The sequence below is a fragment of the Nicotiana tomentosiformis genome, chromosome 5 (assembly GCF_000390325.3).
Source record: "Nicotiana tomentosiformis chromosome 5, ASM39032v3, whole genome shotgun sequence".
In the NCBI taxonomy this organism is placed as follows: domain Eukaryota; kingdom Viridiplantae; phylum Streptophyta; class Magnoliopsida; order Solanales; family Solanaceae; genus Nicotiana; species Nicotiana tomentosiformis.
Genome location: NC_090816.1, coordinates 132,765,695 through 132,837,783, shown reverse-complemented (window position 1 = coordinate 132,837,783; position 72,089 = coordinate 132,765,695). Strand labels below are relative to the sequence as shown.

Sequence of the window (72,089 nt, the reverse complement as noted above, 5' to 3'; positions counted from 1 at the left end):
GTGGACACATTGTCTTGCTAGGTGATAGCCCTATTAGCTGGAAATCTAAGAAGCAGGAAAAAATCTCCATCTCCTTTGCAGAGGCAGAGTATAGATCTGTCAGAAAGGTGGTTGGAGAACTAGTCTGTCTTAAAAGATTGCTGGAAGAACTGACAGTTCATTTCTCACATCCTATCTCAGTTTTTTGTGATAGCCAAGCTGCAGTACATATGGCAAGAAACCCAATGTTTCATGAACGTACCAAGTATATAGAAGTGGATTGTCATTTTGTACGAGACAAATTGCATGATGGTCTTATCACCCTGCATCACATCCTAATGAGTGTTGATTTTACCATTTATTTTATTCTCTTTTATTTAGTTTTTGCATCCGTTAATTAAAATATGAGGTTAAGTATTGTGTATTGCTAGATTTTCAGGTAAATAAAGTCTTGAAGAGAATTGAAATCAAATGAAGTGGAATTAAGCAAAAAAGAGTTGAAATAGTGCAAAATCCTTAAGTGATTTCGCATGTGCGAAACACTGTTCGCTTCTGCGAGCTCACATCTGCGAGAAGAGGGACACTTCTTCTTCTTCTTCTTCTTCTTCTTCTTCTTCTTCTTCTTCTTTTTTGAGTTTGCATGGCCGTATCCCCTAATTCCCCGTTTCCTTATGATTAGTGTTATTATTAGTGGTGAGAAAATTGGTTGAGTTTAGTGTGTTTGCTTGGTGCTGTTGAAACGAAATTGGGGAAATCTGAATTACCCAAATTGTTTTAAGAAAAGTCAATACACTTTATGCTTATCATGTGTTCGGTGAATTGTCCAAGTGAAATAATATTGCCATTGGCCCTGAAATCATATGTAACTGAGTCTCCTAATCATTTAGTGCACCAATTTAGAAGTCTTGAGTATAAATTGTGTGGCAAAATCATGTGTGAAATTGAAAAGAGATGATAGTTCAGGGCTTTTGAACCCTCTGATGAACACCACATAAGCGGAAAAAGGGTCGCAGATGCGGTCTCGCACATACGATGCCTAATCCGAAGGTGAGATTTTTAGTCAGCAGTGACATTGCGTAGAAGAGACATAATTTCCACAGAAGCGGAATCGCACCTGCGAGAAGTTTTCCGCAGGTGCGATGACTAGCAGAATTGTGCAATTCCGGTAGCTTTGCAACTGGAGCTTTCGGAGCCCGTTTGACTTAGTTCTTTGCCCTAGTTTATGTCCTTTAAATTGTTTAACATATCTCTAATGCCCGACTAACTTTATTTTGACTTTTTAGGTACTTTGAGCTTAAAATAGACCTAAACATAAACGAAAATGCGGCGCTTAATCATGAAATTGAGAATGAGACTATGGAGGAACAATTCGACACTGATCGATTCATGTATGCTGATTGTCATCGCCGATATTATGACAACCTTTATACAAAGAAGGTCGTACTTGAAAAGGGAATCTCCGAGGATAAATTGTTCGAGCTACTTCCCGATTTTTATGGCCATCTATAGACCACCGACTAGTCTTGTTTCATGCCTACTCCATGTGAGGACAATGAGGAGTGGGTTCGTGAATTTTACGCAAACCTTAAGCATACAAACTTCGACGACCCACAACTCACCATAAGAGGCAAAATAGTAAGGTTTGGAACTGAACAAATCAATGATATTTTAGGGCTTCCCGGCCATCCACTTGAGCCGGTACGAGAAAAAGATCATTTCTCAAATGGAGATTGGCTAGTTTCTAAACTTTATCCCCCGGCCAAAAGAGCAAAGTAGGCCAACAAGAGAAAGGGTTTGAAGTCCATCGACTTCATAACTAAGGCCAAGATATGGCTTTACATCATATGAAACAGAGTCTGACCTTGTGGCAATGTTTCATATGGCAGGACTGTGAAGTAACCTACAGGCTTGCACTACCACCTAGTTTATCAGTAGTTCATCCGGTATTTCATATATCCATGCTCCGAAAATACCATGGTGATCCGCCCCATGTATTAGATTTCGGCTTAGTTCAATTGGACAAAGATTTGACTTATGAAGAGGAGCCGATAGCTATTCTAGCCTGGCAGGTCCGACAGTTGAGGTCTAAAAGTTATCCTTTAGTTCGGGTGCAATGGAGAGGTCAGTCGATTGAGACAGCTACCTAGGAGTCCGTGTCGTACATGCATAGTAGATATCCACACACCAGCTCAGGTATTTTTCTAATTCCGTTCGAGTACGAACGTTTGTTTTAGAGGTGGAGAATGTGATGATCCAATATGTCATCTCTAATTTTAAACATTCATTTCTGTATTCTGAGACCTCAAGTAGAATCTTTCATCATTTCTCGACTTGCGTGCGTAGTCTGTAAATTTTTTTGGAAAGTTTTTATGTGAAAAATTGATTAAAATGTGAAATAGTGCTTTAAAACTCACTTAAGTTAACTTCAATTAATATTTTGAGCAAACGGACCTGGATCAATATTTTGATAGTTCCGATAGATCTGTATCATAATTTGGGACTTGGGCGTATGCCTGAAATTTAATTTGGAGGTCCCTAGCTTGAGATATCGCCATTTATTGAAAATTAGAAGTTTGAAAGCTTAAAGATTCTAAAGTTTGACCGTCAATTTGACTTTATCGATATCGGATTCAGATTGAGATTTTGAGAGTTGGAATAGCTCCGTTATATCATTTATGACTTAAGCGCCAAATCTGAAATCATTCCGGATTCATGTAATACGTTTCGGCACAGGTTTTGTAAAGTGAAAAGTTTGAAACTCGTAAGTCTGAATCGAGTTGTGATTTGTAGTTTCAATGTTGTTTGACATGATTTTTGACCCCGAGTAAGTCTGTAATATGTTATGAGACTTGATGGAATATTCGAACGAGGTCTCGAGAGGCTCGGGTGAGTTTCGGACGAGTTTTAGACCATTTTGTTCAAGAACACAGGTCTGGTTCTAGTGTGTCGCACCTGCGCAATTTTGGCCGCAGGTGCGTAATCGCTTCTGCGAAGGCAGTGTCGCTTCTGTGACTTTGAGCCAGGGGAGAAGCTTCGTTTCTACGAAGCTTGGGGCGCAGGTGCGATGCCCGCTTCTGCTGTGCCATGATCGCAGATGCAATCTTTTGCGCTTCTGCAGTTCCCTTCACGCATCTGCGTAGTCTCTTATGCGACGTGAAGGTCCGCAGATGCGGTCCTCTGCTTGGCTGCCCTGTTCCACAAATGCGAGATTTTTCTCGTAAATGCGACCTCGTAGATGCGGATATTTAGTCCGCAGATACGAAAATGCTGGACAGAATACATAAAATCGGGTGTTAGCCATTTTTACTCATTTTTGAGTTTTGAGTCTCGGATTTGGGCGATTCCAAAGGGAGTTTTTCACGAATTCGACTTGGGTAAGTGTTCTATATCTGAAAGTGATTATATTTCATAAATCCATGTTTATATTCTTCGTTTATTTCGAATTTAGATGGAAGAAATCAGTAATTTTTTAAAACTTTCCAAAAACAAAAAATATAGGATTTGAAAGACAATTCGATGTCGGAATTCGATAATTTTAGTATGGTTGAACTAGTATCAGAACGGGTGTCCAGATTCAGTGATTTTTCGTTGGGTTCCGAAAAGTGGGCCCCACTTTGACCTTTGGTTGACATTTCCAAAAATGACTTAAATTAATTATCTTTCAAATTATGAATAATTTCTAAAGATCCCATTGAATTGTTGGCCAATAATTTGATAGGTTTGGAGACTAACTCGAAAGGAAAAGTTGTGGTTGAGTGATCACTTGAAATTGCGAAATGCGGTAAGTGTCGTGGTTAACCTTGACTTGAGGGAATAGAACCCTTGATTATGTGGGTATGAATCCCCGAATTTGGTATGGTATAAATTATTTGGAGGTGACGCACACGATAGGTGACGAGCATGTGGACGTGCACCATATAAATTGTGTCTTGAATAAATCTTATGCAGTTGTAAGATTAATGAATCATGTTATTATCTGAACATTTTCCACGTGTTAGAGAAATTGAGCTGAGTTTCCTATTAAAGATCATGTTCAGGCTACGTGCCAATATTTTGGGATCCATGGGGTCGTATTGCTGTTGAATTAATTGTTCAAAAATATACATTTCACACTCAATAATATTTGTCCATTGTGAGGATATTTATGGGATTGAGTTGCGCGACGCAGCAGGCCATAATGGCTTTATACGTTATTATTATATGGATCGGGGTTGTCCGCCTGCAGCAGGCCTTATAGGCTTTACTATTTCATGGATCGGGGCTGCCCGCCTACAGTAGGCCTTATAGGCTTTGTTACTATACGGATCGGGACTGCTCACATGCAGTATGCCATATTGGCTTTGTATTACGTTTGGGCTGAAGGAGCCCCTCCGGAGTCTGTACACTCCCCCAGTGAGCGTAGATGATCATATATATTCGGGATGGACTTCCCAAGGCATGGAGTTGCCTTACTTACTGCTTTTATATATATATATATATATATGGGATGGATTTTTCTAGGGCATGGACTTGCCTTACTTATTTGTATTGTAACGAGTTTATCTGGACATGGATCACAATCTTTCATCCGCAGACCGACGGGCAGTCAGAGTGGATAATTCAGATTTTGGAGGATATGCTCAGGGCATGTGTGATTGACGTTGGAGGTCAGTGGGATCGTTTCTTGCCTTTTGCCGAGTTCGCTTATAATAACAGTTACCAATCCAATATCGAGATGGCTTTATATGGTCGGCGATACCATTCGCCCATCGGATGGTTTGAGCCTGGTGATGCTAAATTATATGGTACTGATTTGGTGAAAGATGCCTTGGAAAAGGTAAAGTTGATTCACGAGTGACTTCGTACAGTCCAGACAGAAGAGTTACACAGATCAGAAAGCGCAAGATTTATCATTTATGATGGGTGAAAAAGTTCTCTTGAAGGTTTCTTCGATGAAGGGAATCATGAGATTCGCGAAGAAGGGCAAGTTGAGCCCGAGGTTTATAGGCCCATTTGAGGTGTTGTTGCTTATGAGCTTGCATTGCCTCCCAGCCTATCGGGAGTTCATCCAGTTTTCCGTGTATCTATGCTCCGGAAGTATCATGCCGACCTATCATATGTGTTAGACTTCAGCACAGTTCAGCTAGATAATAGCTTGGGTTATGAAGAGAAGCCAGTTGCCATTGTTGATAAACAGGTTCGCCAGTTAAGGTCCAAGAGGATTTCTGTAGTAAAAGTCCAGTAGAGGGGCCAACTAGTCGAGGAAGTGACTTGGGAGGCCGAGGAAAACATGTGGAGCAGATATCCACACTTATTCAGCACTTCAGGTATAATTCTAAACCCTTTCGCGGACGAACGTTTGTTTTAGAGGTGGTGAATGCGATAACCCAAAAATATCATCTTTAAATTTAATAATTAATTTTATGTTCTAAAACCTCAAAAAGCACTATTTATCATTCCTCAATTTGCGTGCACAGTCCGTAAAATTTTTCAGAAAGTTTTTATGTGAAAAATAGATTAAAATGTGAATTATAGCTTTAGAACTCAACTGAGTTGACTTTGAACAATATTTTGAGCAAATGAACTCGGATCAGTATTTTGATAGTTCCAGTAGGTCCGTAACGTGATTTGGGACTTGGGCGTATGCCCGGAATCAAATTTCGAGGTCCCTAGCCCGAGATATGAAATTTTGATGAAAAATTAAAAGTTTAAGTTCAAATAGTGGACGGATTTTGAATTATGTGCAAACGACCCCGGAATAGAATTTTGATGATTCCAACAGCTCCGTATGGTGATTTTGGACTTAGGAGCGTGATCAAAATTTTATTTGGAAGTCCGTAGTGAAATTAAGCTTGAAATGGCTAAAACAAGAATTTAAGTTTGCAAGTTTGACCGGAGTCGGAATACAGTTCCGAAAATTTTTGTAGCTCTGTTATGTCATTTATGACTTGTGTGTGCAAAATTTGAGGTCAATCGGACTTGATTTGATAGGTTTCGACATCGAATGTAGAAGTTGGAAATTTTAAGTTTCATTAAGCTTGAATTGGAGCACAATTCGTGGTTTTAGCGTCGTTTTATGTGATTTGAGGTTTCAAATAAGTTCGTATGATGTTTTAGGACTTGTTGGTATATTTGGTTGAGGTCCCGGGGGCCTCGGGTGAGTTTCGGATGGTTAACGGATCAAAAGTTGGAGTTAAAAACATCTGCTACAAATTTTCTCTTCTGTTGGAAATTCTGGGCTGTGATCGAGCCCAAGATCGAGGTCCATGATCGGACTCCATGATCGAGGTCCAAGATCGAGGTCAACCTCGATAGATATGTAAGTTATAAAAACAGGGGCATTCGTCTCATTTGTCATTTTGACGAACTTGAGCTTGAGGAGAGGCGACTTTTGACAGATTTTCAAGGAAAGACATTGGGATAAGTGATTCCAACTCGGATTTGGTCTATATACACAAATATATCATTGTTTTCACCATTTAATTAGTGTTTTGAGATTGAAATTTGGAAAAATTTTGAAATCTCATAGAAACGCATTTTCGAGATTTCGGTATCGATTCGGAGTAGGATTTGAGTAAAATTGGTATGGTTGGACTCGTAATTGAATGGGTTATTTGATTTCGTAACTTTCGCCGGATTCCGAGACATGGCCCCCACTGACGAATTTTTAATTAATTTCGGGATTTTTATTGAAAATGTAGTATTTTCTTATATAATTGATTCCTATAAATTTTATTGATTGTATCGAATTATTTTTGGTTAGATTCGAGCCAATCAAAGTTGGATAATCGAGGAAAGGGCCTTCTAGTGGATTAAATTGGAGCAAATTGAGTTAAATCTCTTGTCTAATCTTATGAGGGGGAAATTACCTCATAGGTGATTAAATTAAATAATTGTTGCTAATTATGGGGGGCTACATACGCACGAGGTGACGAGAGTCCATGCGTAGATACTATTAATGCTAAAGTCCGGGTAGTTTAGGACTCAAAGCATGAATTACTTGTGTAAATTATATTCTTTGTTTAATTAATATTATATATATATATATATATATATATATATATATATATATATATATATATATATATATATATATATATATATATATATATATATATATATGTGTGTTGTTAGATAAAAATATTAAAGGATGAAAATCTCATATACTTAATTTTCTGTTTAAATTAATTAATTGTTAAGAGAAATTATTCTTCCTCCCGAATTTATCTTATAATAAATATACTCTCCTTCCGGAGGTACATAAGAAAATATCCTCCTTTCTTGTGGAGCGGGCCGAACACCTCGGCAGGATAGATGCATCTATGGATCGTGCCGCACGTCCCTCGGCAGTGTACACGATACTTTGGATCGGGTCGTACGACCTCAGCAGAAACCGTGCTTAATAATAATAATAATTACACGATACTTGGACAGTTTATTGCAGCTTGTAAAGCTATTTGATAAATTGAAAATTTATTGAAATTGAATTGCAGCTTGTAAAGCTATTTGATAAATTGAAAATTTTATTGAAATTGAAGGATTTAATTAAAAGATTGGAAATTGTTACATTTGAAGGATTTTTATTATTTCTGCTAATTGAATAAAATTATTGGTAACTTTGTGAATCATGCTCACACCGTGCAACCGAACTATCTCCTGAATATAAATTTGGGCCAACCTCTCTGAAGTATACGTAGTCACAACCGGAATGAAATGTACCGACTTGGTCAACCTGTCAACAATGACCCAAACTGCATCAAACTCCCGCAAGGTCCGCGGCAACCCAACTACAAAGTCCATAGTGATGCGTTCCCATTTTCACTCTGGTATAGTCATCTGCTGAAGAAGGCCACCTCGCCTCTGGTGCTCATATTTAACTTGCTGACAATTTAGACACCTAGCTATATGCTCACCAATGTCCTTTTTCATTCGTCGCCACCAATAATGCTGCCTCAGGTCACGATACATCTTCGTAGCACCTGGATGAATAGAATACCGAGAACGGTGTGCCTCTTCTAGGATATATTTCCTCAGTCCATCCACATTAGGGACACATAGACGATCCTGGAGTCGCAGAACGCCATCCGCTCCAATAGTAACTTCCTTGGCACCACCCCGTAGTACCGTTTCTCGAAGAACCATTAAGTGTGGATCATCATACTGGCGAGCCTTGATCTATTCAAATAGTGAAGACTGAGCTACAATACATGCAAGAACTCGGCTGGGCTCTGAAATATCCAGCCGCACAAGCCTGTTGGCCAAGGGCTAAATATCTGAAGCCAATGGCCTCTCCTCTGCTGAAATGAAAGCCAAACTACCCATACTCTCCGCCTTTCTACTCAAGGCGTCTGCAACCACATTTGCTTTGCCCGGATGATACAGGATAGTAATATCATAATCTTTTAGTAACTCAAGCCATCTGCGTTGTCCCAGATTTAGGTCCCTTTGCTTGAACAAATGTTGCAAACTGCGATGATCAGTGTAAACTTCACAAGACACCCCATAAAGATAATGCCTCCAAATCATGTACTGGATAATTCTTCTCGTGGGGCTTCAGTTAACGTGAAGCATATGCAATAACTCGCCCTTCCTGCATCAATACACAACCCAAACCAACGCGTGAAGCGTCGCAATACACTGTATACATCCCCGAACCAGAAGGCAACACTAACACTAGTGTTGTAGTCAATGTTGTCTTGAGCTTCTAAAATCTCACCTCACAATCATTGGACCATCAGAACGGAGCACCCTTCTGGGTTTATTTGGTCAAAGGTGCTGTAATAGATGAAAAATCTATAGACGCTGTCGGAGCGTTACTTAAACCGAAGGACATCACCAGAAACTCATAATGACCATATCTAGTCCGGAAAGCAGTCTTCGGAACATCCGAATCCCGAATCTTCAACTGATGGTACCCCGACCTCAAGTCGATCTTAGAGAACACCTTAGCACCCATGCAACCGGTCAAATAGATTATCAATACGCGACAACGAGTACTTGTTCTTAATAGTGACTTTGTTCAATTGGCGATAATCAATACATATCCGCATTGTTCCATCCTTCTTCTTCACAAATAATACCGGTGCACCCCAAGGCGATACACTCGATCTGACAAACCCTTTGGCTAGTAACTCCTCAAGTTGTTCTTTCAATTCTTTCAATTCTTTAGAGGCCATACGATACGGTGGGATAGATATAGGCTGAGTATCTGGAGCCAAGTCAATACAGAAATCAATATCACGATCAGGTGGCTTACCTGGAAAATCTGAAGGAAATACATCGGAGAACTCCCTAACTACAGGCACTGATTCAATAGCCGGAGTTTTTCCAGTAGTATCCCGAACATACGCCAGATAAGCCAAGCAACCTTTCTCAACCATATGTTGAGCCTTTATAAAAGAAATAACTCGATTAAATGAACTAACAAATGAACCATTCCACTTCAGCTTAGGTAATGCTGGAATAGCCAAGGTAACAGTCTTGGCATGACAATCTAGAATAGCATGATATGGAGATAACTAGTTCATGCCCAGAATAATTTCAAAATCGGTCATATCAAGTAATAAGAGATCTGCTCTAGTTTCATAACCACAAAATGTAATAATACAGGACCGATAGATCCGGTTCACAATAACATAATCGCCTACAAGAGTGGACACATACACATGAGTACTCAAGGACTCACGAGAAATACCCAGGAATAGAGCAAATAGAGATGACACATATGAATACGTAGATCCTGGATCAAATAATACTAAGGCATCTTTGCCGCAAACAGAAATAATACATGTAATCACGGCATCTGAGGCCTCTGCATCTGGTCTGGTCGGAAAAGCATAGAACCGATCTGGAGCACCAACTAGCTGGCCTCCGCCTGGCTGACCTCCACCTCTAGGACGGCCCCTACCCACCTGTCCTCCACCTCTTGGTGGTCGGATAACTGGTGGGGCAACTGGTTCAGTAATCATAGGCTGCTGACCCTTTTGCACTAGCTTACCCCAAAGCCTAGGCAAAATCTCCGTATGTGACTGGGATCCCCGCACTCATAACAACTCTTCGGTGCGATGGGCTGCTGACTAAGAGTCTGGCCTTGGGGAACTGAATACCCACTGGGAGGACCCTGAATAGCTGGTGGGAGATAAGAACTCTCTGGTATAGCACTGAAATAAGGTCCCACTGGAGCACTCCGAGGATGCGGTGGTGCTGGATATGGGGGTCTGCTAGACTGCCCTCTCACGAACTGACCTCTGCCCCCAGACGGAGCACCTCTGAACTCTGCAAAATACCTAAACTGCTTATCTCTCATAACCTGCTCTCGGCTCCGCTGACGTACACCCTCAATCCTGCGGGCTATCTCCATGACTAGCTCATAAGAAGTACCCATCTCAACTTCTCGAGCCATAGTGGCCTGAATGCCAGTATGTAAGCCCGCAACAAACCTCCGCACTCTCTCCTCCTCAGTTGGGAGTATCATAAGTACATGGCGAGATAACTCAGAAAACCTCACCTCATAATCGGTCACTGACATCTGACCCTGCTGGAGCTGCTCAAACTGAAACCTCAACCCTTCCCTCTGGGAGGGTGGAATATACCTGTCCAGGAAGATACGGGTGAACCTGTCCCAAGTCATGGGAGGAGAATTTGCTCGTCTGCCAAGAACATAAAACTGCCACCATCTACGGGCTCTGCCCTCTAGCTGAAAAGTAGCAAAGTCTACCCCATGAGACTCCAATATCCTCATGTTGTACAGTCTATCCTTGCACCGATCAATGAAGTCCTGGGGATCCTTATGTCGCTCACCCCCAAAGACAGAAGGATGTAGTTCATCTGTCCAATAGTTTCTGCGGATCAGCGGCTGCAGCTGGCCTGGGCTCAGGTGTAGCTGCTGCCACTGGCTGGGCTCTACCCACAGGTAGTGCACCCTGCGTCTGATATACAACAGCTGCCTGTCCATGAACCTGCGCGGTAGGGGTCTATGCTCCCCCGTCCGCCTGAGATGTGGATGGGTCTGCCGAAAATAAACCGGCCTGAGTCATATTGTCCATGAACCGCACCATACAACATATGACATCCTGGAATCTTGGTGCAGATTTGAAATCCACCGGAGCTGGCTCTGCCACATACATCTCACCCTGTTCCTCAACAATAGGGTTCTCTGTTGGACCCACTAGCGGCATAACTAGAATAGTCTTGGGACGTCCTCGCCCCCTACCACGGGCTGGAGCCCTCCCTCGGCCTCTGCCTCGGCCTCTAGCAACTAGGGGGAGTAGCTCTTCCCTGGTCTGAAACCTCACTAGAGCGCGTTCTCACCATCTGTGAGACAATAAGAGAAAGATAATTAGTAATACCTCAATTGCACGATAGAATATGAAGAAAGGTAGTTTCCTAACACCCTATAGCCACTCGAAGATAAGTACAGACGTCTCTGTACCGATCCGCAAGACTCTATTAGGTCTGCTCATAACTTGTGAGACCTACGTGAACCTAGTGCTCTGTTACCATGTTGTCACGACCCAATTTCACCTATAGGTCGTGATGGCGCCCAACACTATAGCTAGGCAAGCCAACTAATAAATTAAACATATATCGATAAAATTTAAATCCAAGAAAAATAATAAGGCACCAAATTCTACCAATGTGTGTGCCAAGACCTAGTGTCACAACTGTATGAGCATCTAGTAGATTATACAAAACTCCAAATACTGTCTAAAATAAAAATAGACAGAATTAAAAAAAATACAAGAAAAGGCACTGGTAGCTGCAGGACGGCTCAAAAGGCAGCTCATCACTATTCCCCCGGATAACGAGGATGTGCGATGATAGGTCCTCCACTAGTATCTGTCTCAGATCCTGCACAAAAAGTGCAGCAAGTGTAGTATGAGTACGTAAACAACGTGTACCCAGTAAGTATCAAGCCTAATCTCGAAGTGGTAGAGACGAGATGGCCGACTTTGACACTCACTAAGGGTCAACAATAATAAATGGAATAAATTATAATTATTCAAATCAGCATGATTCAGAGAGTTAACAATAATTTTATTCAATTAGCAGAAATAATAAAAATCCTTCAAATGTAACAATTTCCAATCTATTAATTAAATCCTTCAATTTCAATAAAATTTCCAATTTATCAAATAGTTTTACAAGCTGCAACTCAATTTTAATAAATTTCCAATTTATCAAATAGCTTTACAAGCTACAATAAACTGTCCAAGTATCGTGTAATTATTATTATTATTAAGCACGATTTATGCCGAGGTCGTACGGCCCGATCCAGAGTATCGTGTACACTGCCGAGGGACGTGCGGCACGATCCATAGATGCATCTATCCTGCCGAGGCGTTCGGCCCGCTCCACAAGAAAGGAGGATATTTTCTTATGTACCTCCGGAAGGAGAGTATATTTGTTATAAGATAAATTCGAGAGGAAGAATAATTTCTCTTAACAATTAATTAATTTAAACAGAAAATCAAGTATATGAGATTTTCATCCTTTAATATTTTTATCTAACAGTTCACAATATATATATATATATATATATATATATATATATATATATATATATATATATATATATATATATATATATATATATATATATATATTTATATCAAGTAATATTAATTAAACAAAGAATATAATTTACACAAGTAATTCATGTTTTGAGTCCTAAACTACTCGGACTTTAGCATTTATAGTAGCTACGCATGGACTCTCGTCACTCCGTGCATACGTAACCCCCTACAATTAGCAACATTCGTCCATGGGACCCACGTCTCGAAATCTAGTAAAAATTACGAAATCAGATAACCCATTCAATTATGAGTCCAACCATACCAATTTCACTCAAATTCAACTCTGAATCGTTACCGAAATCTCGAAAATTCGTTTTTATGAGATTTCAAAAAATTTCCAAATTTCAATCTCAAAACACTAATTAAATGGTGAAAATAATGATATATTTGTGTATATAGACCAAATCCGAGTTGGAATCACTTACCCCAATATCTTTCCTTGAAAATCTGTCAAAAGTCGCCTCTACTCAAGCTCAAGTTCGTCAAAAATGGCAAATGGGACGAATGCCCCTGTTTTTATAACTTACATATCGGTCGAGGCTGACCTCGATCAAGGAGTCCGATCATGGAGTTAGATCATGGAGTTCGATCACGGAGTCCGATCATGGAGTCTAATCATAGGCCTCGATCTTGGGCTCGATCACAGCCCAGAATTTCCAGCAGAAGAGAAAAATTGCAGCAGCTATTTTTAAGTCCAACTTTTAATCCGTTAACCATCCAAAACTCACCCAAGGCCCTCGGGATCCTCAACCAAATATACCAACAAGTTATAAAATATCATATGAACTTATTTGAAACCTCAAATCACATAAAACGACGCTAAAATCACGAATTATGCTCCAATTCAAGCTTAATGAAACTTAAAATTTCCAACTTCTACATTCGATGTCGAAACCTATCAAATCAAGTCTGATTGACCTCAAATTTTGCACACACAAGTCATAAATGACATAACGGATCTATAAAAATTTTCGAAACCGTATTCCGACTCCGGTATCAGAAAGTCAACTCCCTGGTCAAACTTCCAAACTTAAATTCTTGTTTAAGCCATTTCAAGCCTAATTTCACTACGGACTTCCAAATAAAATTACGATCACGCTCCTAAGTCTAAAATCATCATACGGAGCTGTTGGAATTATCAGAATTCTATTCCGGGGTCGTTTGCACATAATTCGACATTCGGTCACTATATGAACTTAAACTTTTAATTTTTCATCAAAATTTTATATCTCGGGTTAGGGACCTCAGAATTTGATTCCGGGAATACACCCAAGTCCCAAATCACGATACGGACCTATCGAAACTATCAAAATACTAATCCGAGTCCGTTTGCTCAAAATGTTGATCAAAGTCAACTCAGTTGAGTTTTAAAGCTCTAATTCACATTTTAATCCATTTTTCACATAAAAACTTTCCGGACAATTTTACGGACTGCGCACGCAAGTCGAGAAATGATAAATAGTAATTTTCGAGGTCTTAGAATACAGAATTAATTATTAAATTTAAAAATAATATTTTGGGTCATCGCACCTATAACCTACGTTTCGTCTCTTTTTTCCTTCTGAAACATATTTTTTCCTATTCTTTGTTTGTAGATTTGGAGTAATGACAACCTGTTAGAGATGATATATTATGAAACATGATAGCTAGGTTGTATACAATATAAAGTCCTACCAGTTTGTCATAACTTGTACATGGCACAATTCATTGATTTTGGTTGCTCTTGTCGCCACTTTTATCGCTCAACTCTAAGGGTATTTTTATTCTGATTAAAGGTGCGTCTGTATATATGGGGGATATTTCTATAATATTATTAATTCGGGGGACAAAGATTAACACAAACAGCCGCTCATCTAATCACTTAAATTAAAAATAGCCGGTAGACGTATAATATATACATAATTTATGTATATATGTGTATAATATATGTATGTGATAAGAAAAAATAAATAATGAATATGACCGACTATTAGTGTAAATATCCCAAGTTTTAAGACTTACTTCAAAAAGTCCCCTTTTGTGTCAAATCTCACTGTGCACTAGGCTTCGACGGGCAGTGGCAGACGCACGTGGTGGCAAGCGGGTTCAACTGAACCCGCTTTATCAAAAAATAATACTGTGTATATGTATAAATTAGGATTAAAGCTGCGTAAATTTTGTATAAATATTTTATTTGAACCCACTTGACAACTACTATTTTACGACTAAAGTTATGTACTTCTAAGATTGAACTCGCTTGCACAAAATCCTGGGTCCGCCACTGTCGACGGGTGGGAAGGAATCACCTAGTTTTGTCGTTCCAACTTCACTAGTCCACCCACATGAGTGATTTATTTGTTGTGTGAAGCTAAGTTGAATCAAATAATTGACATAGATAATCACAGCTTAGCTTTATCTCAAGGAGAAAAAAAGACAATCACTGCTTAATTTACTCTGAAGGGAAAGGCGATCATAGCATATATAGCTTACACTGTGTGTGTGCACGAGCGCATGTCCTAGAGAAGTAGCATTACTGAGTTATAAAGAATGGCATTTAAGTCGCTGCATGTATAATTTTAAAATCATTTTCTGCGCTCTACAATGCAATTCTGGTAACATTAACACCTAAATTTTGGAAACATTCTGAAAACGTGGAGTTCTAAGTTATGTGTGTCAGCTCAGGTGAAAGTTAAAAAGCAATGGAACTTTGACATAATCACCTCTAAGCTTTTGGTATATCTTCCAAAATTTTAAAAAACATTACAGTAGAACTGTTTTTTTCCTATTTTTGGCAATGGTTAATATGATTCCAATAATATTATTGCTATTGGCGGATGAATATGTTCTTTTCCCTTTACCTTTCTTGCACTGACCCCCCTCTCTATATATATATATTTAAAACTTATGCCTATAAAAAGAAATCATTTGTGTGATATATCTCATTAATTAATAAAATGTAGATCATTAGGTTTTTAATAATCCAGAGGCATGGCTATTGAACTTTACTTGTTTCTATTATTCAATTTTCTTTTCTTTATGTTCTAGTAATCTTCTATTTCGGTCGCCCTTCAGGGTTGCCCAGTTGGTTTGGAGAGCGGTTATCCATATGGATGACCTGGGATCGATTCCCCCTTCAATGCTTTCTGGGTTGAGCCTGTCGCATAGGGCTTGCCTAGTGCGGTTTACCTCCCTTGTGTGGTTTGCAGGCTATTACACATGGGAGGTTTACCCAGTGCGCACAAAGTGCTCACCCGAAGGGCAGAGGTTATAGCGGCTGCGGGTTTCCGCTCTTACAAACAAAAAAAAAATCTTCTATTTCGGTTTATTTTATTCGTAGTTAATATTTTTATGGTAGTGCTTCATAAACAAAGAATTGTGCATCTGGCTTCGATGTATGCAGCATGACTAATGATTCATTTACATACATGTTCATTTATTTGTTCTAACATCATCCACTAATTTACGCAGACGACAATATGAATTATGTAGGAGATCAACGCGACAATAGCTTAGGCTTGTCATTTCAAGTAGCTTCAGCAATTACTTTCATAACCATTGATGTTCTATTTCCTATTGTTTCCAAAAGCATTGGTGCTCTATTTCCTCGACGAAAAAGAAATCGTGCTCCGCCTATCTGTTCATGTGATGAATGGAAAGCCCTGCACAATGCTTCTGCAAATCCTGCTGCTCCTGCCAGAAAAGTTGATAATATTGTTTCACGTGAAGAAATGACAGACTTATACAATGCTGTAAGTATATCAATTATTTGTCTTCATTTTCTTGTTAATTAGTTATACGATGATATGCTAATTATTTGGTTAAATGTTCCTTTTATAAATTGCATAATATTCTCAGATGTTAATATGATTCAATAAATCATCATTAGCCTATATTTTTCTTTATCCACATTTTCGTGTTTGGAAGTCCGTTTATCCCTTAGAGAGAGAAGGTGCAAAGATTATTCCTTGTCCTCAGTTTGATAAGGATTTTAGCAGTCATTTGTTTGTACAGGGACTTCAGATTCTTTCTGTCCTTTGACTAAGTATTAAATAATTGTAGTACTTACTAATAAAACATAATCACTAGATCAATGCTGAAACTCTACTTTGGTAATTGATCCACTAGTTTTCTTACGTTGGAACATCAGTTAGTATTGGCACTTGAAAACCTGTTCTGTTTTGTATTTGTTATAGCTTTCTTCTTTGATATTTGTTCCTGGTTATCATACACACATACACACACACACACACATATATATATACTAAAGCACTTGTCTTGTCCGATCTAGGCTGTGGAAATCCACCTTCAGAGGAAATAATTATGGACGTTCTCAGCATGTTACCAGTGCAGTCTCTTCTTCGGTTCAGTTGTGCTTCAAAATATTGGAAGACGTTAATCTCTGGACCGTACTTTGCGACGAAGCATTTCAATCGTGCCAAGGATAACCAAAATTCTAAAAAAATTCTTATTAGCCGAATTTGCACTCAGGATGGTACGACTTCGTTCTATTCTTCTTTTTTATCATTGGTTCAATCGAGTGAAGATGTACAAAAGCTTGATTGCCCTTCACATAATAAACGGATGTACGTAATATTATGTTGTTGCGATGGTTTGTTTCTGCTTTGGACTCATAGTGAACTTTTGCTGTGGAACCCATCCACAGGGCAATCAATAGTACTCCCTAATCCTGAATTTCGAACGACTTCTTGCACTTATGGAATGGGATATGAGCTAGTGATGACTATAAGATTCTTAAGATTGAGAAGTCGGGTCGCATTCGCAAAACACCTTATGAAATTCTTGAACTGAAGAGTGGTTTGTGGAGAAAAATTAATCAACGTCCTCGTTGCCTTCGAGATAGGTTTTCTGGTAAGGACTCTTTGGCATTTTTTCATGGAGCGTTTCATTGGATTGGTGGCGATAAATCATTTAATTATTCTATGGTTACATTTAGTATATCAAATGAAGTGTAGGGAGAGATACCGTTGCCAGATAATTGTATTGGTGGTATTCCCAATATGCATTACGCAACATGTGGCGTTTCAGTATTGGGAGGACTGCTTTGTACTTATTGTACTGAACGGAATACGAAGGTGGGAACTTTTAAGTCATGGGTAGCCAAAGACTATGGTATCAAGGAATCTTGGACTGCATTGTTTACTATAACAGAGCCTTATCTTTATTTAATCATACCAAGATATAGGTTTGGGGATGATGAACTGCTACTCTATTTCAAAAAGGTTAAAATAATAGTTTTAGGACATCCAAGGGACCATTCGGAGCGTGGCCTCATCTCATGTTGTGCAACAAGTATTCGCTTTTATGGAAAGTATTATAAAATATAACTCAAAGTAACAATATGAAACAAGAAAAAACAAACTAATGATATTTGGAGAAAGAGAGAAAAGATTCTTATTTCTTCTTCAATTGTGTGTATTTTCCTATCTATTACAAGGCCTTTATATAGGTATGAAAAGTGAAGAAAATATGTCATTGAATATGTCATTAAACATTTGAGATGAAGATCATGGAGGAAGAGTAGACATCCACCATAATTTGATATTTCTTATAATACTCCCTCTTGGATGTCCATAGATAATGTGTCTCGTTAAAACCTTATTAGGAAAAAAAATCCCAGTGAAGGAAAAAGAGTACACATGTTTAGGAATACGCTTTTTGGTTGCCTCATTAAAAACCTTGCAAGGAAAAATCAGTGGGACAAACCCTTGTAAGAGAAAAAGAGTACACCGCGTATTAACTCCCCCTGATGAGAGCATCAATTCACATCCTTGAGCCTTCGCATCCCAATCTTGTACACTAGTTTCTTGAAGGTTGACGTCGGTAGAGATTTGGTGAATAAATCAGTCATATTATCACTTGAACGGATCTGTTGCACACTGATATCACCATTCTTTTGAAGATCATGTGTGCAAAATAACTTTGGTGATATGTGTTTTGTTCTATCTCCTTTTATGAATCCTCCCTTCAATTGAGTTATGCATGTTGCATTGTCTTCATACAAAATTGTGGGTAGTTTGTCACACTTCAAACCACATTTATCTCGAATTAGGTGTATTACAGATCTCAACCATACACATTTTCGACTTGCTTCATGAAAAGCAATTATCTCAGCATGATTAGATGAAGTAGCCACAATTGATTGCTTAGTCGATCGCCGAGATATTGCAGTGCCTCCATATGTAAACACATAGCCAGTTTGAGATCGAGCCTTGTGTGGGTTAGATAAATACCCAGCATCGGCATAACCCACAAGATCGGGACTGCAATCATTGCCATAAAATAAGCCCATATCGGTAGTCCCTTTTAGATACCGCAATATGTGTTTGATTCCATTCCAATGTCTCCTTGTAGGAGTAGAGTTATATCTTGCTAAGACATTAACTGAAAAAGTTATGTCAGGCCTTGTAGTATTAGAAAGATACATTAGTGCACCAATTGCACTTTGATATGGTATTTCAGGATCAAGAAGCTTTTCATTCTTTTCTTGAGGTCGGAACGAGTCCTTATTCACATCAAGTGATCGAACAACCATCGGAGTACTTAATAAATGTGCTCCATCTATGTAAAACTGTTTCAATACCTTTTCTATGTAGGCAGATTGATGAACAAAAATCTCGTTTGCCAAATGTTCAATTTGCAAACCGAGACATAATTTTGTCTTTCCGAGATCTTTTATCTCGAATTCCATCTTTAAATAATCAATTGCCTTTTGGAGTTCTGTAGGAGTTCCAATAAAGTTTATGTCATCAACATATACGGCAAGTACAACAAACTCTAGTGTTATTTTCTTTATAAAAACACATGGACAAATGGAATAATTTATATAACCTTCCTTTAATAAATATTCACTAAGGCGGTTATACCACATTCTTCCTGATTGCTTTAGACCATACAAAGATCTTTGCAATTTGATTGAAAATATTTCCTTGAACTTTGAATTATATACGTCAGGCATTTTAAATCCCTCAGGAATTTTCATGTATATCTAATTATCAAGTGAGTCGTACAGGTAGGCTGTAACCACACCCATTAAATGCATGTCAAACTTTTCATGGACAACAAAACTAATGAGATAACAGAACGTTATAGCATCCATAACAGGAGAATACGTCTCTTCATAATCGACACCAGGCCTGTGTGAAAATCCTTGTGCAACAAGGCATGCCTTATATCCTTGTACCTCATTTTTCTCACTTCTTTTACGTACAAAGACTCATTATAGCCAACAGTTTTAACACCATTAGGTGTTTGGACTATGGACCCAAAAACTTCACGTTTTGCAAGTGAATCCAACTCAGATTGGATTGCTTCTTGCCATTTTGGCCAATCACGTCTTTGTCGACATTCTCCAACAGATTGAGGTTCAAGATCCTCATTATCTTGCATAATGCTAGATGCAACATTGTATGCAAAGACATAATCTACCACTATATTCAATCAATTCAAATTTGTCTCAATATCGATTGGATTTATTGATAGTTCCTTATTTTCTTGAGTCTCAGGCTCATCGATATCCTCATGAATTTTAGGATTGGTTAAATCATGGGTTTCTTTATGAGACTCTTTCGTAGTGTCATCTTGATCATTTATTTTCCTTTTTCTAGGATTTCGATCCTTAGAACCCAATGGCCTGCCACGCTTTAGGCGTGCTTTTGACTCATTAGCTATGACATTAGAAGATTTTTCAACATGGATATCAATACGGATTGGAACATTCTCTGTAAGGATATGTGATTTCGTTATCCTTTTCAAATCCGTAAATGCATATGACATTTGATTTGCTATTTTCTGCAAATGGATAATCCTTTGCTCCTCCTTTTCATAAATAGAGGCACGTGGATCAAGATGAGACAATGATGGATTTTTTCACGAAATTTTCCGTTTGATTTCACCAATTTCTCCCCCTTATTTTGGGAAAAATACCTCATCGAATCGACAATTTACAAATTGAGCAGTGAACAAATCTCCCGTTAATGTTTCGAGGTAGCGAATAATGGAGGGCAATTCAAACCCAACATATATTCCTAACCTTCTTTGGGGACCCATCTTGGTGCAATATGACGGTGCTACAAGCACATATACAGCGCATCCAAAAATTCTTAAAGGGGATATATTAGGTTCATGACCCAAAACTAATTGCAACGGGGAATATTTACAATAATTTATCGGTTTGAGATGAATTAGCATTGCTGCATGCAAAATGGCATGACCCCAAACAGAGGAGGGTAATTTTGTTTTCATGAGTAACGGTCTTGCTATCATTTGCAGACGTTTAATCAAAGACTCTGCAAGGCCATTTTGAGTGTGAACATGAGCTAGAGGATGTTTCACTTTTATCCCAATTGATAAGCAATAATCATTAAATATTTGGGATGAAAACTCAGCAGCATTATCAAGTTGAATAGACTTAATTGGATTATCGGGAAACTGTGCCCGTAATCGAATTATTTGTGCCATTAATTTTGCAAATGTCAGGTTGCGAGATGACAATAGGCACATATCAGACCATCTAGAGGATACGTCTATTAAGACCATAAAATACCTAAATGACCCATTAGGTGGGTGAATAGGTCTATAAATATCACCTTGTATACGTTTCAAAAATGCAGTGGACTCAATCCCAACTTTTGTTGGTGATGGTCTAATAATTAACTTACCTTGATAACAAGAAGTGCAAGAAAAATCATTATTTAAAAGAATCTTTAAATTCTTTAATGGATGCTTATTTGAGTTTTCTATAATTCGTCTCATCATAATTGATCCAGGATGTCCCAATCGATCATGCCAAAGTACAAAAGTATTGGAATCAGTAACCTTTTGATTTACGATAGAATGTGCCTCAATTGCACTAATTCTTGTCCAATACAGGCCAAAAGATAAAGATGGGAACTTCTCAATAACCCTTTTCTGGCCAGAGACATTCTTGGTAACAATGAGATATTCGATATTATTCTCATCTATTGTCTTAATATGAAATCCATTTCGACGGATATCTTTAAAACTCAACAAGTTCCTCTTGGACTTGGAGGAGAATATTGTATTCTCTATGATAAGTATTGTTCCATTAGGCAGAGTTATAGTAGCTCTTCCAGAGCCTTCAATTAATTTTGTACTACCATATATTCATCAACATCTATATGGTGAATATCTCTTTTAAAGAGAAAGTTATACCATTATGGTCATGGTCAAAATTAGATGCAAGATCTGTTTCTTGCATTATTGTTGTCCTTTAATAATCACATTGTCAAAATATTTTGGCATACAATAGGTATGTGACCAATGACCATTCATGCCATAATAATGACATTATTTTCTTATTTCATCTCAAACCCCCTTCTCGAGGTGAGTGTGGTATATTTACTACCACTAGCACGTTCATATTCTTGCAAGAATGAATATGTATTCATAATGATTATCACATTATTTTTACATTCACTTCAGGAATGGAACATAATAATCCATGCGTGCTTTATAAAATCTCATGACATATCAATGGCAAACATCACTTTTACAAAGTGAAGGAGTATTTTGAGAGCCATTATTGTTTTCATTACCATAATGATGAGGATAATAATTTCGTCTATTATCACGTCCACATTCATTCATACCTCCACGGTAATATCATGCCTTATTTTAGACTTATGGGACGGGTTTTTACTATTGGTGGCAATTGAATTTAATTTGCATAAGCGAACTTTCATTAACTGAACTCAATCAAATAAAAAGTATCAAGCGAATATAGAAAAACACATAATCAATTAAAATCTACGTGTCCTTTGTGATAATTATCCCACTTTATAATAGAAGAGATATGTGATAAAATAGAAAGAAAAAATATGTGCTCTCTCAAAAGTCTTCACTTCGTGTTTCTTAATATTAACACATAGTAACATAATACTTGTTATAGGAAAAATATTTATCGTTCTTTACACCAAAAATCCATACATAATTTGATAAACTTTCAAGAAAAACTTTTCCGTAAAGCAAGTTTGTTCATGTATGGAAACATAAATAGCAAAGTGTAAAGAAACTTGAAAACTAATTAGAAAAGGCTAACCGTGATGGCCGAATATATGCTGGCGTTGTCTACCTTATACCGTCATCGTTCTTACCATATTATTAACATTAAATGACGCTATTGGCACTGGCCGCATCATAACAACCCAATTGGCTAGAACTTCGTGCTGATAACGTGTTATAAAATATAACTCAAAGTAACAATATGGAACAAGAAAAAACAAGCTAAGAGATATATGGAGAAAGAGAGAAGAGATTCTTATTTCTTCTTCAATTATATGTATTTTCCTATCTATTACAAAGCATTTATACAGACATGAAAAGTGAAGAAAATATGTCATTGAATATGTCATTAAGCATTTGAGATAAAGATCATGAAGGAAGAGTAGACATCCACCATAATTTGATATTTCTTATAACTTTAATCTAACCTAGATTACTTATTTAGTGTTTGCTTATGTTTGATGGGGACTTACTTATTTAGTATTTGCTTATTCTTGTAAAGTTTATTGGCGTGTAATTATTGGTTTGAAAATGTAAAATGTTGTAGGGCTGGTTTAACCCTCCCCTCTCTTCCTTCTATATTCTTATGTGCACAATTTCTTACCAGTAGTGTTAGTATTATTCTTACAGTTTCGTGTTTCTAAATCTTTGTTATTTCATGTCTTGTCATTCTTATCAGTATTGCTAGTAGTATTCTTGTACGTCTTTTTTTAGATCTTTATTATTACGCATAGTGTCTTTGTTTTTTTCTCTTGTTATTGTTATTATTGATTGCTCCATATTTAGCGTTTCTTAAAACGAGGGTCTATCGGAAACAACCTCTCTAACTTCACAGGGTAGAGGTAAAGTTTGTGTCCACACTATCCTCCCCAGACGTCACGTGTAAAATTACACTGCATTTTTTTTTTTTTGTTGTTGTATTTTTATGTGCACTGTACTATCTTTGCCTGTTTTCATTGCTTCACCCAATTTCCTGTAAGAAGTTTCTTATTTCTTGAGCTATCAGGTATGTTTCTTTTATGATGGAAACTAAAAAAAATTCTGTTTAATTTGCTTCTTCTAGTTCTTTATAATGTTATTTAATTTGTGTTTCATCTTTTTGGATGGATTGGATATTATTTTTGTAAGACCAAAATAATAAAGATTTTCTTTTTTGCCATATTCTTCTTGTTTGTTGTTTTTTTCGAGTTCTTTGCCTTTTGCACTTCCAACTTGTGTTACCCACTATGTGGCATTACACTAGTTAAGAATTAACTCAAATAGTCGTTCACTCGACCCCTTAAACTAAAAAAACCGAGTGGAGGTATAATATATATGAATAATTTATGTATTTATATATATAATTACGTATAATCAATGTATAAACTATGTATATGACTAGAAAAAATAAATAAAAAATATGTCTGACTATTTGTGTAAAGATCCCACCAGTATTGGGAGGACTGCTTTGTGCTTATTGTACTGATTCCGATACGAAGGTGGGCACTTTTAAGTTATGGTTAATGAAAGATTATGGTGTCAAGAAATCTTGAACTGCATTGTTTATTATACAACATCCCAATCTTTATTTAGCCGTATCTAAATATAGGTTTGCGGATGGTGAAGTAGTACACTACTTCGAAGAGCATGGAAATTGTTGTTTTAGGATATCCAGGAGACTATTCGGAGTGCGGCCTCGATCTTATACCGTGTAAAATAGACTCGTTTTTACAGAAAGTTTGATCTCTCCAAAATTATTGAGGAGTATTTAGTATTTGCTATGTTTGAGCTGGACTTCTTTTCTTTCAAAGCATGTGACAACTCTTACTACGAAAAAATTGGTTTGAGCACTAAATTAATCGCTCATTTGATTTAATTGAAGTTCAACTTTGTAAGATGAATAACACATGAACAAAGAGCTGAACAAACAATAGTTCATGAATTAAAATCGCTAACTTTTTATTCGTAAGAGAAAAAAAAATGTTATATTGGTTAAGTGTCCATTGGTAGAGGATTTTCGAAACTTGCATGCAATATATGTATTTTTTGATAATGAACGATGATAATTAACAACTCAGGATTATGATAGCATGGATAAAATTCTACGTCCTTGATAAGGTGTTTCGGATTCGAGCACTGGAATAAAAAATATTTTAATAGGAGGTACTTCTTCTTTAATGGGTTTTATATGATGCGAAATCGTATTAGTTGCGCCAGTTAGCAGTGACGGAAGCAGAATTTTACCAAGATTTAAAAAATGAAAAAAGTAACGCACAAAGAAGCTAAGGGGTCAACATCCAATATATATATATATATATATATATATATATATATATATATATATATATATATATATATATAATATATAAATTGATTTTATATACACGGTGTAATTTTCGGTGAATGAGGTTTGGCTGAACCCCCTTCCATCTAGCTCCGCCCTTGCAGTAGTTTCGGATACCAAATGATTATACCCAATAAAACATAGTGCCAAATAAAAAAAAAATAGGAATTTCAATGCGTATACAAAAATAACATGTTAAAGTCAAGGGGTTGTGCCATATTGTGTTATCTTTGATACGTTGTAATTAGTCCATCCCTTCGTTTTCTCAAATTTTGCCTTTATAATCTTTTCTCAACCGAAAAAAAAAAAATAACTTAAATTTTTTTTCTCCTTTATTAAAGTCTTTTAGTAAGAAAAAGTGAACGTTCAGTAACTAATTAATTGAGCTACTAAGATTCCCCATGGATAGCACTAAATTTTGCTAATGCAATGAAAATTTTAAATCAGCTTAAATGATCGACAAGTTTCTATATACAGTTTCAAAAACTTTACGAAAAATAAAAATGATCCAGAGAATTAGAGAACTAAAAAAGCATCTAATAGAGGCGGTAAAATGCTACAATAAAAGCAAGGTTATAATTGAAAACAAAAAAATTATTTAAAGTCAAGAATCTATTTTAGTTTATGCACAGTGTATCTCATTTTTAATAAAATAAATCAAACTCACACACAATAATTATTAATTTTTATATTGTTAAATATTATGTTATAATTGTTGTATAACTCGTATATAAGCAAAACGATCACTTATTGGTTATCAAAAACGTAAATAAGCTTAGAAAATTATATATAGACTCGTTACAAATACCCTCGTGGATAAATTAGGGAAAATGGCATTGTATAGCCGCCCTTCACTTTTATATATTTCTTGAGTCGAAGGTCTTTCGGAAACAATTTCTCTACTCACTTTGGATAGGGGTAAGATCTACACTCTCCATACATAATACCCTCCTCAGACCCCATTAGTGAGATTTATTGATCGTTGTTATTGTTATTGTTATTTTGTATATATAATATATATTATGTATGTTATATAAAAAAATTATAAAAATTTTATATATTTATTTGGCTATCGAATATAAATACTTTCTGGCACGAACTAAAAAAAACTGATAAATTATGCTTCGTAAATGAAGATTGTGGGGCCCCCTCCCCCTTTTTTTTCTTTCCAAAAGCGAAGAATAATTGAATGATTGATGGATAGTAAAGGCGTGTCAGTATATTTGTCGATGACAGAGCAATAATTCTTTTCTCCCACTTGCCTTTAGATAAGTATTACTATAATATTTATTACTTCCGCCATTCAGTTTACTTATCAACTATGAATTTTGTATTCCCTTTAAAAATAATAAATAAATTACATAATTTATCATGATATTCATATTAACTGATGTATATTTTTAATAAATTTTAAAAAATAATTTAAAATAATTAATACTGTGGGTATAAAAGAAAATAAAATTATCTTCTCTTGATATGCTAAAAGTGACAAGTAAAAGTTAAAATTAATTTTTATAATATTAGAAAAATAAAAGTGAACATAGAGAATAGTTTTTATTTGGTATACGATATCCGTATTAAAGCCTGATTAAATCTAAATTCGGGTCAGAATATTTTATATTTGGGATAAAACACTGATACGGAAAGCTTGAACCCAAGCCTGTATTCAGATACTGACAGATCTTGCAATATAAAAACTTTTGGGATTTATATTGTTTTATTATTATTTTTTTTGGAGTGAAGTGGCTTTTCCAAATTAGAAATCTTAATTTCCATTTTGGAACGTGCATTTTTCAGCCTTACTGTGAAGAAGGATAAAGTTATTTACGAACCTTATCTTTAATTTTGCTTCTGTATAAGTCGTTTTATATTCACTCTCCTTTCCTTTTTCAGAAAGTTAGAGAATTTGAATAAATACCCTGATATTTACCGTAATAGCTGTTCAACTGGATGTATAATATACATATAATTTATGACGACAATATTTTTTTGCGATAACATAACTTTTGGCCGGGGGCAAAGCCATCTTTTGTTAAAATTAGGGAAAATCATTGTATGTATATAAGTAAATAATTAAATTTTAAATGTACATAATATATATTGAACACTTTTTATCGGATTTTTTTTTTACTTCTTTCAAATCTGAATACACTTGAAAAAATTTCTGGATTCGCCTCTGCTTTTGGCTACCATTTCATTTTATTTTTTATTTTATTGGTTTTTGATAATGGAACCGGACTAATTAGAAAAGTATATAAAATATAGAATTGAAACCTCTTAAATCAACGTGTTTAATCTAAGAGAGGCCACTAATATAAGTTTATTTCGGCTGTCAACAATACACATTAATTGGTGGTGCACAACAAGACAAGTCATAAAGGGAACAAAATGGCTAAAATCTAAAAGAACTTAATGACATAAAAGACTTAGGTACATTGTGATCGTGCTACTTTACCACCCAAAAAATTTTATTATATATTTCAATTTTCGGATTGTATTATCTAGTGTTAACTTGTATTTTCGTTTTGATTTTTCGATTGATTTGTTTGTTATTGTCCTTTCCTTTATTTTTTCTGAGCCGAGAGACTATCGAAAACAGTCTTTCTGTCTTCTTAAATGTAGGGGTAAAATATGCGTATACAATACCCTCCTTTAGACCCACTTTGTGGGACCACACTGAGTATATTGTTATTATTGTAATCAAAATCAAATAGAAAAATTAATCTGAATAATCGCTCACTCAGTCATTTAAATTAAAAATAGTCAGTAATGTTATAAAATAAAGACTATAAAAGAAATAAACAGAAGACAAGTATAGAGAGAGATTGATATTTTATTCAACTTTCAAACTGATATATATAATGAACTGAAAACTCCTCTATTTATAGAAGAAAAAAAACAGCTGCGAGGCTTTTCTTCAACTGCTTGTAAACTGTCTGCATGAGCTGCTCGCAACCTGCCTGTATAATAAGAAGCTGCTGCAATCATTTCATTGAGTTGCTTGCAATCTGCCTACATCAGCTGCTTGTAGATAAACTTCAATAGAGTACTAAATGGATAATCTTCTTCAGAAAAATTATCTATAGCGGAGTAATAAATGGACATCCACAAATAATAGTTTCATAACACTCCCCCTTGAATGTTCATTAAAGATAATATGCCTCGTTAAAACCTTACTAGAAAAAATCCAGTGGAAAAAAATCTAGTGAAGTAAAAAGAGTACATATATTTAGTAATACGCATTTCTAGCTGCCTCGTTAAAAACCTTACAAGAAAAACCCCCATGTGAAAAAACCTTAGTAAGGAATAAAAGAGTACAACGCGTATTTCGCTCCTCCTGATGAAAACTTTGTTTCAAATATTTGAGTCTCTGCATTCCAATCTTGTATACCATCTTCTCAAAAGTTGAAGTTGGTAAAGACTTAGTGAACAAATCTGCCGGATTGTCACTTGAACGGATTTGTTGCACATCAATGTCACCATTTTTCTGAAGATCATGTGTGTAGAATAATTTTAGTAAAATGTATTTCGTTCTATCTCCTTTTATAAATCCTCCCTTTCATTGGGCTATGCATGCAGCATTGTCTTTGTATAAAATTATGGATCTTTTATCACATTCTAAACCATATTTTTCTCGAATGAAATGAATCACTGATCCCATCCATACGCATTCCCTACTTGCTTCATGAATAGCTATTATCTCAGCATGATTTGAAGAAGCAGCAATAATAGATTGCTTTGTGAAGCGCCATGATATGATATTACCTCCACATGTAAACACGTACCCGGTTTTGAGATCGAACTTTATGGGGATCAGACAAATAACCCGCATCTGCATAACCAACAAGATTTATACTACCTTTGTTAACATATAACAAACTCATATCAAGAGTTCCCTTTAAATATCGCAATATATGCTTAATCTCATTCCAATGTCTCCGTATAGGAGAATAGCTATATCTTGCTAGTAAATTAACAGAAAATGCTATGTCAGGCGTTGTAGCATTAGCAAGATACATAAGTGCACCGATTGTACTGAGATAGGGTGTTTCAGGACCAAGGAGTTTCTCATCCTCTTCTGGAGGTTGGAACGGGTCCTTATTCACTTCAAGTGATCGAACAATCATTGGTGTACTCAATGGGTGCGCTTTATCCATGTAAAAGCATTTTAAGACCCTTTATGTATAGGCAGATTGATGGATAAAGATCCCGTCTGCTAAATGTTGAATTTGCAGACCAAGTCAAAGTTTTGTCTTTCCAAGATCTTTCATCTCAAATTCTTTCTTAAGATATTCAATTGCCTTTTGGAGCTCTTCTGGAGTTCCAACAAGATTTATTTCATCAACATAAACAAGTATAACAAATTTTGATGTCATTTTCTTTATAAAAATATATGGACAAATAACATCATTTATGTAACCTTCTTTCAACAAATATTCACTAAGGCGATTATACCACATGCGCCCAGATTGCTTTAAACCGGGCAAAGATCTTTGTAATCTGATTGAATACATTTCCCAAGATTATGAATTTGCTTCAGGCATTTTAAACCCTTTAGGGATCTTCATATAGAATTAATCAAATGAGTCATATAGGTTATGACTTACATTTAAATGGCATGACATCTTCAGGTGTCGGGACTACAGGTCTGATCCTCACAATCTTTTACAATATTGTGCACTATATTGTATCAAATATATCGTCGACGATCATTTCGTATCAGTTCGCAAGTGACATAACTTGTTGAGATTTCATCACTTTCTTTATTTTCAGGTACCTGAACTTCTTCTGGAGTTTCATGAAATGTTATGTCGTGGGCTATTCCAGAGCTTATTTCCTCCTTATTATGATCATTTTGATCATTTGCTCCTATTCTTTTCAAGGTTTATTACCTTTGGAACCGATTGGTCTACCACGCTTCATGCGTACAGTAAACTCTATCCTTCAGGGACTTTAATTTTAATAAGAGTATTTACAACTGAAATATGATATTTAATTTTGGATCACCAAATGCTTCTGGCATTTGACTTGAATTATTTTCTAAGCGAGGATCATATTAATGATAATTCGATTCATATAACATATTTTTGAGCTGTTTTATTCCATCCCTCAAATGTTAGAAAAAATAACTCATATCCCCAATCTTCTTTGGGAAACATATCTTTGTGCATTGTGATAGAGAAATTAATCATATACAACACATCAAAAGTTATTAGATAGTAAAAATATTTGATTTCTGATTCTAAACCAATTATGAGGGGAGGACTTATCATATTTTGTTGGTTTGATGCATACAAGTGCTGTTGTATGCAATTTAGAAAATCTTAGACCAACACATGAGGCTTTGTTCTCATAAGCAATAGTTTAGCCATTAATAGGAGGTAATTAATGCTAAATTAGCTTGGATATAAACCAGCATCATCAAGATGAATTATCTTGATTTCATAATCTAAAAATTATGCTCTTAATTGAGAAAGATAATTTCAAATGCCAAACTGCAGGTTGACAATAAGCATACATGTAACCATCTTATATATACATCTATAAGTGGTTCACATGATAGGTGAATGGGCCCATATTCACCTTTTATATATTCCAGAATTTGGGGATTTTAGTCCCAACTTTAGCTGGTATAATCAAGTTATTATAAGAACAAGCAACACAAGAGAATTCTTGAAGAATCTTCTAGTTCTTCAGTATATGCTTATCTGAATTCTCAAATAGCTCATTTAAAAATGACAAATGAAAATTTCAAGTTTATCATGGCATGTGCTATCTCTAAATAAACTTCTAGTTTACTATGGCATAAACTTTTGCATGAATAAACTTTAGATTTACTGTGGCTACTTTTGTATCAGTAAATTTCTGATTTACTGTGACTGCTTTTTCATTAGTAAACTTCTAGTATACTGTGATACATGATGTAGTAAAAATTTAAAGAATAAGGCGGGTAACTTCTCACATACACATTTACCCATATGATTGTGGAAACATGAAGATTTTCAATCTTTCAATCATTTGTAGTCTCAGTATGATAGTCATATGTATTAGTAAACTTCGGTTTATCATAACATATGTTTTGACCACAATAATGATAAATAAGCTCTTCGGGAGTCTTCCATTTATCGTCCACAATCAAATATTATTCAGACACTACTTGTGTCATGTATCTTCTAGACAAACAGTTAGCTCTTCAGGAGCTTTTGTTGTACTGCCAAATATTGCTCAGACACTTATGTTGTCATGAGAGAAAATCATAATCAAATGAACAATATAAAGCTAATTCTAAATTTATAAATGACGAAAATTAAGAATATTAATATTTCTACCACTAACTTTGTGACAAATATCTCCTTTAAGGAGAAATATCATTAACATCTGAATATTTTGTATCAATACGGCAACCACATAGTTATTGCATCTCTTAAGGAAAGATACACGAGTTGTTATTTCCTTCGGAGAACTCAATAAGTAACCATAATATATTAATGTGGTTGTAGTAGAAAGCATTCTATAAGAATGCTTTTGCCTTAGAATGATACTTAATAAAATTATCCAAGATGTTTTACGTACAACAGGTACGTGCGGCAATGATCTTTATGCCACAATAATAATATTTATATCCTCTGTTATTCTAGCTCTTCCGGAGGTGAGTTGTGGTATTTCTTCATTCACTCTAGGGAATGAAAATGTGCTTCAAAAATAACTTTGAATAGCTCATTATTTTATTTACGCACAGAAAGACATAGTTTCATAATACTTTCCTGCTTTGGGAGAAAATTTCAATTGTGTTACTTCTTCAGGAGCAAATTAAAATATGAAAAATTGAGTATATATTCTCTCAATCATATTACCTCTTCTGGAGGTGAATCGTAATATATTTACATCAATAGCGTGCTCATATTTACGGTTTTATTAATATTGTCACATTAACTTCAGGGAATGGATTAATATTTATAAAAATTCTCATCCTTCAGGAAATCGAACATAATTATCTGAACACGCATTAATCACATCAAATTGTGATGCTTCAACCTCTTTTAAAATATTTACTACTTAGGAGCAAATTGAGGCGTGCATGTAATATAGAGAATATTTCTCTAGCTTATCTTCATTGTAACTATAGCAAGCCTAAATTATCACTTCTGGTGGTCATATGCATATACCACTTCTGGTGGTTAACAAAATTTAGTTACAATGAGATATACAAAACACAATCACTTCTGGTGATTGTATTTTTTTTTTTTTTGCAGACTCTACCGGAGTTTAAGTGGACCTTTTATTTATCCACATGACAATTCAAATACACTTCATTAGACAAGTAATGATATAATATTAAAGCACATGGCTGCCAAAGAGTAAATGGAACCTGAAAAATTAATTAGAGAAGTAAATATTGATGGCTATATATATATATATATATATATGTGTGTGTGTGTGTGTGTGTGTTGGTGCTATAGTCCTTGTACGGGTACCATCCTTCTTAATCATTAGCCATATGTATTGATTGCAGCTCTATCTCAAGATGCAATATTGCTCACATGGATAAAACAAAATTGTTAGAGCATCATAACATTTGTAGTTAATAATAGTTGTCCATACATAAAATACTTAACATGCGAAAGTAAGATTAGAAACGAACCTTGTTCAAAGTTATGAGATTTCTAGGTACATCTACCTAAGGCAGCTTTGGCTTCCATCGTCTTTTGCTCCAAATTATCTCAAGTTAGAGATAACTATACATTCAAACATAGAGACTCGTGCTGATAACGTATTATAAAATAAAGATTATAAAAGAAATAAACTGAAGACAAGTATAGAGGGAGATTGATATTTTATTCAACTTTCAAACTGATATATATAATGAACTGAAAACTCCTCTATTTATAAAAGAAAGAAAGCAGCTGCGAGGCTTTTCAGGAAGCAGCTGCGAGGCTTTTCTTCAACTGCTTGTAAACTATCTGCATGAGCTGCTCGCAACCTGCCTGCTTAATAAGAAGTTGCTGCAATCATTTCATTGAGTTGCTTGCAACCTGCCTGCATCAGCTGCTTGTAGATAAACTTCAACAGAGTATTAAATGGATAATCTTCTTCAGGAAAATTATCTATAGCGGAGTAATAAATGGACATCCACAAATAATAGTTTCATAACAAGTAATAGCATAATATATGTTAAGTGATATATAAAATATGTGCATAACTGTATATATTTAATATATAATTATTTATATCGATTAAAAAAATAAACAGTAAATTCAATCGGCAATAAGCGTAAAAATCCCTTTTAAAAGACCACTCCGGTGAGTATCTTTGTGAACTTTTGTTACCAAAATCTCAAAAAGAAAGGATCAATGTCACGACCAAATTTCACCTATAGGTCGTGATGGCACCCAACACTACAGCTAGGTAAGCCAACTGATAAATCAAACGTACATTGATTAAACTTTTAATCCAAGAAAATAATAAAATACCAAATTCTACCAATGTGTGTGCCAAGACACGGTGTTACAAGTGCATGAGCATCTAATAGATTATACAAAACTCTGAATACTGTCTGAAATAAAATAGACAGAATATAAATATAAGAAGAAATACCGGTAGCTGCAGAACGGCTCAGAAAGGCAGCTCACCACTATGCCTCGGGATGATGTGTATATGTGATGATAGGCCCTCCACTAGTACCTGTCTCAGATCCTGCACAAAAAGTGCAGCAAGTGTAGTATGAGTACGTAAACAACGTATACCCAGTAAGTATCAAGCCTAATCTCGAAGTGGTAGAGACGAGATGGCCAACTTTGACACTCACTATGGGTCAATAATAATAATTGAAATAAGACTAGAATATTTAAATCAGCATGATTCACAGAATATAACAATAATTTATTTAACCAGCAGAAATAATTAAATTCCTTCAAAATGCAACAATTCTCTGTGTATATATATATATATATATATAAATCCTTCAATTTTAATAAAATTCCAATATATTAAATAGCTTTACAAGGTGTAATTCAATTTCAATGAATTTTTAATTTATCAAATAGCTTTACAAGCTACAATAAACCGTCAAAGTATCGTGTAATTATTATTATTATTAAGCACAATTTCTGCCGAGGTCGTTCGGCCCGATCCAGAATATTGTGTACACTACCGAGGGACGTGCGTCACGATCCATAGATCATCTATCCTGCCGAGGCGTTCGGCCCGCTCCACAAGAAAGGAGGACATTTTCTTATGTACCTCCGGAATGAGAGTATATTTGTTATAAGATAAATTCAGGAGGAAGAACAATTTCTCTTAACAATTAAATAAATTTAAACAGAACAAAAAAAAATCAATTATATGAGATTTCCATCCTATAATATTTTTATCTAACAATTCACAATTAATATGTATATATATCAAATAATATTAATTAAATAAAGAATATAATTTACACAAGTAATTCATGCTTTGAGTCCTAAACTACCCGGACTTTAGCATTTAATAGTAACTACGCACGGACTCTCGTCACCTCGTGCGTACGTAGTCCCCACAATTAGCAACAATTATTTAATTTTAATCACCTATGAGGTAATTTCCCCTCACAAGATTAGACAAGAGACTTATCTCGTCTTGCTCCAATTTAATCCACTAGAAGGCCTTTTCCACGATTATCCAACTCTGTCTGGCTCGAATCTAGCCAAAATAATTCGATACAATCACTAAAAATTATAGGAATCAATTCTATAAGAAAATACTACATTTTTAATTTAAAAAATCCCGAAATTAATTAAAAAAAATTCGTCTGTGGGGCCCACGTCTCGAAATCCGGCGAAAGTTATGAAATCCGATAACCCATTAAATTATGAGTCCAACCATACCAGATTCACTCAAATCCGACTCCGAATCGATACCGAAATCTCAAAAATTCGTTTCTATAAGATTTCTAAAAATTTCCCAAATTTCAATCTCAAAACACTAATTAAATGATGAGAACAATGATATATTTATGTTTATAGACGAAATCCAAGTTAGAATCACTTACCCCCAATGCCTTTTCTTTGAAAATCTATCAAAAATCGCCTCTGCTCAAGCTCCAATTTGTTGAAAATGGTGAATGGGACGAATGCCCTCTTTTATAATTCTACCCACGCAGCCCTCGATCCATGGCCTCGATTTTGAGCCAGAATTTCCAACATAAAGGAAAAATTGCGCTAGCTGTTTTAAGTCCAACTTTTGATCCGTTAACCATCCGAAACTCACCCGAGGCCCTCGGGACCTCAACCAAATATACCAACAAGTCCTAAAATATCATACGAACTTATTTGAAAAACTCGAATCACATAAAACGACGCTAAAACCATGAATTATGCTCCCATTCAAGCTTCATGAAACTTAAAATTTCTAACTTCTACACTTGATGTAGTAACCTATCAAATCAACTCCGATTGACCTCAAATTTTATACACAAGTCATAAATGATATAACGGAGCTATGAAAATTTTCAGAACTGGATTCCGATCCCAATATCAAAAAGTCAACTCCCCAGTCAAACTTTCAAACTTTAAATTCCTATTTTAGCCATTTCAAGCCTAATTTTACTACGGACTTCCAAATAAAATTCCAATCACACTCCTAAGTCCAAAATCAACATACGGAGCTGTTGGAATCATCAAAATTCTATTCCAGGGTCGTTTGTACATAATTAGATATCCGGTCACTATTTGAACTTAAACTTTTAATTTTTTATCAAAATTCCATATCTCGAGCTAGGGACCTCGGAATTTGATTCCGGGCATACGCTCGAGTCCCAAATCACGATACGGACCTACCGGAACTGTCAAAATACTGATCCGATTCTGTTTGCTAAAAATGTTGACCAAAATCAACTCAATTGAGTTTTAAATCTCTAATTCACATTTTAATCCATTTTTCACATAAAAACTTTCCAGAATTTTTTTACGGATTGCGCATGCAAGTCGAGGAAAGCTAAATAGTACTTTTGAGGTCTTAGAACACATAATTAATTATTAAATTTAAAGATGACATTTTAGGTCATCACATTCTCCACCTCTTAAACAAACGTTCGTCCTCGAACGGGTTTAGAATTATACCTGAAGTGCTGAATAAGTGTGGATATATGTTCCGCATGTTTTCCTCGGCCTCCCAAGTCACTTCCTTGACTGGTTGGCCCCTCCACTGGACTTTTACTGCAGAAATCCTCTTGGACCTCAACTGGCGAACCTGTTTATCAACAGTGGCAATTGGCTCCTCTTCATAACCCAAGCTATTATCTAGCTGAACTGTGCTGAAGTCTAACACATGTGATAGGACGACATGATACTTCCGGAGCATAGATACGTGAAAAACCGGATGAACTCCCGATAGGCTGGGAGGCAATGCAAGCTCATAAGCAACCTCCCAAACTCGTTTCAACACCTCAAATGGGCCTATAAACCTTGGGCTCAACTTACCCTTCTTCCTGAATCTCATAATTCCCTTCATCAGCGAAACCTTTAAGAGAACTTTTTCACCTACCATAAATGATATATCATGCGCTTTCTGATCCGCGTAACTCTTTTGTCTAGACTGTGCTGTACGAAGTTGCTCCTGAATCAATTTTACCTTTTCCAAGGCATCCCTTACCAAATCAGTACCATATAACTTAGCCTCACGTGGCTCAAACTATCTGATAGGTGAACGACATCGCCGACCATATAAAGCCTCAAATGGAGCCATCTCGATGCTGGATTGGTAACTGTTATTATAAGCAAACTCGGCCAAAGGCAGGAAACGATCCCACTGACCTCCAAAGTCGATCACACATGCCCTGAGCATATACTCCAAAATTTGAATTGTCCTCTCTGACTGCCCGTCGGTCTGCGGATGAAAGGCTATGCTGAGCTCTACACGGGTCCCCAACTCACTCTGTACTGCTCTCCAGAAATGTGAAGTAAACTGAGGGCCTCTATCTGATATGATAGAAATTGGCACACCGTGCAACCGAACTATCTCCTGAATATAAATCTGGGCTAACCTCTCTGAAGTATACGTAGTCACAACAAGAATAAAATGTGCCGACTTGGTCAACCTGTCAACAATCACCCAAACTGCATCAAACTTCCTCAAGGTCCGCGGCAACCCAACTACAAAGTCCATAGTAATTCGTTCCCATTTCCACTCTGGTATAGTCATCTGCTGAAGTAGGCCACCTGGGCTCTGGTGCTCATATTTAACTTGCTGGCAATTTAGACACCTAGATACATACTCAACTATGTCCTTTTTCATTCGTCGCCACCAATAATGCTGCCTCAAGTCACGATACATCTTAGTAGCACCTGAATGAATAGAATACCGAGAACTGTGTGCCTCCTCCAGGATCTTTTTCCTCAGTCCATCCATATTAGGAATACATAGACGATCCTGGAGTCGCAGAACACCATCCGCTCCAATAGTAACTTCCTTGGCACCACCTCGTAGTACCGTTTCATGAAGAACCATCAAGTGTGGGTCATCATATTGGCGAGCCTTGATCTACTCAAATAGTGAAGATTGGGCCACAACACATGCAAGAACTCAACTGGGCTCTGAAATATCCAGCCTTACAAGTTTGTTAGCCAAGGACTGAATATCCGAGGCTAATGGCCTTTCCTCGGCTGAAATGAAAGCCAAACTACTCATACTCTCCGCCTTCCTGCTCAAGGCATCTACAACCACATTTGCTTTGCCCAGATGATAAGAGATAGTAATATCATAATCTTTTAGTAACTCCAGCCATCTGCACTGCCTCAAATTTAGATCCCTCTGCTTGAACAAATGCTGCAAACTGCGATGATCAGTGTAAACTTCACAAGACACCCCATAAAGATAATGCCTCCAAATCTTTAGAGCGTGAACAATCGCAGCTAACTCCAAATCATGTACTGGATAATTCTTCTCGTGGGGCTTCAGCTGACGTGAAGCATATGCAATAACTCGCCTTTCCTGCATCAATACACAACCCAAGCCAACGCGTGACGCGTCGCAATACACTGTATATATTCCCGAACCAGATGGTAACACTAACACGGGTGCTGTAGTTATTGCTTTCTTGAGCTTCTGAAAGCTTGACTCACAATCACCGGACCATCGGAAATTCGGAACTGAACACCCTTCTGGGTTAATTTGGTCAAAGGTGCTGCAATAGATGAAAAACCTTCCACGAATCAACGATAATAACCTGCTAAACCCAGAAAACTCCTGATCTCAGTCGCCGAATTAGGACGATGCCAATTCTGAACTGCCTCAATCTTTTTGGGATCAACTTTAATACCTTCTCCCGATACAATATGTCCCAAAAATACTACAGACTCTAGACAAAACTCATATTTAGAGAACTTAGCATATAGCTTTTGTTCCCACAATATCTAAAGCACTACTCTCATATGCTGCTCATGTTCCTCCTTACTGTGTGAATAGATCAATATGTCATCAATGAAGACAATGACAAACGAATCAATATATGGCATGAATACCCTGTTCATCAGATCCATAAACGCTGCCGGGGCATTAGTTAAACCAAAAGACATTACCAGAAACTCATAATGACCATATCTAGTACGGAAAGCAGTCTTCGGAACATCCGAATCCCGAATCTTCAACTGATGGTACCCCGACCTCAAGTCGATCTTAGAGAATACCCTAGCACCCTGCAACTGGTCAAATAGATCATCAATACGCGGCAACGGGTACTTGTTCTTAATAGTGACTTTGTTCAATTGGCGATAATCAATACACATACGCATTGTTCCATTCTTCTTTTTCACAAATAATACTGGTTCACCCCAAGGCGATACACTCGGTCTGACGAACCCTTTGGCTAGTAACTCTTCAAGTTATTCTTTCAATTCTTTCGGAGCCATGCGATACAGTGGGATAGATATAGGCTGGGTATCTGAAGCCAAGTCAATACAGAAATCAATATCACGATCAGGTGGCATACCTGGAAGATCTGACAGAAATACATCGAAGAACTCCCGAATTACAGGCACTGAATCAATAGCCGGAGTCTCTGCAGTAGTATCCCGAACATAGGCTAGATAAGCCAAATAACCCTTCTCAACCATGTGTTGAGCCTTTATAAAAGAAATAACTCGATTAAATGAACTAAAAGGCGAACCCTTCCACTCCATCTTAGGTAATGCTGGAATAGCCAAGGTAATAGTCTTGGAATGACAATCTAGAATAATATGATATGGAGATAACCAGTCCATGCCCAGAATAATTTCAAAATCGGTCATCTCAAGCAATAAGTGATCTGCTCTAGTCTCATAACCACAGAATGTAATAATACAGGACCGGTAGATCCGGTTCACAACAACAGAATCGCCCACAGGAGTGGACACATAAACATGAGTACTCAAGGACTCGCGAGAAACACCCAGGAATGGAGCAAATAGAGATGACACATATGAATATGTAGATCCTAGATCAAATAATACTGAGGCATCTTTGCCACAAACAGAAATAATACCTGTAATCACGACATCTGAGGCCTCTGCATCTGGTCTAGCCGGAAAAGCATAGAACCGAGCTGGAGCGCCAACTGGTTGGCCTCCGCCTGGCTGACCTCCACCTCTAGGACGGCCCCTACCCACCTGTTCTCTGCCTCTCGGTGGTCGGACTACTGGTGGAGCAACTGGTCCAGTAAGCATAGGCTGCTGACCCTGCTGTACTGGTCTACCTCGAAGCCTGGGGCAAAACCTCCGCACGTGACTGGGATCCCCGCACTCGTAACAACTCTTCGTTGCGATGGGCTGCTGACTAAGTGTCTGGCCCTGGGGACCTGAATACCCATGGGAAGAACCCTGAATAGCTGGTGGGCGATAAGAACTCTCTCGTATAGCACTGAAATAAGGTCGTACTGGAGCACCCCGAGGAGGCGGGGGTGCTGGATATGGGGGCCTGCTGGACTGCCCTCTCACGAACTGACCTCTGCCCCCAGACGGAGCACCTCTGAACTCTCCAGAATACCTAAACCGCTTATCTCTAGTAACCTGCTCTCGGCTACGCTGACGTACACCCTCAATCCTCCGGGCTATATCCACGACTAGCTCATAAGAAGTACCCATCTCAACCTCTTGAGCCATAGTGGCCTGAATGCCAGTATGTGAACCCGCAACAAACCTCCGCACTCTCTCTGCCTCAGTAGGGAGTATCATAAGTGTATGGCGAGATAACTCAGAAAACCTTGCCTCATAATCGGTCACTGATATCTAACCCTGCTGGAGCTGCTCAAACTGAAACCTCAACTCTTTCCTCTGGGAGGGTGAAATATACCTGTCCAGGAAGATACGGGTGAACCTGTCCCAAGTTATTGGAGGAGAATCTGCTAGTCTGCCAAGAACATAAGACTTCCACCATCTACAGGCTCTGCCTTCTAACTGAAAAGTAGCAAAGTCTACCCCATGAGACTCCAATATCCTCATGTTGTGCAGTCTGTCCCTGCAACGATCAATGAAGTCCTGTGGATCCTCATGTCGCTCACCCCCAAAGACTGGAGGATATAGTCTAGTCCATCGGTCCAATAATTTCTGAGGATCGGAGGCTACAACTGGCCTGGGCTCAGGTGTAGCTGCTGCTACTGGCTGGGCTCCACCCATGGGTAGTGCACCCTGGGTCTGATATACAGCAGTTGCATGTCCATAAGCCTGCGCGGTTGGGGTCTGTGCTCCCCCGCCCGCCTGAGATGTGGTTGGGTCTGCCGGAAATAAACCAGCCTGAGTCATATTGTCCATGAACCGCAGCATACGACCCATGACGTCCTGAAATCCTGGTGCAGATGTGAAATCCACCGGAGCTGGCTCTGCCACAGGCACCTCACCCTGCTCCTCAATAATGGGATTCTCTGTTGGACCCACTGGCGGCATAACTGGAAGAGTCCTGGGACGTCTTCGCTCTCCACCACGGCCTAGAGCCCTCCCTCGGCCTCTGCCTCTAGCAACTGGGGGAGTAGTTCTTCCCTGGTATGGAATCTCATTAGAGCGTGTTCTCACCATCTGTGAGAGAATAAGAGAAGGATACTTAGTACCACATATATTGCTCGATGGAATATGAAGAAAGGTAGTTTCCTAACACCATATAACCTCTCGAAGATAATACAGACGTTTCTGTACCGATCCGCAAGACTCTATTAGGTCTGCTCATAACTTGTGAGACCTACGTGAACCAAGTGCTTTGATACCATGTTGTCACGACCCAATTTCACCTATAAGTCGTGATGGCGCCCAACACTACAGCTAGGCAAGCCAGCTGATAAATCAAACGTACATTGATTAAACTTTTAATCCAAGAAAATAATAAAATACTAAATTCTACCAATGTATGTGCCAAGATACGGTGTCACAAGTGCATGAGCATCTAATAGATTATACAAAACTCTGAATACTGTCTGAAATGAAATAGACAGAATATAAATATAAGAAGAAATATTGGTAGCTGCAGAACGGCTCAGAAAGGCAGCTCACCACTATGCCTCGGGATGACGTGGATATGTGATGATAGGCCCTCCACTAGTACCTGTCTCAGATCCTGCATAAAAAGTGCAGCAAGTGTAGTATGAGTACGTAAACAACGTGTACCCAGTAAGTATCAAGCCTAATCTCGAAGTGGTAGAGACGAGATGGCCAACTTTGACACTCACTATGGGTCAATAATAATAATTGAAATAAGACTAGAATATTTAAATCAGCATGATTCATAGAATATAACAATAATTTATTTAACCAGCAGAAATAATTAAATTCCTTCAAAATGCAAGAATTCTCCGTGTATATATATATATATATATATATATATATATATATATATATATATATATATATATATATTAAATCCTTCAATTTCAATAAAATTCCAATATATCAAATATCGTTACAAGGTGCAATTCAATTTTAATAAATTTTTAATTTATCAAATAGCTTTACAAGCTGCAATAAACCGTCAAAGTATCGTGTTATTATTATTATTATTAAGCATGATTTCTGCCGAGGTCGTTCGGCCCGATCCAGAATATTGTGTACACTGCCGAGGGACATGCGGCACGATCCATAGATGTATCTATCCTGCCGAGGCGTTCGACCCGCTCCACAAGAAAAGAGGACATTTTCTTATGTACCTTCGGAATGAGAGTATATTTGTTATAAGATAAATTCAGGAGGAAGAACAATTTCTCTTAACAATTAAATAAATTTAAACAGAACAAAAAAAAATCAAGTATATGAGATTTCCATCCTCTAATATTTTTATCTAACAATTCATAATATATATGTATATATATCAAATAATATTAATTAAACAAAGAATACAATTTACACAAGTAATTCATGTTTTGAGTCCTAAACTACCTGAACTTTAGCATTTAATAGTAACTACGCACAGACTCTCGTCACCTCATGCGTACGTAGTCCCCACAATTAGCAACAATTATTTAATTTTAATCACCTATGAGGTAATTTCCCCCTCACAAGATTAGACAAGAGACTTACCTCGTCTTGCTCCAATTTAATCCACTAGAAGACCTTTTCCACGATTATCCAACTCTGTCTCGCTCGAATCTAGCCAAAATAATTCGATACAATCACTAAAAATTATAGGAATCAATTCTATAAGAAAATACTACATTTTAAATAAAAAATCCCGAAATTAATAAAAAATTCGTCCGTGGGGTCCACGTCTCGGAATCTGGCGAAAGTTACGAAATCCGATAACCCATTAAATTACGAGTCCAACCATACCAGTTTCACTCAAATCCGACTCCGAATCGATACTGAAATCTCAAAAATTCGTTTCTATAAGATTTCTAAAATTTTCCCAAATTTCTATCTCAAAACACAAATTAAATGATGAGAACAATGATATATTTATGTTTATAGACCAAATCCAAGTTAGAATCACTTACCCCCAATGTCTTTTCTTTGAAAATCTATCAAAAATCGCCTCTGCTCAACCTCTAATTTGTTAAAAATGGCGAATGAGACGAATGTCATCTTTTATAATTCTGCCGAGACAGCCCTCGATCCATGGCCTCGATCCTCGGCCTCTATTTTTGGGAGATCGATTTTTGGGCCTCGATTTTGGGCCAGAATTTCCAACAGAAAGGAAAAATTACAGTAGCTGTTTTAAGTCCAACTTTTGATCCGTTAACCATCCGAAACTCACCCGAGGCCCTCGGGACCTCAACCAAATATACTAACAAGTTCTAAAATATCATACGAACTTATTTGAAAACTCGAATCACATAAAACGACGCTAAAACCACGAATTATGCTCCCATTCAAGCTTCATGAAACTTAAAATTTCTAACTTCTACACTTGATGTAAAAACCTATCAAATCAACTCCGATTGACCTCAAATTTTACACACAAGTCATAAATGACATAACGGAACTATGAAAATTTTCAGAACTGGATTTCGACCCCGATATCAAAAAGTCAACTCCCCGGTCAAACTTCCAAACTTTAAATTCCTATTTTAGCCATTTCAAGCCTAATTTCACTACGGACTTCCAAATAAAATTCCGATCACACTCCTAAGTCCAAAATCAACATATGGAGCTGTTGAAATCATCAAAATTATATTCCGGGATCGTTTGCACATAATTAGACATCCGGTCACTATTTGAACTTTAACTTTTAATTTTTCATCAAAATTCCATATCTCGAGCTAGGGACCTCGGAATTTGATTCCGGGCATACGCCCGAGTCCCAAATCACGATATGGACCCACCGAAATTGTCAAAATACTGATCCGAGTCCGTTTACTAAAAATGTTGACCAAAGTCAACTCAATTGAGTTTTAAAGCTCTAATTCATATTTTAATCCATTTTTCGCATAAAAACTTTCTAAATTTTTTTTACTGATTGCGCACGCAAGTCGAGGAATGATAAATAGTACTTTTCGAGGTCTTAGAACACATAATTAATTATTAAATTTAAAGATGATATTTTGGGTCATCACAATCAAACCTTATCTTACTAGTTAGTAACAAAAATTCAGAGACTATTATTTTTACAATTGATATTATCTAAAATATACTTCCTCCCTTTCAGCTTATTATGTCAATTATTATTTTTTTAGTCTAGTTTAAAATGAAAGACATTTTTTAACTTTAAAAATATTATAACTTTAAATTTTTTTTATTCTTAATAATTATAAAATATAAATATCATTAGATTGTTTTAAACTTCGTATGCTAATCAATTACGTTCCCCTAAATTGAAAGAGGAAATAGGTATTTTAGTCCGAGGAAAATATGATAAGCATGAATAAAAGACTAGCCGTTTCTCACCATTATTACTGAATAAGGCTATAAAAGGGCCACGTCCTTTTAGTACACATATTACCAAAGTATCTTGATTGTCGACTTTGACGTTTCAGTTATATTTAAACAAAAAATGGACCAACAAAATTATTTTATATTAATAAAAAGCATATATATAAAAGAAGACCTTTTACAAAATTTAATCAAATTTTTGGGGAAAAATATTAAATAATTTTGTATATTTTTTTAAATGTCAAGAGAGAACTTTATCAAAAAGTTATTTTCTTTCAAATATCATAAGTACTTAAAATTTACTGATTCGATTAATTTGAATTCACACCTTTAAAAGCTTGTTACGGTGCTTTAACATTTTCTATCGAGGAAAATAATATTCTCATGGCTCGAATTTATTTCTGTAAAATAAACCTTTATCATTTCACTATATCGTTTAGCCACGTTCGCAAATCAAATGCGGCCTTTGGAGTGGATATATAGACATTCGATTTGAATGAGACGTACGTAGGCCGACCCTCGTTTTAAACATTTCTGTAACATGAAAGCAATACGTCGATATTACTCGGCTAAATACCAACCAATCATTTAACACGTCATGAAAAAAAGAGAAAGAAAAGAAAAAGATGATGAAGAAGAAGAAAATAAAATCAACAAATACCATCACGGATTTGGTGGGATAGATACAATATATTCTCCCAGCGAACTCAGATTTTAAATTTTATGGGTTTAGATTTATAATTTTACCATATTTCATTTAATTTAATAGATTTAAATTTATTATTTATACATATTTAATAATTTTTTGCGCAAAAATACATAATATGCGCGAAAGCTATGGGTTATTGAACCGATAGCTTATACATTGCATACGCCTCTGTCTCCACCATAATTGGAGGTCTCGAATTTGAGCTTTGAGAACGGAAAAAAAAAAAGGCAAATATCACTTTTAGTCTGCGATCGAAATTATTTACATCTGATAGCCACATAAATATAAAACTACAACAATGTGTGTGTGTATATATATATATAAAAAAAATATTTTTCGGTTATATTTTCAAAGAGGCCATACAATATTTTTTTTCCAAAAAATACCGTCACCAAGAAGAAAATGGTTTCTCCTGTAATGAGTCTTATACGACGTGAATCTTAATTAGTCGGACTTTAATGCGGATACCGAACCAAGTAACAAGTTGTGGCTACCAATCAGCACGTGGTTTTTCTGTCTAATTTTATAGATTTTAATGGCTGTTTTCTTCTTTTTCTTCTGCTTTTAATGTTCCATCAATTTGTAGTCTCTTATTGCATGGAGCTCATCAAAACACTTATACTCATTCTTCTTTTGGTTCTTTCTTAAGAGTTTAATCAGAACATATTTTCTTATTTATATCCAATTCTTGATTTCTATTTTTGTATCCTAAATCTTTGAGAAAGTGAAAAAATGGATTCAAGAATTGAGATAGATTTCATGGACCTCAACACCAGACCACAATCAGAAATGGCGAAGCAACACACCAAAGGTAAAAAAGCAAATCTTTTTCTCATATATTTACCAGTACAGAAATAAAAAAGAAAATTCTTTTTGAGTTCCTGGGAAAAAAAAATTGTAGACTGATTTGAGATTTGATTTTGGAAGTAAGAAATAATTTATTTAATTGGGAAAATATGGTCAAACTAAGAAATGAAATCTATTTAGGGTTATTATAACACGACGTCTTGCGCTAAGATTTATTAGGGTTCATTATTGTAAGTAGATCTCAAATGAGAGTAAATTCAATTGACTGAAAAAGAATATATGGAAATGAAATTTGTTAATTAAAATGATTTTCAGTACTTGTATCTTTTACTCTAGCCTTTGTTATTAGCCTTCTTATGTTATTTTCAGATATTCATAAATACTTTTCTTTTTTATATTTACAATAACTTCCGTTCGATTCTTCAGTTCTTACTTATTTTGATCACGTCATTAATTCCTTGTGATTAATCTTTTTTTTTTTTTGCTTCCTTTTCCAATTCAAAAAGAGTTGTTTTTGGGTTAATTAAGTAATAGTAGCAGACCTATCTTAGTTATAATCTTTATTGAATTGAGCTTCTTCTTGTAGTTAATTATGTTTGGGTATTATATCAAGAAATTAACTTCTCTTTTTGCTGATCATAATTAAGTAAAATTCATTGTTTATGATCATTAATAGTCTGTTGTCAAAGTAAATCTAAGTTATTTAGATAATTCACGCAAAACCTTTTGTTTTTTCGAATAATTCATACTAAAGCTAATATAATTTTAGTTCCAATTAGTGCTGGCAAAATGAGCCCATTTTGTCAACCCGCCCAATCCGTCCATATTTTAATGAGTTGGATGATTAATATTTAAGTTGGGTAAAATTTGGGCTTCAACCCATATTCAACGCATAGGAATATGGTTATTCATGATGAAATATGGGTTAGCTTAATCGGTTATCTTCCAAACTTTTGCTCATTCAAAATAAATGATATCATTTTTTAAATTGAAAATGCTATAAAGGTATTTCAATTCCTCTTCCTTGTATGTTTTTCTCACTATAGTTGACTATGTGAGTATTTTTTTTTCCATATTTGGTTGACTTAAATATTTTAGAAAATATTTTCCTTATCAAGAGAACGCGAAAACATTTTTCAATCTTCTCCACCCTATTCCACATCCCTCCCAACCCATCCTCACCCCAAACCCCCAAACCCCACCCACCCAACACCCACACCCACTTACCATCCAACTCAATAAAAATATTATTAAGAGTTCTTTCTTTTTCATTTCTAACAAAATGAGTATTTTCTTTTTTCATGATGTAAAAAAAGTTTTTTGTTTCATTTCAACAAAAGAAGTACTTTCTTTCATAAAATAGAAAAAGTATTTTCTTTCACTTCAATAAAATGACGTAGAAAAAATATTTTTTTTCATTTCAATAAAATGAGTTTTTTTTTCATTATGTAAAAAAATATTTTCTTTCATTTCAACAAATTGAGTATTTTTTTTTCATATTGTAGAAAGCGTACTTTCTTTTTCAACCAAAAAAATAGTATTTTCTTTTTAGTTATGGAACACATATTTCAACGTTGAATTTGTACATAATTATATATTATTAGTGAATTATTTGAATATATTTTTGAATATAAATAGTATCTTTCTATTTATAGTGTATATATTTTTTTTGAATTTGTTAGTTTTATTTTGGATTGCAGACAATATATGAACAAAGTGAAAAATGCACAGAGTCATATATTATTAGTGATATTGCTTGATATGCATTAAACACATTTTCTTCCCAAAATGAAAACTGTCATATTTTTGAAAGAGTAACTTAAGTTTACAATATGATAGTCAAATTTGAATAAATTTAATGAAGAAGAGTATATATTATTCCAGTTAAGCTTATGTCACTAAATAACATGAGCAAAAGGAAAATTATAAATTGCACTTGAAAAAATATTACACTTATATATTATGGGTTAACCCATATTCAACCCGCCCATTTGACACCCAACTCGTTTTTGACCCGTATGAAATATGGACGGGTTGAGACTCAATTTATTTTTGCTCAACCCATTTTTAACCCGCCCAAATCCGACATAACCCGCCCAATTACCACCACTAGTTCCAATGAAATAAAAGAACATAATGTTGAATAGACATGGATCGACATGGCTGAAAGCAAGTGAAGAAAAGAAGACCAACAACATGGGTTGTGGTGGGATAGATAAGATTTCTCTACCCTTAATCAAAAGTCTCGGATTCGAGCTTTGGGTATGGCAAAATTCCCGTTAGGGAACACTTCCCCTCTTAAATAGACCTTACGCGAGGTGAATTCTTATATAGTCGAGCTCTGGCATGTACTGGACCCGAGTTGGAAATCAAAAGATATATTAAAAAAAAGATGGGGAATAGACTCCAGAGGCAAAAAGATAATATGTTCAGAATGGAAAAAAGGATGGGGAATTAAGCAAAAAATGCATGTATATATGTACAATATTTGAGTTAAAAACAAAGAATTCAGTTGAAATTACAAAATTCGTCTTAATAAATTTTGCCTCTTAAAATGGTGTTCACAGGTGATGTCGGCCGGCCTCTAAAGATGTATGATTAGGAACAGAGGCCAAACTATATGTTTGTTCAAACTGAATATCCTTCGTCAAAAAATTATATTATATATTAGATAAAATATTATTTATTATTAATAAAAAATAGACTTTGAACATTCTTGTATAGCCCACAAATAAATAATATTCAAAATTTAAACACTCTTATTGAATTTTTTGATTTCGTCAATGATTAGGAAAAAAGAATTTCTAATACAACGAAAACCTTATCCTTTTAAGTGTGGTGTGCATATATTCTTATAAATATCATATAAGCTATATTAAATTCATTTACAAAAGATAAGTAATTAAGTTGCAATCTTATCTACTTATCTCACAGCAAATATAGTAAATTTTGGGATCCATCAAATGTTTAAAAGTCGTCCTCAACCAAAAATAACTTTTTTTCTTTGTTTTTTTCGTTTTTCACTTGTGTTCGCTTATTCTTTATCTGTATTGGAGTTCGAATATATCCAGATTCGTATCGAATTTTTTTCATATTAAAGGTTAAAGCATTTCCTAACAAAAGCGATTCAAAGTTTTTTTTTTCTCTCTGTGTCATTTGCATATGCTAACTATTCTTCTTCTTTATGTTTGGCATTAGCTTCTGGGATGAAGTGGCCATTTTCATCTATTGCTAACTTAGCTACTCAAGCTGAAAGCCGAGTTTTTCAGGTTCTTCACAATTTCTTGTTGAATTCTAATTCCTTCATTTATTAATTAAAATATTCTCATAAACTAAATTTAATCGAATTTTCTTTCTTCTATTTTCCAGAATTACAACTCCTCCCCAATAATTTACAGTAATTCAAAAAGTTCATCCCTAAAGAATTACAAATTCACCACAAAAGATTCCAGGTATTTTCATAGTTTCTTAATAAACTATTTGAAGTTGTAGTACAAAAAAAAAAAATACTATATTACAAACAGTATGGTGATTTTTTATTTTGTTATATAAAAAAAATTATTTTACAGGAAAAATTCTGACCACTTGAGGAAACCTGAGTCAACGTTGACCATATTCTACATGGGTGAGGTCCATATTTTTCAGGATATCACACCAGAAAAGGTTCTTGGAATTATTTCTTATATCTATTTTCCTTTTCGTGCGGCTGTTTTAATTTGTTACTTTAGTATATATTAACAATGTAATATTCTTATTTTTTGAATTATATAGGCTGAACTAATAATGGACTTGGCTTCTAAATCAACGACTCTCCACATGAATGAGATTTTAGAAAAGGCAAATAAAGAAAAATATGAAGAAAATAAATCTGAGCCTTCAACACCAAATACATCCACAAATTATGCTAAAGGAGGTAGCAGCTCTTGGTTCTTTTTTTTTTAATTTTTAAATTTCATTACTTCTCTATTTTTATATTATTTAAATAAATCTAAATTTTATATTTGCAGCACTGGCTATGGCTCGTAAAGCAACCCTTGCCCGATTTTTGGAGAAGAGAAAGCATAGGTATAATAAATTTAATAATAATAATTATTATTATTATTATTATTATTATTATTATTGTTATTATTATTATTATTATTATTATTACTATTTTTGTTACAGTATTTAAAAAATTCTAACAAATCCTCATGAACGTGATAAATCTCGGATAAAGAAAATTACAATTTCTAGTATTCATCTTACAATTTATTAAAGAAAGATTAATTTTCTTGGGGGAAAATTAGTCACTTGTCATATCAACCCTCAATAGGAAAAATAAGAGAGCCAAATTTAAAGAGGGAGAGATTATCTTTTCATAAGTTTTTTTTATGTTTTAATAACACTATCATTTTTTTATTAATTTCTTGGTTTCTTTTATGTGAATAAAGATTGATCACAGCTAGGCCATACCAACATGGTGAAAAAACACCAAAGTTTCCTTTTGAAATGCACCAAGAAGAAGAAACGGCGTCGTCAAGCGTTCATTGGGAAAGCTAATTCAAGACAAATGGATTTTTGAATTCTTATTCTTTTAAACTATATATTGTCTAATGTTAATAGGACTTCTTTAGAAATACCCGTATCTATGAACGTGCATGTTAATAGTGGCACGTGATGATTTGAACATTTATTTATATGAAAGAATAATAAAAATTAATTAATGAGAGAAATTTTATGTATAATAATACAACAATCGTCTTAATGCCGAAATGTATTACTATTACATCAGCATAATACATGAATTTAAAAATAAAAGGACATCATCAAAACTTATACAAATGATCAATTTTGTCATGTTAGTTGGATAATTATATATTATAGTTTTAAAATATTTAATGTGATGGTATCTTAACGAACACTTCTTTGTGGACAATATTTTTGTGTATGTTTCCTCCTAATGCTTTGGTTGCTCTGCCTTAACCAAAACTCTTGTTGTCGATCTTGATATCTCTCTTGAAAGTGAAACATACAGTTGTTCATGCAAGAAAATATATTGTGGTAAATATAGTCCAATATTTAGAATGTTTGTCCTTGTGCTTTATTTATTATATTTGCAAAACATAAACATACTAAAAATTATTTTCACACAAACTTAAAAGGATATTCCTTAGTTTCAGAAGACGAAAGTTGAATTCAGGGATAAGAATATACATAGAAGCACATTGACCAGTATCATAATTTTTGCATGTATGACATTATTGTCAAAACTTCTATATACCATTTGTGTGCTATTATATAAGCTATTCGGCGTATCTAAGTTTTTCAGTAGCATGACGGACATATTTTTCCTCAAAATCAACCTATATACAATGGAATATCAATTTTAACTTAGTCTATTATATAAACGGTGACACTAACATATGTAAGAAATAATAAATTTGACAATAAACATGTATGGTAGAAGTCCATTTGCTATTAAAGTATGTACGTATTCTTATTGGTAATAATTATTGGTATCATAGTCAAAAATTGAATTTTTTTTTTGTTTTTACTATAAAATTTACAATCAACCTTTTATTTAGTTGATCAACATATTCATTTCTGCTAGCTAAGATATCTTTATAATTCTATCATGCGATTTGCACAAATTACGTTTTAATCTAATGATAGAAATATTTATATTATTAAATGTACTACTATTACCATTGGGATTGATAACCAAGTGTTCAAGAAGAACCAAATCATCTTTTATTGGATGCTTTTCTTCGTTTCTGACACAAAGCAAGAAGACACTGAATACTGGATCTATTCTTACTTTATATTTCTTGTCAGTTGAATCTTTTTCATTTGAGACCAGAAGTATAACTTTGGCAAGCTAGCTTTTACGGTGTCTGCTTTTGTCGATTTTGGAACTACTGGTAGTACTTGACATAAATCGCATCCCAAATCATTACCAAATGGTTCGTTAATATCCAATATATCTCTAGAACTTCAGAAAATTATTTCGATCGTTTGACACTTAGCCATAAGTGCTTCATCCCATATTATTAATTTTGCTTTCCTTATAAATTAAGCATCATTGTTGTGCTTTGATATATTTGTAATGGTTATTTAAGTTGTTTGAAGAGGTATATCAAATCTAAAGTGGGTGGTCTCACAATAAAATCGTTGTTGGTACACCACATGCTATTATCACTAACAATGTCATGCCTCTTGATATGATATTTGCAAGTAATGCATGATATGGAAATATTATTTCGATCCCGCCGGAGGCATCTACAAAGAATAATTTTATTATAACAGAGTCGATTCTTTATAATATAGTCTTGAAAACTTGTTCTTGTTTAGGATTTAGCTTTGATTTTGCTTCCCCAGATACTTGTATAGCATTTTGATTTTTAATAATATACTAACCTTTTTACTTTGTGTTCTAACGCTCTTTTTATGGAGTAAATTTATGTACCCTAAGATTTTTTTTTAAACTTGAATAAGAATTTTACTCATATGATGGATTTAAAAAATAATGGAATTGGATTCTCTTGCTAAATAGTTAATTAAAATATTTAATTATTTGGTTTTAACATAAAAAATATTTTATTTTATGTTGATTCAGATCTTAATATTAGTTCATCTCTTATTTTGAATATTTAATCTTAATTATAATTCTATCCACCATAAATTTTATTTTCAAAGAGTAAAAGATTGATATGATATTTCACTTTTGTATCTTTATATTTGTGGAATCATTAGTGGTATTGACTCTTACCAACTATTTTTGTTCACTTTCTTACACATTTATATTCTTAAATATTTTCTTAGTTGTTGTTTAATAATTAGGTATTTTTAGATATTACACAAAAAATTGATTAAAAAAATATTATTTGAGTAGAAAAATAGTTCAAATATAATATAAAAATATATTATCGTGGGGGTATTTTTTTCTCAATTTTAACACTTTATGCAGTCCATTTAATATTACTTTTATTTTTTCCTGGTATTGGACATTATGGAGTGGTAATGTATTGACAATACGGAGGATTCTTATGAAATTAATTTTATTAAACCTTCCTACCTATTTTTAATAATAATTTAATAGATAAAATTTTATTAATTTTAAAATCTTAAATATTAAAAATTAGCATAGAAGATATTGTAGTCCAAAAATAGGTTATTACAGTTATGTCCTCTTCCTATGAGTTCTTCCGTTTAATAATTTAGGGTTATTTTGGTATATTAATATTGCATTTATGCTTTTATAATAATATAGGCTATCCTTTTTCTAAATGAATTTGGACAATATAATATATTTTCAAATTAAATTAGAAATATGACATTATAATACGTTTTCAAATTAAATTAGTAATAGAAATTTTTAAGAAGTATATCCTAAAAGTAATAGGATTACATGACTAAAAATATTTATTTATTCAATTTTATATGAATTAGACAGCCCGAAAGTAATTATACTAATAGGATTCCTAACGGTAATCATGTAGGATTCCTAACGTATAGTATGATGTCCTAAAACTAATAGGATTATAAGGCTATAAATTCCGGTTATATCCTTTTATTATGAGTTATTATGCTTAATATTATAAGATTATTTTTGTAAACCGACATTGTATTCATGCTTTTATAATAATACTAATTTCTATTCACGTGTGTTGCACGTAATTTTTCGCGTTAATCTATAAAAACAAATTATATGATAAAACACTTTTATAAATTCATATTAAATTAAAAATATATATATGACAAGAGATATAGTTCTTTCAATAATTGTATCAATGAGTGGCAAATTTTTCAAATGAAAAGACGTTTTCTAGAGCTCAATAATTAGGCAGTATTATTACTTGAATAAAAATATAATTAGATAATACTTTTTACACTGAGTAGCTAAATATCATTAATCATTTATTGTCTGAGAAAAATTATTCAGTACTCAACAGTAGAAAGTGTCTGCTCTTAGCAACCTCAATTTTTATTTTTAGAATCATCGCAAAGTTTCTTAAATATCTTTATTTTACTCTAACTTATAAACTATTGAAAATCGTTAAAGCGATGTATAACCAAGAAAACACACTCAAAGAAGTCATTCCACCTAATTTCCTTCCAAAGAATCATACTCATACCATATGAAACAAAATCTTATGCAGACTAAATTTTTTAACATTAAAATATGTACTTGTGATTTTCAAATTTATAAGTGAAATTTTACAATCTATTTTTTTAATATTTAATTATTGATTCCATTATATGTTAATTTTTAGCTCTAATTCAGAAGTTACCAGTATTTTAAGTTACACAATATCTATTAGCGTCTAGTCTGTATAGAATTTCATGCAAATAATATAGTAAAAATACATTCCTAAGTATTATAGTAATTTTTGTTTACTTTTAAATTGTCTTTTCAGTTCAATCTTGATATTAAACACATTATAAAATATTTCAGTCTACGAAAATTTAAACTTATAACCAATTCATGTGAATAATTTGAAGTTACTAAAAATTGGATGAGCAATTACAATCCACAAAAATCACTTAAATCTCAAGAAGTATCAATCACCAATGATATTATATATGGAATTCAAAACTAAAATATAAAAATATCAAGCTCCGAGACAATACGCAGAGGAGTAAAGATATAATAAGAGAAGAGAACTTATATAAAATAATCGGATTTCCCTTGAACTATGTGTCACTGATGACAAGAATTCTAAGTGTATAAATTATAAGAATCCTAGTGAAAAGTTTAACTTTGATTGAACAATGTAAATCATATCTAATATGAATCCTAATAGAAATAAACTATAAACTTTGTAGGGTTGCATATGTGCAATTTAAATCTGAAAAGAATTCTAACCCTGGGTAATTACAATTATATTCTTAAATTATACAACTATTTAAGGGCATAAAAGTCAATCGAAGTTTCAAGAATATTTTTGTCGTTCAACATTTAGCATAAAATATTCGTGCTTTTATAATAATATATAGATAGATAGATAGATATAGATATAGATTATAATGTTTTATATTGACTACAGAAAATCTTCAAAGATAAGACCATTTAGTTTTCCTTTTTGGTTTCTATTTTGTGAGAACGGTTGTAATATTACGAGTATCCACTGATTATAAATGAGCTATTTATTTTTTTTCTTCAAAACCTTCTTTATTCCACTCAATGAGAGACCTATATTCATAAGAATTCATGACGTTAGAGTGTCACATACGGTTCTTTTGAGAAGGGTGTAATACTATCACCTATCATGCCCGCCAAGCAGTTAATGGAGTTGTATTTCTGCTCACTGGTCTATGAACATTGCTCTCTCCAAAAAGTTGGCCGCCTATTCAAGATTTTTTCATTTCCAATAAGATCTTGGGCTCGATAAGGGCTACATGCGAATATATAAAGTCAACAAAAAATTGATGGAACAATTAAAGGATTGAAGGCTAGATTGATGGCTAAAGAATACAGAGTATTATGTTAAACCTTTTTACAATCAGAAACGACCTAATGAACCATAATCATTGTCTCGTTATGATCGTTCTTCATTTTTTTTTACGTTTTAGGGCCATAAAACAGAAATTTAGTATGATTTCTGATTTTTCGTGTGCTATATTCACGCCATCTTCATGAATTCGGACGACCAACCCCGAATCGTCTTAAATTTTATGGGTCCATTAGAAATGACTCAATGAACTATAGTTATTGCTTCGCCATGACCATTGCTTGTTTTTGGGCATTTTCGGGTCATAAAACATGAATTCAATATGATATTTTATTTTTCGTGTGCTTAGTCCACGCTATCTTCATGAATTCGGGCGACCAATCCCAAAACACATAAAATTTTGTTGCCCCATCAGAAACGAGCTTATGAATCATAGTCATTACCTCGCCATGACCGTTCCTTATTTTTTTGCATTTCAGGGTCACAAAATATGAATTCAGCACGATTTCCAATTTTTCGTGTTCTAATGTCTATGCATCTTCATGAATTCGGACGACCGACCCCGAATCGCCTAAAATGGGACCATAAGAAACGATCTAATGAAGCATAGTCATTACCTTGCCATGACCGTTCCTCATTTTTTAGCGTTTTAGGGCCATAAAATATAAATTGAGCACGATTTTCGATTATTCGTGTGCTAATATCCACGCCATCTTCATGAATTTAGGAGACTGACCCCGAAGTGCCTAAAATTTTGTGGGCCCATCAGAAGCGACCTAATAAACCATAATCATTACCTCGTCATGACCGTTCCTCATTTTTTGGCATTTTAGGGCCGTAAAATAGGAATTCAACACGATTTTTAATTTTTGGTGTGCTAATATGTCTATGTCATCTTTATGAATTCGGGCGACCGATATCGAATCGCATAAATTTTTGTGGGCCCATAAGAAACGAGTTAAAGAACCATAGTCATTGCTTCGCCATGACCGTTCCTAATTATTTTTGGCATTTTAGGACTATAAAATACGAATTCAGCACGGTTTTCAATTTTTCATGCGCTAATACCCATGTTTTCTTCATGAATTCGAGCTACCGGTCCCGAAATACCTAAAATTTTGTGGGCCATCAGAAATGACCTAATAAACTATAGTAATTATCTCACCATGATCGTTTCTATTTTTTGGCCTTTTAAGGTTATAAAATAGGAATTCAGCATGATTTTCGATTTTTTGTGTGCTAATCCCAACACCATCTTCATGAATTCAAGTGACCAACACCGAATCGTCTAAAATTTTGTGGGCTCGTCAGAAATGAGCTAATAAACTATAGTTATTGCTTCGTTCGTTCCTCGATTTTTGGCATTTTAGGGCCATAAAATACGAATTTAACACGATTTCCAAAGTTTCATTTGCTAATACCCATCCCATATTCATAAATTCGGGAGACCCATCCCGAAATGCCTAAAATTTTGTGAGCCCATCAGAAATGACCTAATAAACTATAGTCATTGCCTCACCATGACCTTTCCTCGTTTTTGACTTTTAGGGCTGTAAAACAGGAATTACGCACGATTTTCGATTTTTGGTGGCTAATGCCCACATCATCTTCATGAATTCGGGTGACCAACACCGAAACCTAAAATATTGTGGGCCTATAAAAATGAGCTAATGAACCATAGTCATTGTCTCGCCATGACCGTTCCTCATTTTTTGGCGTTCTAGGGCTATAAAAAAGGAATTCAACTCGATTGTCGATTTTTCAGATACTAATGTCCACGCTATCTTCATGAATTCTGGCGACCGACCCCTATTCGCCTAAAATTTTGTAGGCCCGTTAGAAACTACCTAATGAATCATATTCATTACTTCTCCAAGACGGTTCTTTTTTTATGGCAATTTAGAGCCATAAAACATGAATTCAGTACTATTTTCGATTTTTCGCGTGCTAATGTCTATGCCATTTTTATGAATTCGTGCGACCGACTACGAATCGCCTAAAATTTAGTGGTTCCATCAGAAATGAGCTAATAAACCATAGACATTGTCTCTCTATGACTGTTCCGTTTGTTTTGGTGTTTTAGAGAGACAATGTCTATGGTTTATTAGCTCATTTCAACACGAATTCAACACGATTTTTGATTTTTCGTGTGCTAATGTCCACGCCATCTTCATGAACTCGGGCGACCTGCGACTAAAATTTTGTGGGCCCATCAGAAATAATCTAATGAACCATAGTCAGTGCGTAGCCATGACCATTTCTCGTTTTTTGGCGTTTAGGGCCATAAAACAGAAATTGTGCACGATTTTCAATTTTGTCGTATGTTATTATCCACGCCATCTTCATGAATTAGGGCGACCGGCCCCGAATCGCCTAAAATTTTGTGGACTCATCAAAAAGACCTAATGAACCATAGTCATTGTCTCGTCATGACCTTTTCTCATTTATATATATTTTAGGGCCATAAAACATGAATTTAGCACGATTTTTGATTTTTGTGTGCTAATGTCCATGTCATCTTAATAAATTCGGGCGACCGGTCCCGAATCGCCTAATTATTTTTGAGCCCATCAGAAATGACCTAATGAACCGTAGTCATTGCTTCGCCATGACCGTTCCTCATTTTTTGGAGTTTTAGGACCATAAAACAAAGAATTCAACATGATTTTCAATTTTTCGTGTGCTAATGTCCACGTCATCTTCATGAACTCGGGCGACCGGCCCCAAAACGCCTAAAATTTTATGGACCCATCAGAAATGACCTAATGAACTATAGTCATTGCGTCTCCATGACTATTCTTCATTTTTTGGCATTTCAGGGCCATAAAACAGGAATTCAGCACGATTTTTGATTTTTCGTGTGCTAATGTCCACGCCATCTTCAGGAATTTGGGAGACCGACCCCTAATCGCCTAAAATTTTGTGGGCCCATCAGAAACGACCTAATGAACCATAGTCATTACTTCGCCATGACTGTTCTTTGGCGTTTTAGGGCTATAAAACAGAAATCCAGTACAATTTTTGATTTTTCATGTGCTAATGTCCATGTCATCTTCATGAATCCAGACGACGGGCCTCTAATCGCCTAAAATTTTGTGGGTCAATCATGAACGACCTAATGAACCATAGTCATTATTTTTCCTTGACTGTTCCTCATTTTTTTTGGTATTTTAGGGCCATGAAATAAGAATTCAGTGTGATTTTCGATATTCAACGCGATTTCTGATTTTTCGTGTGCTAATGTCCACGCCATATTTATGAATTCAAGCGATCGGCTCCGAATCGCCTAAAATTTTGTAAGCCCATCAGAAATGACCTAATGAACCATAGTTATTGCTTCGGCATGACCGTTCCTCTTTTTTAGCGTTTTAGGACTATAAAGCAGGAATTCTAACACTTTCCCTTTTTTCGTGTACTAATATTCACGTCATCTTTATGAATTCAGGCAACCTGCCGCGAATCGCCTCAAATTTTATGGGCCCATCAGAAACGATCTAATGAACTATAGCCTTTGCCTCACCATAACCGTTCTTTATTTTTCGGTATTTTAGGACCATAAAAAAGGAATTAAGCACGATTTTCGATTTTTCATGTTAGTGTAGGTTATAATCGTGATTAAGTTTTGGCCATATTAGAAAATGTTAGAGAACCTCTAATGTTAGAATCTTTTTCAATAGTAAATGACTTAGACATTTTTAAATAGAATGACATGAACAGATAAAATTCATTTTGCCAACCCTAACTAACATGTAATTGAGGCGTATTAGTTGTTGTTGGTCTGTTGTTCAGCTTCTCTATGATTTCCATTTTCGTGGACAGCTTAGAGATTATTTGGTTTAAGGTTTGTGTGCGCGTTAGGAAAGCATGGTTTTTAAGTGAGAGAAGGTAGGACGGATCTATTATTCACCGACTTTCGAAGTAAAAATAGTACGGGCTAGCCAGTTTTAGAATTGATAATTGAAAAATAACCAGCGGATGCAAAGTCAATAAAAAATAGTCACTATTTTGCTGCAACATGGAAAGTTCCAGCATAATATGCTGGAGATTGATGCATCTGTGTATTAACTTCCAACATATTATGCTGGAACTCCAGCACACGGAAAGTTCCAGCATAATATGCTGGAGATTAGAGCACCTGTGTATGAACTTCCATCATATTATGCTGGACCAGTATATTATCTGGAATATAATATACTAGAACTCCAGTATATTATACTAGAAGTTCACATGTAAAAAATTCGAACTCCAGTATATTATGCTGGAATATTTTTCGGATTTTGAATAGTATTTTCGTTCAGATTTATCTTTACATGAAAAATGACTAAATTTCGATTACTTTTGAAACTGTGGCTATTTTTCAATTACCACTCGTAAATCTAACTATTTTTGAATTTCACCCGCTTTCGAACCGTACACCAACTGACCCTCAAGGATTTTTCGATTAATTAAAAAATTAAAATCCCAATGTATTATCTTAGAAGCACAACAAACAACGTAAATTCATAATGAAAGATGTATGAGTTATGACTGTTTAAACGCTTAAATTACACAGAACTGTAATCAGCTATATTGAACCAACAAAGAAAGATCAGCCAGAAAATACATTTGCAGATCATTTCAAGACCCTCAAATACTACATTCTAATTTCCAGATTACTTTATCCTCCGCGATAGGCATCCAGAAGCCTGGTAGCGCGCTTCATTTCGCGGTCTTTGAGTGCTTAATTAGCCAATCGATAACAGCATCGATATTTACAGAATCCTTGCACGAGATCATGTAGCAGCAGACTTCTCTATCCGTTATTGAATCAAGACCTCTGAGATGCAACAGGCATCATAATTAAGAAAGAGAATTCGTAAAAAGGAAGACTTTGACAGCATACATAAGACGATAACCTAAACTTCTCAGGATTTTTTTTATCTAGACACGTGACAAGTTTAGGTGTCTGTCTATGTATTCTGCCAAAGAAATTCTTATGTAGGGGCTAACGTTCAGCTACTTACAGTTGATCGACCAACGCCTGCTGCGAAAGAGCTTCTGATTTGTCAATTTTGTTTCCCAAGATAAGCAAAGGTATCCCACTTAATGAAGGTTTCTTCAAAAGCTCATGTAACTCAGTTCTGGTTATAGGTACACTGTCTCTATCGGCAGCATCAACAACATACCTGTCGCATAAAATTTCCTATGTCAATTCAACATGAATACGAAATGCAGAGTCACTTCGTACTTAACGCCTCAAAGTTAAGCTGTAGTTTCCAAAAAAAAAATAGATGAAAAAGAACACCATCACTACAAATGAAAGGAAGTTTCCAAGTACTACTGCTGAACCGCGTGACAATTTCATCTAAAAGCTAAGCTGTTAAAGAGACACTTTCATATACGTAATTATATCTTTAACACGCCCCCTTACGTGCAGGTCTAATTCTTTTTCATAGACCAAACACGTGAAAATTCTTTTTGATAATGGATAATCGATAGCTGTGAGATTAAACTCATTGCCTTTGCCTACTTTGCTACCATGTTGAAGTGTGACCTTCTCATTTAAAACTGAACGGTTAGAAAGAACACACTTTTGCATGCTTACTTTATGTCTTCAACAAAAAGTATTCTCTAGCATTCTTTTTTTCTTACTTATAGTCCTTGTTAATAACAGAAAGCAAGCTATAACTGAGAAGTCAATAAAGCTGTGTAGTATCATGGACATAAGCCATCCAACTACCAACGACGATGATGAGGCAAGTGTAGGTATGACACACTCAACGAAAACCAACAACAGTGATGTTAACTTAAGGCAGGGAAAATAACATGGCCGCGAGAAAGAAGGCACCCAGTACTTTCCCCTACCCACAAAAAACGCAGCAACTACAATGGGATGCTTATAAATTTATTTAATTTGCGGAACCTTGCACGGTGTTAATGAAACTTGAGGTGCATAGCTCGGGAACAGTTTCATCCCTTTAAGTGTCAAAATAATGAATTCGGGCAAAAGCATTAAGTGCATGTTGTATTAAACCAAAGAAATAAGTAAACAAATTTGAGGAGACAGATAAGGATAGAGATCAAGATTAGGAATTACAATATCGCAGAGACACCCCGACAATAGCGCTCCCACATCGTACGAAATCTCCTTTGGCCTCCAAGATCCCAGAGTTTTATGGTAACATTTCCTTTTGTAACTTTACGCATATTAAATCCAACCTAATTGTAAGGAACTTTATTGAGCAAGTAAAACGAGAGAAATCAAGATTGCTAATTTAATTCTGTGAGGACAAGGTACCAACCGTCGGAATCATGTCCTCGCTGTAGCCTCCAGTCTGATAAAGATCAAAATACGTATGTTAAAAAATGTTACCGTCAAAATGATAAAGGGATAGGGGAAGAGGGAAGAGGAAAGAGAGCATATAAGGTCCTCACAGCAATGGCATTGACAAGAGATGTCTTCCCCGCATTTTGAAGACCAACCAAGGAAAGTTCCATTTCCTGTTTAAAGAATAGGCTGAACAAGAAAACAAATAAGAAACTAGGTATCAACAATGTCACTCAGGCTCGCATGAATTTGAGTTTACAAGGAAAAAACTGAATAGTAAGAACTCACAAGAGCTACTGGTTTAACTACTAACGCTATTAATTACTCTAAAATGACGCATCCATTAACTTAGTTCCATAAGCCCCTCCTTCACCAAAAGCAAATTGCCCCAATAAGTAAAATGTAAGAAAATCAAACCACAAAGTCAATTTTCCAGATAATTTATGGAATGAATATTATTTGATTATCAGCATCATAGCTTTTACAATCCAGCCAAAGTAATTTTCTTTTTAAATTCTTAAACATTTCAAGCTAATGCAAGATGAACAAAAACTATCAACCATAAAAGAGGGCAACAGGACCCAAAGAGCAAATCCTGCGCTTACAACTTAATTCTTCTAATCCAAATTCCAACTTTCACTTCTCAATTTCTATTATCATAGAAATTAAACAACAACAAGAACAACAACAACAAATGGGGTCTGGTAAGGGTAGTTTACCCCTACCTTTAAGAAGGCAGAGAGGCGGTTTCCGGTAGATCCTAGACTCAGGAAAGATAAAAGGAAGGGGCAACAACAAGCAAACCAATCGGAAAACTGAAGTGAAAATACAAGACTAACACTAAGTAATGCAATCAGAAAACCGAAACGAAATCAACAACAAGTAAAAACAGAAATCCAGGAATACGAAAATGCTCGACTGATACTAAGTAATGTACTAAAGCTATTGTTACAAGCTAAGGACATAAATTAAAACAGATAAAAAACAAAAATTCATTTCCTCTCTCTTCCTCCCACTCTCCAAGTCTTGGTGGAAGTTAGGCGGCCATGGAATTTGTCGAAGTGCACAAAAGCTGGAAGGTAAACCACAGTTATCGAAAAAATTGAGCTACGAAAAAGAATACCTTTAGCAAGAAAGACAAACCCAGAAAATCAAATTCAATTCAATCCAATTCTCCATATATAATTTCAACAAAACAAGAAATAAATAAAAAGGGGTTTCTTTAAAAAAAAAAAAAAAGCAAAAAGGAGGAAACTTTATTACCTACGAAGCCAGTTGAGTAAAGAATCCCAGAGACCCATATTTCAGAAAAGTGAAAAAAGCAGAGAACTTTGGCGGAATTAAGAGAGCATATGAAAGGGATTTTTGTTGAAGTGGCAGAATGTGAAAGAGGAGGTGACAAGTAAGTAATATAGGAAAAGGAGAAAGTAAAGAAATAATAATAATAATAATATAATAATAGGAAACTTCGCCGACTGGAATAAGGACAGAATCTAAATACTTTGCATTGATTTTATGTTAGGTTGGGATTGTTGCTGCAGCCGTAATTACTTTATTAGGAGAGAGTCTGAGGAAAGGAAAGGAAAGGAAATAAAAATGAAATTTATAAATTTGTTGTTTTACACCTTTTTTTGGTTATATTTATTGGACAAGGTATTTCTAGTAAAATATAGTGATTTTTATTCAGAACTTCAACATTTTGCCAAGTGAAATTTATAGACACGTACAATTTCAACCTTATATTTTTTTTGCCTATTTTAATTCATGTTTATTTTTTATTTTATATTATTTTATTTTATTTTTACATAAGAGTTTCCTATGAGTTGGAAATATGGGAAACAGCATTTGGGCCTTTGCCACATGGATTTGGGCCGGCCGAATAATACGCATAACGACGTTCAATTTTTCAAGAAAATTAACTCAAATAGTTGTGAGTTGGAGTCACCCCAAGAGCAAGGTGAGGAGTTCTTGGAGGGAGTAAGCCGAGGGTCTATCGAAAACAGCCTCTCTATCCCAATATAGGGATAAGGTCTGCGTACACACTACCCTCCCCAGACCCCACTAATAGAATTGTACTGGGTTATTGTTGTTGTTATTGTAGTTGCTCAGCCAGTGGCGTACGCAGGATTTTGCACAAGAGGTGTCAACATTTGAAGAAGTGAATAAATAAATAAATTAATTAATTAATATAATGACAAACAGTGTCATTTTTTATATTTATATCCAATTATTAGTAAAACTTTCAACGAAGCGGTGTCACGTGACACCGCTTGAGCCCATGTATATCCGCCCCTATGCTCAGCCAATCGCTTAAATTAAAAATAGCCCGTAGATTATAATATATGCATAATCTGTGTATAATTATGTATAATCAATGTATAATATATGTATATGGCTAGAAAATATAAACAGTGAATATGGTCGGCTATTTATGTAAAGATCCCGTTTTTAAAGGACAAATTACATATTTAGCCGGTCGGTCAAAAATTAATTATATGTGCTAGTCAAATATAAAAAAATATAAAATATGTATATTATTATATTAATATAAAAAATATATATTTTGCTTGCTTTATTTTTGGGGTGGGTATATTACGTAATTTTAAACTTCACCTTTGAAGCTTAATTTTTGTCAAACCTTTTTTTCTAATCGGATGATTTTTCTCATCGTATGACTAAATATAAAATTAAAAAAGATTGCACCATTTCCCTGATGACATATGAGCCAGTGATCGAAGCTTCAGTGAACAACAATTGTAACTATAGCAGTCCTAAGATAACGAAATTTCTTGTTGGGTAATTTCTGACTAGCACGAAAACGAGGCTCTCTTTGTTTATCATTACTGCCCAGTTGTTTATTTTTCTTGGGATTTTTACCTTTTTATACACTTGTTTACCCTTAAAATTGGATAACAATTGAATTTATACGTGTCTTTAAGAATACGTGATCTAACTTGGTACAAAATGAGTAATCGGATTAATATTGAAATTAATGATGAAAAAGTAAATGCAAACCACACAGGTTGAACAATCTTGGCCTTGAAAGTTGGTCACCCTTGAGTCAAAAATACTTTAATCGATGCCGGAATAAAATGATGAGATAATAAGAACTAGAAATAATAGTATATTGCTTTGGAATGCGTGTTACCATATGTGCAATGAATTATCAGACCCCCCTCCTTTATATAGTAGAAGAGTCATACTCTAGGTACATTTCTATTAAAGGTAAAAATCTCTTGATTTGCTAATTGCTGGCTCCTTACCGATATGCGCCGAGATTCCCGCCGTAATATCCGCCCGATCGCGCATATTTCGGTCTTCCGTTTGTTATTTTCGAGCTCGCTCGAGGCTAAGATCGAGACCGGACTCAACGTTCCTCGAGGGCAGGTCTTCCGACCTCAGGTTCAAGCTTGGTGAGACTTGAGGTCAATCTCCAGTCCGTGGTCGCCACGTTCCAAGATAAATCTATCAAGTTGTAGTCGAGCTCGATTTCGACCGTAAACACATAGTGCCCTTGTTTTTTCGGAGAGTAGATGACGAGAAACGACTTGAACTTCCGATCCTGACCTCGATATTTTGCGACAGAAACGACAAAACTATCAAAATATCTCGTCAGTCAAGTTTTAATGGCATTAAATGCCTGTCAGTCGCCGGTCGGCCATTCCCAGATATGGACAGTCGCTGAGACACTATAAATACCCCTTCATTAGCTCATTCAAACTTTACTTTCAAATCTTCTGCCGTCGTACCTTAGAAATCTCAATATTCCCAAACATCAATTTTCTGATTATTCTGAAATCCCTTTATAAGAACTTCTGTTCTTTATCCCAAATTATCAAGCATATTCTTTTAACTTCCTCTTTTTCCTTAATTTTCCAAAGAAATGGCAAATACCTCAAAGTCCTTTCCCCAAAAAGAAACTCCCTATGCCTCGTGATCGGCCGAAGAGGAAAATATTTCGTCTGCTGCTACTGAGGAAACGACACCGGAGCGCTTCTTGAAGATGTTCGTTTCTGCGGGGTGCCCGACCGGTGCTGATTTAAAGGTCGAGAAAACCTCCTCGGTACCGGGTCGGTGTGATCCGGTCTCGAGATATATATGCTCGGTCACCGATAGCTTCCTCTCCAAGGTCAAGGAGGATTGCAACTAGGTTGGTAAGCATGTGGTGGTGTGTAACGACCTGACTTGTTGTTGTAATAATTTATGTCATGTTCAGTGACTCAAGGTCCCGAGCAGCTTTGTAATGTGTATTATGACTTGCGTGTGTAATCGAGTTTGATTTCCGGAAGATTCAGAACTAAATTGAAAGAACAATTTTTATTTTTGAAGCTTAAATGAAAAGAGTTGAACGGAATTTGACTTTTGAGTAAACGATTCCGTAATGGAATTTTGATGATGTCAATAGCTTCGTATGGTAATTTCGGACTTAGGCGTATATCCGGATTTGGATTTGAAAGTCCATAGGACAATTTGACGCATTTTGGCGAAAGTTGGAAAATGGAAGATTTTTAGAAAGTTTAACCGGGAGTTGACTTTATTGGTATCGGGGTTGAAATTCAATTCCGAAAATTGAAACAACTCCATTATATCATTTAGGACTCGTGTACAAAATTTGGGTTCATTCCGGATTGATTTGATAGGTTTCGGCATTGAATGTAGAATTTGGAATTCACTAGTTTTCATTAAACTTGAATTGGGGTGCGATTCGTGTTTTAGTATTGTTTAATATAATTTGGGGCATCGACTAAGTTTGTGTCATGTTATGGGACTTGTTAGTATACTTGGTTGGGGTCTCATGGGGCTCGGATGAGTTTTGAAAGAGTGTTTGGAAGAGTTTGGTGTTTTGAGCATAAACATGTAATGATCTAAAGGTCAATTTTTAGTTCTACAGATCGAAATTTGATTTAGAGACTTCCGGGAGTTTGATAATGAATTATAGGAATGATCTGGAATGTTTGGTCTAATTTAATCAAGTCGCGATTGGGTTTTTAGCGCGAAACTTGAGTTAATTATCTAACGAGCGAAATTGGTATCGCATTGAGCAAATGAGCTCTGAATTGAGTTTCGATTGAATGACTAGGTTTGTATTATTATTTTTGACTCATAGGAACAAGAATCGTCGAATTTTGAGTTCGTATGATGGAGTTAGAGCCTTTTTAGTGAAATTTTAAATTACTGGTGCAAGCAAGTTCTGGTGCGGACTTTTAGTGACGGGAAATTGACTTTTTACTGACGGCAAATGGGTTTATATTGAGCAGTTTTGTTTTTTTTTAGCTCATTTCAACATTTTTGGAGCTAGGAAACTTGGATTTGGGCGATTTTTGAGAGGAATTTCACCAAATGGATTGGGGTAAGTATTTCCTACCTGATTTTTATTATATTTCATGATTCCATGATTATTTTCATCTTTTATTAGTGAATCAATTGGAAGAAAATGAGATTTTTGTAAAATCTTTCAAAAACGATTCGTTATCGGAATTTGGTAAATTTGGTATGGTTGAACTCGTATCGGAATGAGTGTTCGAATTTCGTAAAAATTCTGTCGGGTTCCGAGAGCCGAGCCCCGCATTGACTTTTGGTTGACTTTTTAATGTGAAATTTTAAGTCGACGTTTTATTATCTGGAATTATTTTCAATGAATTTTAATGAAGTTATACAATTAATTTGGATAGATTTGAGTTGTTTGGAGGTCAATTAAAGCAAGAAGGCTATTTTGGAATATCGACCTAACTTCAAAGATGTAAGTATCTTGCCTAACCTTGAGTGGGGGAATTATGCCTTAGGCATTGAGTTGTATATGCCATTTGTGTAATGTGAAAGCCGTGTACGCGAGGTGACGAGTACGTACTTGATTTATATGTGTAAATTATGTCGGTTAAAATTCTTAGACACCCTTAAGTATTAAATTGAAAATTATTGGTACTTATTAAATCCTTTATTGTCATGCCTCATTCCTTGTTTTTCTAGTTTGTAATTTATATGATAATTTGGTGTGATTACCACTTGGATTTTTATGTGAATTTCGTGTGTTTGTTGATTTGACATTTCTTGAAAATAATCACATTATGGATTTTTCATCTGCAAATAATTAAGTAAATAAGTTTAAATTGAGGTGTTAATATATTTATCAAAATTTGGATTTAAGAAGAGGTTGTTCTTGCTGAGTTATTCTTCCGTCCTTGCTCTTATATATTTACTTTGGGACTACGAGGCGGTACCCTGGGAGACCCCATGTCTTGCATATTTACTTTGGGACTACGAGGCGTTTATTCGGGAGATCCCCCTGTACTGCATATTTACTTTTGGACTACGAGGCGTTTACTCGGGAGATCCCCCTATCTTGCATATTTACTTTGGGACTACGAGGCAGTACCTCGGGAGATCCCCCTGTTGAGCATTTACATTTGGGTTTACGAGGAGATACCTCGGGAACGCCCATGTTGTTTACCTCTATTTGTTGTGTTGTTGTCTTTCTGTAAATTCTCATTTGTTCACTTATAAGTCATTTCATTATATGATTTTGTTTTATGCTTTGTGAATTTTCTGTGCGGTTGTGATAGAGATATGGGTACGAGGTGCCGTGAGATATGAAAGTGGCTGAGACCCGAGATTTTTAGGATTTTGAGGTGAGGTGTCACCTGTGATTTTATTTGAAAGAATTATATTCAAAAGGTTTTTTTAAAAGAATTATATTCGAAAGGTTTTTATTTGAAAGAATTGTATTCGAAAGGTTTTTATTTGAAAGAATTATATTCGAAAGGTTTTATTTAAAAGAATTATATTCGAAAGGTTTTTATTTAAAAGAATTATATTCGAAAGATATTTATTTGAAAGAAATATATTGGGAGGTATTTACTTGAAAGATTTACATTTGTAAGATATTTATTTGGAGGAAGTATATTCGGGATATATTAAATTGAAAGAATTACATTCTAAAGATTTTTATTTGAAAAACTTATAGATAAAAGATGTATATTTTGAAGGACTTGTTTAATTGGTTGCACTTGTCTTTATAATTCACGTGAGCAATATTTATGGTATTTTTGCTGCCTTGTTGTTTATATCATTAGTTGGTTATTGTTGCTATCAGTGTTATCTGTTGTCTATTATTTTTGTATGCTATGTTGCACATATTATTTGACTAGTGAGTGTCTTGACTGTACCTCATCACTACTCCACCGAGGTTAGTCTTGATACTTACTGGGTACCGACTGTGGTGTACTCATACTACACTTCTGCACATTTTTGTGCAGAGGCAGGTATTGGAGATACCGTACTCGGGCAGAGTTAGTGTGTTGATCGCAAGGATTCAAGGTAGGGCTGCTTGGCCGTCGCAGTCCCTTGGAGTTTTTCCATTTTTATTGTATTGTCACTCTTATTCGAACAGTATTGTACACTCGATCCTTGAGATCATTGCATATATTCAGCTAGAGTTCGTGACTCAGTATTACCAGTCTTGGGAGGTTTTTTGTAAATTATTTCCGTTGTGGGTTTCGATTATCTATTTCAAAAAAATATGGCTTGAAATGTAATTGTAATTGGCTTACCTAGTCTTAGAGACTAAGTGTCATCATGACGCTTGTGGTAGGATTTTGGGTCGTGACATGGTGCCTACGCCCGAGGAAGCGATCACTACCCACGTGGAGGTTTTAAGTGTCTACACTTATCCCTTCACGTTGGGCCCCTTGGATCCGGTCATCATCGCCTTCTGTAAGAGGTACGAGGTGACCCTCAGTCCAATTCATCCCTCTTTCTGGAGGATAGTAATTCTCCTTTGCTTCTTCGTAAACAAAATTGAGGGGTGTCCCTTCACCATCGATCATCTCATGCATCTGTACAATCCCTGACTCTATCAAGGGGGATTAATAAAACTTACCCATCGGGCTAGTAAGGCCCCATTCTCGAGCATCGACAAGGATCGGGATCGAGGCTGGTTGGGTCGGTTCGTTTGTGTGAAGGCCTCAGATTTAATCCCGGCCAAGGATATGCCATTTCCTGAGAAATGGAACATGAAAAGTAAGCATAACCTTGCCTTTACATTATTCTGTTTTAAGGCATCCTAGGATTTCGGTGTTACCGAAAAATTTCTCCCAAAGTAAGTAATTTAGATTATAGTTTGCCGAGGGTAGCCTTTAGAACCATTTTTTTTTTGAAGGCATTGTTTTTATTACGGGTCTCGGACGTCTCCGAGCCGTGTTATATAGCTGTAGCCTTTTTAGTTCAGGTGTCTTACTTTCTCGAGTTATTCGGGCTTGCCTAAGATAACAATTCCCGAATGGGGATGGCCGTGGCCTTTGGAATTCGGGGGTTGCCTTATAGGTCTTATACTATCGAGGTCTCCGAGCCATGTTAATATGGCCGTAGCCCTTTTAGTTTGGGTGTCGCCCAATGGGCTTGCTTTTCCGAGTTATCCGGGCTTGCCTAAGATAACAGTCCCCGAGTAGGAGCGGCTGTGGTCTTTGAAATTCAGGGGTTGCCTTATAGGTCTTATGCTCCCGAGGTCTAATAGCTTGGACTGTCCGAGTTTGTTTTCGGACGGCAGTCCCTGAGTGATTGTTCAAACTCGGGTTAAGGCGGCCCTTAGGCTCGAAACCTTCAGGGGATCGGAAGTAGGGAATTCCTTAAGAAATGCAAAGAAAAAAAAATTAAAGAACAAGATGTTTGCAAGGAAGAGACTTCTCTTTATTCTTGTGCATAATAGTAATACACATGCTTTGTGTCAGGGTTTGAGTAGTCTATGTGGGCACGCTTTATTTAACCGTTTGTCCCTTACATTGAATCCTATCGATCGAGACCCTTCAATCTTGAGGACTTTTTCCATGCTAAAGTCGATATCAGAGGGTAACGCCCCCAGTGTTCGGGGTTGATCAAAGAGAGGCCTCAAATGCTGTTGTGATCATCTTCACCGGTTCATTACCGGCCTTCGATTCTAAGTTAGCACGATTTACTTGTTGCCTCATTAAAAACCTTACCGTAAAACCCATTTGGGACAAAACCGGATATAACGACCCGAACGGTCGTTTGGAGAGTAATAGACTGGATCCCCTGTTAACTGTTTCCCCCGTATCTTCTTCTTCTTATGTGACTTGTCGGGAGGCTTTGTTTTTGGTTTTGGAGTGTTTTGGGACACTTAGTCCCTAAACGGAAGCTTAAGCCTTAGGATTTTGACCGTAGTTGGAACAGTATGAAGACGGCTCCGAAATGGAGTTCTGTCAGCTCCATTAGCTCCATTGGGTCATTAGCTCCGAAATGGAGTTCTGTCAGCTCCATTAGCTCCATTGGGTCAGCGGCCAGGTGTATTGCTTCAGAAGATAGAGATTCCCGAGTGGAAATGGGAGTGAATCACTATGGATTTCGTTGTTGGGCTCCCACAGACTTAACGGAAGTTTGACATAGTTTGGATGATTGTGGATAGGCTGACCAAGTCAGCTCATTTCAGTCCTGTGATGACTACCTATTCTTCCGAGCAGTTAGCTCGAATTTATATTAGCGAGAATGTCAGGCTTCATGGTGTACCGGTATCTATCATCTCTGACTGGGGTATGTAGTTTACATCACGGTTCTGGAGGGATGTACAGCAGGAGTTGGGTACTCGGGTTGAGCTAAGCACCGTATTTCACCCTCAGATGGACGGACAGTTCGAGCGCACTATTTAGATACTGGAGGATATGCTCAGTGCGTGTGTGATAGATTTTAGAGGTTCTTGGGATCAATTCTTGCCACTTGCGGAGTTTGCCTACAAGAACAATTATCAATCGAGCATCCGGATGGCACCGTATGAGGCTCTGTATGGTAGACGGTGTTGGTCTCCAGTGGGTTGGTTCGAGCCGGGCGAGGCTAGATTATTGGGTACCGACTTGGTTCAGGATGCCCTGGATAAGGTGAAGGTGATTCAGGATCGACTTTGCACAACCCAGTCCAGACAGAAGAGTTACGCGGATCAGAAAGTTCGCGATGTTGCATTCATGGTTGGAGAGCGGATCTTGCTCCGGGTTTCGCCTATGAAGGCGTTATGAGGTTCGGGAAGACGGGCAAGCTGAGCCCAAAGTTTATTGGTCCATTTGAGGTGTTGCGGAGAGTTGTAGAGGTTGCTTATGAGCTTGCCTTACCTCCCAGTCTAGCAGGAGTTCAGCCGGTATTCCATATTTCTATGCTCCGGAAGTATCACGGTGATCCGTCTCATGTTCTAGATTTTAGCTCAATCCAGTTGAACAAGGATCTATCTTATATTGAGGATCCAGTGGCTATTTTGGACAGGCAGGTTCGAAAGCTGAGGTCAAAGAACATTGCTTTCGTGAAGGTTCAGTGGAGGGGTCAGCCGGTCGAGGAGGCGACTTGGGAGACCGAGCAGGATATGCGCAGTCGTTATCCTCAGTTTTCACCACTTCAGGTATATCTTTAGGCTCGTTCGAGGACGAACGATTGTTTTAAGAGAGGGAGAATGTAATGACCCGGCCGGTCATTTTTAGAGTAATAGCCCCGATCCCCTATTAACTTCTTCCCCCGTATCTTTTTCTACTTATGTGACTTGTCGGGAAGTTTTGTTTTTGGTTTTGGACTGTTTTAGGACACTTAGTCCCTAAACATAAGCTTAAGCCCAAGGATTTTGACCGTAGTCGGAACAATGTGAAGGCGACTCCGGAATGGAATTTCATCGGTTCCAT

The 72,089-nt window shown here is 35.7% G+C and overlaps 2 protein-coding genes across 4 annotated transcripts; one reads left to right on the top strand and one right to left on the bottom strand.

The window, feature by feature from the left end:
* The first annotated feature begins 45,368 nt into the window (after nt 1-45,368).
* On the top strand, nt 45,369-50,399 carry LOC104087018 (protein JAZ7-like). 2 transcript variants are annotated; one of them, XM_009591404.4, is made up of 7 exons: nt 45,369-45,691; nt 48,886-48,956; nt 49,057-49,139; nt 49,257-49,350; nt 49,459-49,600; nt 49,695-49,752; nt 50,118-50,399. In XM_009591404.4, the coding sequence occupies exons 1-7, from the start codon at nt 45,613-45,615 to the stop codon at nt 50,224-50,226; spliced, it is 636 nt and encodes a 211-aa protein (XP_009589699.1). In that variant the 5' UTR covers nt 45,369-45,612; the 3' UTR covers nt 50,227-50,399. The 2 variants fall into 2 exon arrangements, with proteins under 2 accessions (XP_009589699.1, XP_070031483.1); XM_070175382.1 differs by having other exon boundaries at nt 45,370-45,692; nt 48,893-48,956.
* Nucleotides 50,400-59,538: 9,139 nt separating this feature from the next.
* On the bottom strand, nt 59,539-62,886 carry LOC104087017 (ADP-ribosylation factor-like protein 8c). Of its 2 annotated transcripts, XM_033653617.2 has the most exons (7): nt 62,689-62,812; nt 61,714-61,792; nt 61,533-61,614; nt 61,400-61,432; nt 61,195-61,316; nt 60,122-60,283; nt 59,539-59,934 (listed from the first exon to the last, which is right to left on the bottom strand). In XM_033653617.2, exons 3-7 carry the CDS (start codon nt 61,593-61,595, stop codon nt 59,817-59,819), a joined length of 498 nt encoding a protein of 165 aa, XP_033509508.1. In that variant the 5' UTR covers nt 61,596-61,614; nt 61,714-61,792; nt 62,689-62,812; the 3' UTR covers nt 59,539-59,816. The 2 variants fall into 2 exon arrangements, with proteins under 2 accessions (XP_033509508.1, XP_009589697.1); XM_009591402.4 differs by lacking the exon at nt 61,714-61,792 and having other exon boundaries at nt 62,689-62,886.
* Nucleotides 62,887-72,089: the final 9,203 nt, after the last annotated feature.

What these genes read in the sequence shown, in the direction of transcription:
- LOC104087017 (XM_009591402.4), bottom strand. Translation starts at nt 62,726, where the DNA reads ATGGGTCTCTGGGATTCTTTACTCAACTGGCTTCGTAG. An exon ending in TTACTCAACTGGCTTCGTAG is followed by an intron (nt 61,615 to 62,688) that starts GTAATAAAGTTT and finishes TTTCTTGTTCAG; the next exon opens with CCTATTCTTTAAACAGGAAA. An exon ending in CGGGGTGTCTCTGCGATATT is followed by an intron (nt 60,284 to 61,194) that starts GTAATTCCTAAT and finishes TTTATGCGACAG; the next exon opens with GTATGTTGTTGATGCTGCCG.
- LOC104087018 (XM_009591404.4), top strand. Translation starts at nt 45,613, where the DNA reads ATGGATTCAAGAATTGAGATAGATTTCATGGACCTCAACACCAGACCA. An exon ending in GGCGAAGCAACACACCAAAG is followed by an intron (nt 45,692 to 48,885) that starts GTAAAAAAGCAA and finishes GTTTGGCATTAG; the next exon opens with CTTCTGGGATGAAGTGGCCA. An exon ending in AGGATATCACACCAGAAAAG is followed by an intron (nt 49,351 to 49,458) that starts GTTCTTGGAATT and finishes TGAATTATATAG; the next exon opens with GCTGAACTAATAATGGACTT.